The 64,613-nt window shown below is 44.9% G+C and overlaps 1 protein-coding gene and 1 long non-coding RNA gene across 2 annotated transcripts; one reads left to right on the top strand and one right to left on the bottom strand.

Annotated features, from left to right (window-relative positions):
* Positions 1 to 5,332: 5,332 nt before the first annotated feature.
* Positions 5,333 to 20,792, bottom strand: LOC122459052. Its single transcript, XR_006279486.1, has 4 exons — positions 20,475 to 20,792; positions 17,651 to 17,849; positions 15,846 to 16,023; positions 5,333 to 5,717 (listed from the first exon to the last, which is right to left on the bottom strand). It is a non-coding gene; the product is annotated as an uncharacterized LOC122459052 (long non-coding RNA).
* A 1-nt stretch (position 20,793) lies between these two features.
* Positions 20,794 to 23,907, top strand: HTR5A (5-hydroxytryptamine receptor 5A). The gene is made up of 2 exons (XM_038388293.2): positions 20,794 to 21,730; positions 22,695 to 23,907. The coding sequence occupies exons 1-2, from the start codon at positions 21,005 to 21,007 to the stop codon at positions 23,025 to 23,027; spliced, it is 1,059 nt and encodes a 352-aa protein (XP_038244221.1). The 5' UTR covers positions 20,794 to 21,004; the 3' UTR covers positions 23,028 to 23,907.
* The last annotated feature ends 40,706 nt before the right edge of the window (positions 23,908 to 64,613 follow it).

The raw sequence follows: 64,613 nt of genomic DNA, 5'->3' as shown, positions 1-64,613 counted from the left end.
CCAGAGTATGTATTAATACGGGGAGGGGGGGGGGAACAACTGTGCATATCTCTCTATTAGTGTTATAGAGGGCAAACAATTTATGAGTTTATCTTGTATAAGCTTTATACAGGGTAAAACAGATCTTTTGGGGTTTGGACCCCATTGGGAGCTGGACATCTGAGTGTTAGAGACAGGAACACTTCTTAAGCTGTTTTCAGTTAAGCCTGCAGCTTTTGGAGAATGTTGTTCAGGCCTGGGGCTGTGTTTGTAGCAGGCTAGCATGTCTGGCTCAAATCAAGCAGCACACTGAAATCCCAAGCTGCCAGGGAAAACGGGCTTAGAGGTAGTCTCGGCACATCAGTTGGCAGTCCCAAGGGGGTTTCTGTGATCCAACCTGTCACAGGGTTATTCTTTGGTCACTTACTTACATCAAGCATTTCTTAAGCCTATGGCCTAGTATGGCTAAGCTAAAATCTTTCAATCCTCAGCCTGCAGGCCTTGTGTTTCAGCCCTACTTACTTAGATACACAGTATATAATTATCCCTTCTAACTACTGACCAATCTTATACGACTATAATCCTACAATTAATTCTATTTAGCATACAATGATTATATATGACATAACATGTTAGTTAATCATAACATCACACAATAAATGAACAGTAAACTAAAGTCATTGGCTATAGTTCACAAATGCAAAGTAAAGGACATTGGAAAACAATCTCAACTATACATACAAAATGATGGTATAGTACCTGTTAAAACACACAAAAAAAGATTTTGGAGTCATTGTGGATAGTTCTCTGAAAACATCTGCTCAGTGTGCAGTGTCAGTCAAAAAAGCTAACAATGTTAGGAACCATTAGGAAAGGGATAGATAATAAGACAAAATATAATGCTACTTCATAAATCCATAGTATGTCCACAGTTTTGAGGTCACCCCATCACCAAAAAGATACAATAGAATTGGAAAAGATACAGAGAAGGGAAACAAAGATGATTATGGTTACGGAACAGCTTCCATACAAGGAGAGATTAAAAAGACTGACTGTTCATCTTAGAAAAAATGACTGAGAGGATATGATAGAGGTCTCTAAAATCATGAATGTTGTGGAGAAAGTGAATAGGGAAGTGTTATTTATCCCTTCACATAACAAGAACCAGGGGTCACCTGATTAAATTAATAGACAGCAGGTTTAAAACCAAGGAAGTAGTAGTACACACAAATGCATAGCCAACCTGTGGAACTCATTGCCAGGTGATATTGTGAAGGCCAAACATATAATTGGGTTAAAAAAAGAATTAGATAAGTTCATGGAGGAGAGGTCCAACAGTAGCTATTAGCCAAGATGGTCAGGGATGCAACCCCACGCTCTGGGTATCCTTAAGCCTCTGACTGCCAGAAGCGGGGACTGGACAAGAGTGGATGGATCACTCAAAATTGCCCTTGGTCTGTTCATTTCCTCTGAAGCATCTGGCACCAGCTACTGTTGGAAGACAGGATACTGGGCTAGATTGACATTGGTCTGAGCCAATATGGTCATTCTTATGTTCTTATGACAGGTTTGTTTGTTTTTTAAAGTACAATACAAAATTACTTGTGAATGTCAAAGAACAAGGAGTACTCTTAACAGAACAGTGTATAGTTGGGGAGGAAATGTTTTTATAAACACATCTAATATTACAAATATAAGCAGAATCACCCTTAGCAATTTTGGGTGGACCTATAAAATAATCTTGCTCCCACTCCCCCCCTTCCCAAGTGTAACAAAAAGCATCATGCTACTGTAACCCACACACCTTCTGGGTAGGGTGTTCTGTCCAATCTAGTAGCACCAAGACCACTTAAAGAGAGAGATAAAATGAGTCTCCTCTACAGCCTTAGCTAACAGCCAGTTGGCTTTTAGCTCATGCAGTAGAGGCTCATGCACTAAGCTCCAGAGATCCTGGTTTGATCCTGCCCGCTGATGACCAGGGTCTGTCAGCTTTACGCTACTGTGCACAAGGTTGGTTTGTGAACTTTAGGGAGGACTAGTGAGTTGATTTTTAGGTTATGACTTAAGTACCCTATATAAGATGCAGAGGCCTTGAAAGTCATAATACATTTAAAATGAATTCTGTCCCTGTTTTGAGTACAGGGGAAGAAAGGAATGCAATTAAGGTTTTAGGAATTCTCCCAATGCTGTGGTTGAGAACTGAGGTGCAGTTCATCTAAATTAACTTGTCACAATATTTGAGGCCATCATTTATAAGTTCCCACCAGCCAAGACTGATTTTGCTCCCTTTTTCTAACAATGCTAGTACTACAATTATGAATTTCTATATATTCTTTAAGTTTCTCAGTGATAATACTCAGTGGAGGGAGATGTCTAATTTTTCATACACAATCCTCTTTTTTCAGGTATGTGAAGACCTCATACATTCAGAGATTTTGCAGATGGACAAACTAATATCCACAAAATAATACAGAGTAGAGGATTGCTTTTAAGTTTGACTGCCATTTATATAGGCCTCAAAAATAAAATGAAACTTAGAAACAACAAAACTGATTTATCGAGAAAAGAACTAACTCTGTTCCATTTGTGCATGTAACTTACTATGTGATCCAGATGATACCAACATCTCTGCTTATTGTTAAATTCTATTTATGTAAATCCAGAGAAACTCAATTAAAGATGGTAGAGTTACAGAATACATCGTAGCGTGGGGTGGATTTGATTTGAGTTGACCTGCATAGCTCATTCACAGCTTTGCCTCTTGTGAGACATGTGAACATGCTGAACTCATGCTGATAAAACCTTTATATCACATTTGGTCTCTTGCATCGTTTTTCCTCCTGTCAGAGATTTCCTATCATCCAGTCTATTTTCTTCGTTCTTCTCACAGTAAGGGAATGGGCAACAACCACCCCATTCACAGTGGTGGTGCTACAACTAGAGTCAAAGAGTTCTGACAAGCTGTTTGTGATGGCCAGATTCTGCTCTCATTTACACAGGTGTAAATATGCAGTAACTGAATTATCATTAGAATAATCATTATTATTAGATTCTAAGGCCAGAAGGGACCATGATGATCATGGGATCTGACCTCCTACTAGCGTAACTGAGAGTAAAATTGTTCCTCTAAAATAGCCACAACAGGTTCACTACCCCTCTTTCCTCACCTCCCTCCCAACTATTGATGGTGCAGTGACATGTACTGGATGCTTAAAAGACTACTTCTTGCCTTTCATTTTTCTTACTGCGGGGGAAGTATGTCAGGAAATTAAAATGTGACACACTAGCAGTGATGCCTATGCAGATGTAAGCAAAATCAGGATGAGCTCTACCCTGACATCTGGTGGTGAATTGTGGCGAGTTGTGGAAAAGAACTTCAGGGGCTGATCTTGTTTGCATAGGCACACCCACCCCACCAAGCATGAGCTTACAGCAGCCCAAATGGTCACTTTTGCTGCTGTGGGATCCCCAGTTTCTGTGTTATTGGGGCAGGAAGAATAAAGTGTTGTTACCCTTATTATGTGAATCAAGGACAGTGGAACTGTTTTATGACACAGGGACTCACCATCAGCTAAGTAGCACTCACTAGACAAGGGACATGGGTTCCAAAACCCAGTGAAATGAGAGAAGGTGGAGACAGGCATTTGTACCTGGGGTGTGGGCCTCTTTTGAAGGTGTGAAACACCATTGTGCTTCCTCCTCTCTCCACTATAGAATATCAGAGCTAATTTTGATTCCCTTAGGAGTCTAGTTACAGGCTGCTGAGCTGAATTCACTTTGGGGCCAATGGTGCACTAGCACTGAGCCTCCTCTACTATAAGCTGAAATCACTAATGAGCTAAAATTATTAAGAACTGAAATCACTGAGTGCTGTGCTAAGTAGGGGGGGTGCTCAAGATATATTGCTGAGCGGCTGACGGAGAGGCGTGGCTGACAGGTATAGAGGATAGCAGGGCGGCTGGTGGAGAGGAGCAGCGGGCAGTTAAGACTACAGCAGAGTCACATGGAGAGGCGTAGCAATCGGCTGTCAACCCGAGCAATGGAGCACGTGAGATGCCCCCCTCCCGTATCTCCCCCCACTTCCACCCAGGCTGGGAAGTAAACTCTGCGGAGGAACTTCTGAACTCTGGGGGCTGCACTGACCATGGTCAGAAAACTGTAGGTGGGGTGACTGGTGGCTTGCTGGACTTAAGACCCTGAGGGGAAAAGAACACTGTCAAACTTACTTTGGGGGTGAGTCTTTTGCTCAAGGTTTGTGTTATGAATCCTGTTTGTGGTGTTTCCCCAACATAATGCCGCATTGTTTCCCTCCTTTATTAAATACTTTTGCTATACTCTGATTCCGTGCTTGCGAGAGGGGAAGTATTGCCTCTCAGAGGCACCCAGGGGGGTAGTATGTAATTGTCCCAGGTCACTGGGTGTGGGCTCGAGCCGGTTTTGCCTTGTGTTATTAAAACGGAACCCTTAGATACTGAACCTGGCCCTTGTTGCTGCCAACTCTGTTACACATACATAGATGAATATACATGCACAGCTGTTTGTCCTCCTTCAGAATATTATGTGCACAGCTGTCCTCTACTGGACAGAATGTCAGAGCTGCTCATATCTGTCACCCCCTAGTGGCTGAAGCCTTCAGAGGATATCTGAACTTACACTACTATACTACACAAACAAGAACGTTTCACGTTACCACAAATTATTTATAGTGGGGCAGAACAGAATTTCCTTTGTTGTGGGGGATTCTCCTCTACCTTAAAGATTTTAAACCAAGAACATCTCAATTATTCAGCAGCATTATTACAAAATATTTACAGTACATAAGAACGGTCCTACTGGGTCAGACCAAAGGTCTATCTAACCCAGTATCCTGTCTTACGACAGCAGCCAGGTGCCCCAGAAGGAATGAACAAAACAGGTAATCATCAAGTGATCCATCTTCTGTTGCTCATCTGCAGCTTCTGGCAAACAGAGGCTAGGGACACCATTCCTGCCCATCCTGGCTAATAGCCATTGATGGACCTGTCCTCCATGAATTTATCTACTTCTTCTTTGAACCCTGTTATGGTCTTGGCCTTCACAACATCCTCTGGTAAGGAGTTCCACAGGTTCACTGTGTGCTTTGTGAAAAAATACTTCCTTGTAGTTGTTTTAAACCTGCTGCCTATTAATTTCATTTAGTGACCCCTAGTTCTGGTGTTATGAGAAGGAGTAAATAACACTTCCTTATCGACTTTCTCCACACCCGTCATGATTTTATAGACCTCAGTCATATCCCCCCTTCGTCGTCTCTTTTCCAAGCTGAAAAGTCCTAGTCTTATTAGTCTCTCCTCATAAGGAGGAGTAGTAAATGGTATTGTATCTGGTTAAAATATACCACAAGCAAAATCAATAAATGTAACTTGACTTAGGAGCTGTATTTTAGCTTAATTAATTAGACTGAGGTCTAAAACTAACTGCCTTTTTATTATGTTGTAAGCAGAACACATTATGCACTAGCATATTGGGCACTTAGCCACTAATTATCTGCTATCTCTCAATGCAAAAATTTGAATTATTGATTTTGTATCTAAAGTAAGTCTCATTTAATGATCTCAAGTTCTTAGTATTAACCAAGTAAGACAGTCCCAGAAAGCAATTCTCACTTCCACGATTTCAATTATTTTACACTTTTTCAAGACATATGTGGGCAACAGATGTAATGAAAAAACATAAGGGCCTGATTCTCAGTTCCTCCAGCCCTGCAATCAAGAAAGAAACAGAGGGATGTAGGGGAAAATTGGCTTTAAATCCCCTTTTTCTACCTAATGTCTTCAGGATGGAATTTAAGGTATTGAATTTAACCTATAAAACCCTCAGTGGTTTAGAATCAGGTTAGCTGAGAGATCAGCCCTCTCCTTGCAATATACTGCCACTGTTGAAATCAGCAGACACACCTGGGCAGGAGCTCACCCATATCAGCAAGAAGGAGCTAATGGCAGCAACTCATCTGTGAGAGTGCCTCAGTTTTGGAATTCTCTCCCTCCTCCTGTCTGGCAGAGCCTGGATGGATTTCTTTTCCTTAGGAGCATGTTGCAACGTCCACCTTTTTTCCCATTCTTTGTTAAGGTTGTTGAAGAGGGTGTGGGTCAAGGTGGACATATTTATGGGCAATCTTTGGTTTATATGGCTATTTTTAAAGTAGGGGCAGAGCTATAGATGTATTTGAAAAATGTAAAAAAACAAATAAATAATTATTCTGGGACTGTTTGAAATCCTAACCTGAATAAGTAAGAGTAGCCTCAGGGCCCCAGGACTTGTTTAATTTGCTACTGGATTCTCAAGAGTTCTGAATGGAAGAAATTGTAACATTTGGCAGAATGTGTCACTGCTGTAATAATCTTCCTTCTGGGTGTCAAATGTATTTGCAATTTGCCTCATGGCCCAGGTAGGTGATTACAGTGTGAAGGTAGGATACATCTGCTTTAATGTATTCTTGAACTCTTACATTTTCACTCATCTTGCTATAGCCTTATCTTCAATTACACTCCTTTTCATAGGCCACAAGCTGCTATGTGCTATAAGACCAGTCTGACCTAGTGTATCCAAAATGTTAGTGAATTAAATCAAATTTTTATACTTTTCAACCTCAACAGTTCTCATGATGCACATAAATAGATAATGAGATTTGCAATTTATTAGGCACTCTGGTGCTTATCAATGTTTAACGATTAGGCTAAACCACTTTGCTTCTCACAGTTGTAATTATATATTTTTTCTCTGCAGCTGCAGGGCTGTCAATAGATTTAACTCATTCTAAATTTGTGTACTTAGAGAATTGGATTCATTTCTACTCTCTCCTCCAAAAGGGAAGGGAAATTTCCATGTCCACATTTTCCCTACAATATAAGATTTTTGCCTCCCACATAGCATGGTCATTTTTTCACCCTTTGTCCCTGATTCAGGAAAGCACTAAAGCATGTTTTTAAACATCTACTTAAATCCTATTGACTTCATTGGTACTTAAGCACATGCTTAAAGTTAAACACAGTGCTGTCCTGAATAAAGATGCTTTGCCGAATCAGGGCCTTAGAAAAACTGATATATTTTGATTTATTTCTATTTGCAACATATGCATCTGTCCCAAGAGTTCTACCCATCATTTATACTGTGCCATACAAACAAAGCTCACAAAATTAAATTATAACCATCCCAACTTGGATCAATATCTGTGTAAATAAATCAGATCAATCACGTAATACAAAAATATCCATCTTTCCTAGAAAAAGACCAGCCTCCACATACCTCTTGAATACTCTGAAAAGTGTGCCTGGCACCTGATGGTCAAACATATTGTAGCTATCCAGCCTAGTCCCTGCAAGTCTGATTGGATAAAGGATATAAGCAATGTAGCCTTTCCACCACAAGCCTACAATTCTACTAAAGGAAACAAAAAATAATTCACAGAAATATAGCAGGTTGAGATCTTCAAAGCAGTCTAGGGGATTTAGACATCTAGTTCAGCTGATGAAAAGTGACATACAAAAACTAGGTATTAAATATTATATAAATATGAGTCCCTATATTAATTTTTTATTTCTATTATTGATTTAGTGGAAGATATGTCTCCAAATCCCCTAGTCTGTTTTTGCAAATCTCAGCCTCATTATTTTATTGAAGATCACAGAGAACACCTACCTTGTATTTCTATAAAACAAAACAAGACAAGACAAACAAAACATTGCTGGTTAAAGTTGGTTCACATACATAACCAAACCCTTAATACTAAACCTGACCTGAATAAAATAGTCCAGCTTTGTATGCATCAGTAACTGTCCGTGAGATGCACCTTAACAATCTTTTTGTTAAAAGAAAAGGAGTACTTGTGGCACCTTAGAGACTAACAAATTTATTAGAGCATAAGCTTTCGTGAGCTACAGCTCACTTCATCGGATGCATCCGATGAAGTGAGCTGTAGCTCACGAAAGCTTATGCTCTAATAAATTTGTTAGTTCTAAGGTGCCACAAGTACTCCTTTTCTTTTTGCGAATACAGACTAACACGGCTGCTACTCTGAAATCTTTTTGTTGTTCTCCACAACCTATTATGCTCTTTTGTAATACTGTTGCCATTAATCCATTATTATAATGCAGTGTTTGTGGGGCGTGCCACCAGAGGGTGCTCAGGACTATCTGGGAGCACAGATGAAATGTATTTATTATTCTCCAGTATCAGCTTTCATTTAAAAAAATAAATATTTAGCTGTTACGATTGCAAAGAAAACCTTCAAAACGGTGAAGTGAGCATAACTGATACAGAGGTATCTGCTTGAGTTTGCAAAGATCCTGAAACAATACTGCCCCATTCACTTCAGCAGGTGCTAACTGAGATACCCACAAAGTCAACAGTGTTAGCTATTTCACTGCTTATCAAAACATGGAAGAAAGGAAAAGAATATCCCAGCAATGCCAGTGTAATGGTTCACTTCATAGGTCACAAAGAGGTGCCAGGGGATCACAACCACCCTGCCCTTCTCAGATTGCTAAATGCAATATGTTGCTGGCTAGACCACAGCTAGATGGGGGCTGGAGGTGGGGAGGTACTGGTATGAAAAAGGTTGAGAAAAACTGGTTTACTTGAAGACATTTCCTGTTAAACTCACACCTGTCTGTGAGCAGAGAACAGAATTTTTCATGACCTCGGGGGAGGCAGATGACTGTTTACAAACCCTTATGCAACCTCCTCAACAGCAGTCAGACTAAGAATTTAGGACTTTTTGTAAACACTGCATTGGGAGTTCCACTTCACAGCCAGTGGCAGGATACATTCCCAAATTATTCAAAACTGTTCCATAGAATCATAGGATCGGAAGGGACTTAGAGGTCATCTACTCCAGTCTCCTGCACTCATGGCAGGACTAATTATTATCTAGACCAGGGATCAGCAACCTATGGCACACATGACAAAGACGGCACGCAAGCTGATTTTTTAATGGCACACTGCTGCCTGCCTGGTCCCAGCCGCCGGCCCTGCTCAGCCCGCTGCCCTCCCGACCCACTCTTCTCCGTGCCCCCTCCCCCGCGGGGGCAGCGTGAAGAAGCTTGGTCCTGGCAGCTGCTGCTGCAAGACAGACAAGTTCCCCCCTCCCCCGCCTCTTCCCCCAGTGTGCTGGGTTCCTGCCCCTCCCCCTCTCCCTCTCCGCCGCCCATCAGCTGATGGCCCTTGCATGGGATGGGGAGAAGCGGAGCCACAGCGCGCTCGCTACTCCAGGGAGCGGGAGGAGGCGGAGATGAGGTGGGGACGGGGCCTTGGGGAAGGGGGTGGAATCAGGGCATATCCCCTCCAGCCCCCTGCCATGAGCCGCTCTGGGCAGGGAGCACCCCTACAACCCTAGCCCACACCCCCAGCCCTCTCCCCTGACCCCTGCACCCCCACACACACACTCCGAGCCCTCTGTCCTGACCCCTGCACCCCCCACACCCAGCCTCCCATCCTGACCCCTGCACCCTCCCACGACCCCAGCCCTGACTCCTGCACCCCCAAACATATGCAGCCCCCACATACCCTATGCCCTGACTCTTGCACCCCCACATTCCCACCCCCACCCTGAGCACCAAACGGGAGCTCCTGCACCCCCCCCACATTCCCATCTGCACCCCTCACACAAAATGGGAGCTGCCCAGGTAAGCACTCCACACCCAAACCTCCTGCCCCAACCCTGAGCCCCCTCCCTCATTCTAGCTCCTGGCCAGACTCTGTGCTCAGTGCACTCCCACCCTCAGCCTGCTCCTTCACCCCCAGCCCTGTGCTCAGTGCACTCCCACCCTCAGCCTGCTCCTTCACCCCCAGCCCTGTGCTCAGTGCACTCCCACCCTCAGCTCAGTACATAGAGAGAGGAAGAGAATGGGCTAGAACCAGGGAGAAGGTAGATACCCACTCTATGTGGGCAGGGCCGGGATCCCAGACCGGCAGCGGGCTGAGTTGCAGCGGGCTGAGCCTCTCATCCCACAGCCGGTCTGGGGTTCTGGCTGCTGGCCCCTTGCCAGCCGGGGTCCTAGCCGCAGGCCCCGCTCAGCCTGCTGCCGGCCTAGGTGAACGGAACCTCAGGCTGGCAGTGGGCTGAGCGGGGCAGTGACGTAAGATCAGCATTTTAATTTAATTTTAAATGAAGCTTTTTAAACATTTTGAAAACCTTGTTTACTTTACATACAATAGTTTAGTTATATAATATATAGATTTATAGAGAGAGACCTTCTAAAAAACATTAAAATGTATTATTGGCATGCAAAACCTTAAATTAGAATGAATAAATGAAGACTCGGCACACCACTTCTGAAAGGTTGCCGACCCCTGATCTAGACCATCCCTGATAAGTGTTTGGAGATTTTTAAGAGCAGGTGAGACAATGATGGAGATTCAACAACCTCCCTAGGCAATTTATTCCAGTGCTTAACCATCCTGACAGTTACGAAGTTTTTCCTAACGTCAACTTAAACTGCCCTTGCTGCAGTTTAAGCCCATTGTTTCTTATCCTATCCTTAGAGGTAAAAGAGAACAATTTTTCTCCCTCCTCCAGGTAACAACCTTTTATGTACTTGAAAAGTATTATCGTGTCCCCTCTCAGTCTTCTCTTTTCCAGATGAAAAAACAAAACAATTTTTTTCAAATTTCCCTTATAGGTCATATTTTCTAGACATTTAATAATTTCTGTTGCTCTTCTCTGGACTTTCTCCAATTTGACCACATCTTTATTGAATAGTGGCACCTAGTACTGGACACATACTCAAGTTGAGGCCTAATCAGCACACAGTGCCGCGGAAGAATTACATCTCATGTCTTGCTTACAAAACTCCTGATAAGACATTCCAGGATGACGTTTGCTTTTTTTGCAACAGTGTTACACTGTTGACTCATATTTAGCTTGTGATCCACTACGACTCCCAGATCTCTTTCTGCAGTACCCCTTCCAAGGCAGTCATTTCCCATTTTGTATGTGTGCAGCTGATTGTGCCTTCCTTAGTGGAGTACTTTGCATTTGTTTTCATTGAATTTCATCCTATTTATTTCAGACCATTTCTCCAATTTGTCCAGATCATTTTGAATTTTAATCCTATCCTCCAAAGCACTTGCAACTCCTCCCAGCTTGGTATCATCCACAAACTTTATAAATGTACTTTTCTATGCCATTATCTAAATCATTGATGAAGATATTGAACAGAATCGGACGCAAAACTGATTCCTGCAGGACCTCACTTGATATATCCTTCCAGCTTGATTGTGAACCACTGATAACTACTCTCTGGGAACAGTTTTCCAACCAGTTATGCACCCACTTTACAGTAGCTCCATCTAGACTGTATTTCTCTAGTTTGTTTATGAGGTCATTCAAGACAGTATCAAAAGCCTTACTAAAGTCAAAATACACCACATCTGCTGCTTCCCTCATATGTACAAGTCTTGTTACACCCTGTCAAGGAAAGTTATTAGGTTGATTTGATACAATTTATTCTTGACAAATCCATGCTGTTACTTATTACCTTATCTTTTAGATGTTTGCACACTGATTGCTTATTTGCACCATTATCTTTTCGGGTACCAAAGCTAAGCTGACTGGTCTGTAATTCCATGGGTTGTCCTTATTTCTGTTTTAATAGATGGGAACTATATTTGCCCTTTTCCAGTCCTCTGGAATCTCTCCCATCTTCCATGAGTTTTCAGAGATAATCACTAATGGCTTATATCTCCTCAGTCAGCTCCTTCAGTATTCTAGGCTGTATTTCCTCTGGCTCTGGTGGCTTGAAGACAACTAACTTGTCTAAGTAATTTTTAACTTGTTCTTTCCCTATTTTAGCCTCTGATCCTACCTCTTTTTCAGTGTCATTCACTATATTAGGTTTCAGAGTAGCAGCCGTGTTAGTCTGTATTCGCAAAAAGAAAAGGAGTACTTCTGGGTGGACTCCTCCTGAAGGTCGAAACAGCAGCCTGGACTTCTACATAGAGTGCTTCCGCCGACGTGCACGAGCTGAAATTGTGGAAAAGCAGCATCGCTTGCCCCATAACCTCAGCCATGCAGAACACAATGCCATCCACAGCCTCAGAAACAACTCTGACAACACTTCAATCTCTCTGGTCACTCGATTACAGACCTAAGAGTGGCTATCCTTCAACAAAAAGGCTTCAAAAACAGACTCCAACGAGAGACTGCTGAATTGGAATTAATTTGCAAACTGGATACAATTAACTTAGGCTTGAATAGAGACTGGGAATGGATGAGTCATTACACAAAGTAGAACTATTTCCCCATGTTATTTCTCCCCCCCACCCTTCCCCACCCCCCACTGTTCCTCAGATATTCTTGTTTCAGAGTAGCAGCCGTGTTAGTCTGTATTCGCAAAAAGAAAAGCAGTACTTGTGGCACCTTAGAGACTAACAAATTTATTAGAGCATAAGCTTTCGTGAGCTACAGCTCACTTCATCGTATGATAAACCCATTGTTTCATGTTCTCTGTGTGTGTATATAAATCTCCCCTCTGTTTTTTCCACCAAATGCATCCGATGAAGTAAGCTGTAGCTCACGAAAGCTTATGCTCTAATAAATTTGTTAGTCTCTAAGGTGCCACAAGTACTCCTTTTCTATTCACTATGTTAGTTATCCAGTCACTGATTGTTTGTTTTCACCAAAAAGGTTATCAGTGACTGGATAACTAACATAGTGAATAGAAAAGGAGTACTTGTGGCACCTTAGAGACTAACAAATTTATTAGAGCATAAGCTTTCGTGAGCTACAGCTCACTTCATCGGATGCATTTGGTGGAAAAAGCAGAGGAGAGATTTATATACACACACACAGAGAACATGAAACAATGGGTTTATCATACACACTGTAAGGAGAGTGATCACTTAAGATAAGCCATCACCAGCAGCAGGGGGGGGAAGGAGGAAAACCTTTCATGGTGACAAGCAAGGTAGGCTAATTCCAGCAGTTAACAAGAATATCAGAGGAACAGTGGGGGGGGAGAGAAATACCATGGGGAAATAGTTTTACTTTGTGTAATGACTCATCCATTCCCAGTCTCTATTCAAGCCTAAGTTAATTGTATCCAGTTTGCAAATTAATTCCAATTCAGCAGTCTCTCGTTGGAGTCTGTTTTTGAAGCTTTTTTGTTGAAGTATAGCCACTCTTAGGTCTGTGATCGAGTGACCAGAGAGATTGAAGTGTTCTCCAATTGGTTTTTGAATGTTATAATTCTTGACGTCTGATTTGTGTCCATTCATTCTTTTACGTAGGGACTGTCCAGTTTGGCCAATGTACATGGCAGAGGGGCATTGCTGGCACATGATGGCATATATCACATTGGTAGATGCGCAGGTGAACGAGCCTCTGATAGTGTGGCTGATGTGATTAGGCCCTATGATGGTATCCCCCGAATAGATATGTGGACAGAGTTGGCAACGGGCTTTGTTGCAAGGATAGGTTCCTGGGTTAGTGGTTCTGTTGTGTGGTGTGTGGTTGCTGGTGAGTATTTGCTTCAGATTGGGGGGCTGTCTGTAAGCAAGGACTGGTCTGTCTCCCAAGATCTGAGAGAGCGATGGCTCGTCCTTCAGGATAGGTTGTAGATCCTTGATGATGCGTTGGAGAGGTTTTAGTTGGGGGCTGAAGGTGATGGCTAGTGGCGTTCTGTTATTTTCTTTGTTGGGCCTGTCCTGTAGTAGGTGACTTCTGGGTACTCTTCTGGCTCTGTCAATCTGTTTCTTCACTTCAGCAGGTGGGTATTGTAGTTGTAGGAATGCATGATAGAGATCTTGTAGGTGTTTGTCTCTGTCTGAGGGGTTGGAGCAAATGCGGTTATATCGTAGCGCTTGGCTGTAGACAATGGATCGAGTGGTATGATCTCTCTGGTCACTCGATCACAGACCTAAGAGTGGCTATACTTCAACAAAAAAGCTTCAAAAACAGACTCCAACGAGAGACTGCTGAATTGGAATTAATTTGCAAACTGGATACAATTAACTTAGGCTTGAATAGAGACTGGGAATGGATGAGTCATTACACAAAGTAAAACTATTTCCCCATGGTATTTCTCCCTCCCCCCCCCACTGTTCCTCTGATATTCTTGTTAACTGCTGGAATTAGCCTACCTTGCTTGTCACCATAAAAGGTTTTCCTCCTTCCCCCCCCCTGCTGCTGGTGATGGCTTATCTTAAGTGATCACTCTCCTTACAGTGTGTATGATAAACCCATTGTTTCATGTTCTCTGTGTGTGTGTATATAAATCTCTCCTCTGCTTTTTCCACCAAATGCATCCGATGAAGTGAGCTGTAGCTCACGAAAGCTTATGCTCTAATAAATTTGTTAAACAAAAAAGTCGTTAAGCACTTCTGCCATTTCCACATTTTCAGTTATTGTTCCCCCCTCCCTCCCACTGAGTAACAGGCCTACCCTGTCCTTGGTCTTCCTCTTGCGTCTAATGTATTTGTATAACATTCTCGTTATCCTTTATGTCTATAGCTAATTTAATCTCATTTTGTACCTTGGCTGTTCTAATTTTGTACCTACATGCTTATATTTGTTTCTATTCATCCTTTGAAATCTGACGTAGTTTCCACTTTTGGTAGGACTCTTTTTTTGAGTTTCAGATAATTGAAGATCTCCTGGTTAAGCCATTATGGTCTCTTGCCATTCTACTTATCTTTCCTACACAGAAGGATAGTTTGCTTATGTGCCCTTAATAATGTCTCTTTGAAAAACTGCCAACTCTTTTGAACTTTTTCTCCTTAGACTTGCTTCCCATGGGATCTTACCTGTCAACTCCCTGAGTTTGCTAAAGTTTGCCTTCTTGAAATCCATTATCTTTATTCTGCTGTTTTACCTCCTACCTTTCCTTAAAATCATTAACTCTGCCAATTCATGATTACTTTCACCTAAACTGCATTCCACTTTCAAATTCTCAACCAGCTCCTCCCTATTTGTCAAAATCAAATCTAGAACAGCTTCTCCCCTAGTAGCTTTCTCCACCTTCTGAAATAAAAAATGGTCTTCAATATATTCCAAGAATTTGTGGGATAATCTATGCCCTGCTGTGCTATTTTCCTCAACAGATGTCTAGGTAATTGAAGTCCCCCATCACCACCAAGTCCTGTGCTTTGGTTGATTTTGTTAGTTAAGCCTCATCCACATCTTCTTCTTGGTTAAGCTGTCTGTAGTAGACGCTTACCATGACATCAACCTTAGTTTTTACCCCTTTTTTCCTTATGCAAAGACTTCCAACAAGTCTGTCTTCTGTTTCCAGCTCATCCTCAGTCCAAATATACACATTTTTAATATACAAGACAACACCTCCTCCATTTTTCCCCTGCCTGTCCTTCCTGAGCAAACTGTACCCTTCTATACCAATATTCCAGTCATCCATATTATCCCACCAAGTCTCTGTGATGCCAACTATGTCATAGATGTGTTTATTCACTAGCATTTCAAGTTCTTCCTGCTTATTCCCCATTCTTCTTGCGTTAGTATACAGATATCTAAGATATTGATTTGATTTCCCCCGAATATTCTCTCCGGTCTCTCCCTTATCACTGCTACATGACCAATGCTCTCTCCAGATTCCGACCCTTCTCCCAAGTCTTCACTTTTTTACTTACCTGTGGGCTTTTGTAATCTGCCTCCATCAAACCATACATGTGCTTGTCTAATCTCCCAGAAATCTATGTCTGGAGAAAGACCTCCCCATACACAGCCTCCCACCTTCCATGCAGAAGTAGGACAAAACCACTTCTGCAGCACTGTCCCCACAACTGGCCCTACTTATTTGCCCCTTTTTGGGGGATCTGTGTAGAGGGGTGCTGGGGACAAGAGGAGCAGCAGCACATGAGTGTACCATGGCACTAACCTCTGCTCTGCACCCAAAATTTCTGCAAAGGAATCCCGGTGGGTGCTGACACTTTGTATTATCTCCATTTAGGTCTCCTCCATAGCAGAACAGCTCCAGCAGGAATTGTGCTTCCAGGGGCCCACAAGGATGGCTCCAGACTCCATGCAAAAGTGGGGATATCCTTCCTTGTTGATTCCTAAAATATGCAAGTCTGGGAGATTGGGGCTGGTCTCCAAAATCCATGCGCTGTCCCCTTCCCACCAGATGGGATACTGTGAGGAGAACCCTGTGATGGGAACCTCATGGAGTTTTCTTTCCCCCTACAGCTTTCCTGTTTTTTTATTTTTTCTGTGAGAGGGAAATCTGTCTCACAGAACTTACATGCAGAATACATGAAAAAACACATCTTTGCATGGACCTATTGATGGAATTAGCTGTAATGTACTGTCTATGAATGTGAGACACAGTCTTGCAAACCCTTACTTGTATAAGCAGTCCCTACTCACCAGTAGACTCAATTATTACTCAGTGTGAGAGAGAGAGAGAGAGAGTTTGCATGATCAGACCCCACAGTTTAATATGTTATTAGCTTATGAATGACTGGTTTTAGTTGTAGAAGGCTCCCAGTTGCTTTTGTGGTGGGCACTGATCTAAACGTCTAAATAGCGAGCTTCACAAAATATATCCTGGTATCACTTCACCCACTCATTAAATGCATCCATGAAGATACTTCACCATGTCTCAGTACTATGATTTCAGAACATGGAGTGTTTAACTTACTCAAATTAACAGCAATTTGCACAATATCAAAAGGCTGAAACACAGAAATCTACATGTTTCAGAGTAGCAGCCGTGTTAGTCTGTATCCGCAAAAAGAAAAGGAGGACTTGTGGCACCTTAGAGATTAACAAATTTATTTGAGCATAAGCTTTCGTGAGCTACAGCTCACTTCATCGGATGCATTCAGTGGAAAATACAGTGGGGAGATTTATATATACAGAGAACATGAAACAATGGGTGTTACCATACAGACTGTAACGAGAGTGATCAGGTAAGGTGAGCTATTACAAGCAGGAGAGCAGGGGCTGGGGGGAACCTTTTGTAGTGATAATCAAAGTGGGCCATTTCCAGCAGTTGACAAGAACGTCTGAGGACGTTCCCTTCTCCCCCAGTCCCCCCCCCGCCCCGCTCTCCTGCTGATAATAGCTCATCTTACCTGATCACTCGTTGTGATCAGGAAACAAAGCAGTAGTGGAGTGGCTGTTCAGGAAATGGTATTGCCAAGTAACAAGAAAGCTTTCAACTGCATATCAAGAAACCAGGATTAAGGGGCTACAGATGGGGAAAAATACCCCTTAAACATCTGCATTTTATTTCTGATGTCAATGGTTCTTTCATTACTATGCAGGTTGACTCTGCGTTATAACAACAAAACCAACTTGAGAGCACTGGGGAACCCCAGAGGCTAACACAGAAAACTATTGAGAATGATTTCTGTCTTCGTCCTTCATAAAAGGGTAAAGAAATCAGACCTTCAGGATGACATCTTGACTGGCTAGAAAAGGGTCTTAAAATTTATATAAATTTCTTCTCTGGTATTCTGCAGAACATTGCAACCATCCAAAAGGATTTATATAAATATAGGTCATCAGCTGCCTGGGATGAAGCAGAATGACATTCAGGAGAACACACACCAAGAAGTCCATTTGCAGTCTAGTGACACCACAAACTTTCCCACAGTTTCACCAATTTACTAGCACCAATGCCAGTTTGCCACCAAAATGCCTAAAGCTTGTGAGAAACAAATCTCTTCTACAATTTACCATTAGGAAAAAGGGTCAGAATAACAACTGCATTTTACAGATCCATCCATTTCCTGTCATCAGTGCCATCTGTCTTCCTGGCAGATTCTTGATAGTTTGTACTGGAAGCTTTGATAGTCAAAGCTCATGTATTAAGCGAAAGAAACCTCATCTTCCTACATACAATTTCTTCTTAATATTTCTCTCTGTGTCTGTTATTCTAAAAGAGAGACACATGGTGGAATATACTTATGTTGATGGACCTCCATCATGCTAGTTACTCTCAAAAGCATAATTCATTTTAATGAAGTTATTTAAAAAATAAACTTTAACATGAATGGGAACAACAACTTTCAGGTGTGATGTGTGCATTTGTGTATGCAGCAGTGGTCAGCCTTTAGTTGGCTTATCCTGCAGGAAATTTACAATCTCATAATTGCCTCTTATGGGCTCATCACAAACTGGTTGAGCATCACTGTGCTACCAGTTGTGAAGTCAATGAGAGCTGCAGGTACTTAACACCTCTCAAGAGTTAATTTCAGCAGGAAGGCAGAAAAACACTTCTTATAGCCCCCCACTTACCAATACTTAGGAGACGATGCAGAGAATTAACTGCTTCCAAGTCTATCCTGCATGAACCCATTTGATCAGGTTTATGAGACAGACTTCTGAAGGATAAAAAAGCAACCCCTGGAAGAACAGGGCAAAGGAGACACAGGTTCTGCAGAGAAGCATACTGAATCCCAACCCCAGAAGTGGGATCAATGGGATTACCTATGTGAGTAAAGCAGGGAGGATTTTGTCCTGTAAAGTAATAGTTTTCTGTCAGGATGGATTCAGCAGGTGACTTCCACATGAAAGAGCTATTTCCAATTAACTCTTTCCTGAGCCATTCAGTTCTCAGGAATCTGTTAATACCTTTAGTGAGAGGTCCAGTCAATACAATAGTGAAAATCCTAGTGCATAGTGAGAGGACACACTGAACACACCTCATCTAGTTTTATGCTTCAGCTTTCATGGTTACGTTTCCAATTTTTCTCATGGTTACTCTTGTTTACTTCTTCCTAAAGCAATAGCACCTATATTTTGGTCTTCGGAGCACATACCAACATAATGTTTAGCTTTGTGTTTGTGCAGTTTGTTGGGAAAGGATCATTAATTAATATAGGCCTGATCCTGATAGGTGTTAAATGATTTCTTCAAGTCCTTGAGGTCAGTGGTTATTGAGGAGGCTCAGCATCTTGCAGGATCAGGAACTTTCTGGGATTGGGTTCAGCCCCAAAAGGGATGCTTTATAAATCTGTGCAAAATCCATTCAGCTATATTTGAGTTGTGAGTGGAAAAGAGAGACTTTTCCCATCAAAAACATTGTGGTTATGCCTGTGCACAAGAGGAAAAGCAATGGTATGCCTCTAAAAGTGTGGTATAGTGCCAATCTCCCCCTCTGCCCCCTCCAAACCACATCCCGACAACCCTACATTCTCCAACTTTTTCTTGATGCGTTTCTTTCACCTGGCAGCACTGAGAAGCAAAACCCCGCCTGCTTCCTTTATGAGTACTATACAAATAGGCTGAACTTTGAAACATCACATGTCTCTAGCCCTTACTGAGTAGCTTGAATATAAAAAGTTCTATGGAGGTTAAAAATGTGCAGTACCAAATACCCATTTGATTTTTAGTTATGCTATTACCTACTGTGCAGTTGTGCATCTCTACAGAACTGTTACATCTTTATTTCTTCCCCTAAATCCAATGGAACTGCATTAAGTGTATCCATCACTCTTCTTTAATATTTATTTACTTATTTCCTTTCTCCCACCTCCTGTTTGTCTTGTCCAGTTAGTTTGTTAAGCTGATTAAGGTACTGACTGTCTCTCTGTGTCTGTACAGTGCCTAGCACAATGGGGCCCTGATTTCATTTGGAGCCTCTAATCACTACTGTTACCGAAATAATAAAATAAAATAATAATAAAGTAAAAATTTCTTAAATACAAAAATGTGTTGTAGTATTCAAAGTAGTATTCTGTTTAGCTTTAATAAAAAGTTAATTATAGTTAAAAAAGTCAGGATATGCAAAAGGTGAGATTCCAAAAGAAACAATCACTTGACCCCTTACACATACTAGTTGGCTTGTTACATACATGCAGTACTGTGAGACACAGTCAGTGTGAGTATATTAACATTGACAGTAACTTCTGAGTTTTTAAAACATCTAGGTGTAACTCTTTTCAATTTTAAAATTATATTTCACAATAGGGGAAATTAAAGTCCATGAAAAAGCAGCACCAATGAAGTGGGATGTTTGCATGATGGATGCCCCACTTAGCAAAAAAGCAGTACTGGAAAAGCTGAGTTGACTTAACTATAGCTAATCTCTAGATAAACGTCTAGAAACTGAAATGACTAAGCATGATTTTGAAAAGCTCTTATTCTCCAGCTCCTTTTACCAACACGCTTGAGACCAAAGACAACTTTAATCCGCCTCTGCTCTGCTGAAGCCCACGGGAAATACTCTATTTTCATATCTACACAGGTAACCCACCTGAGCAGTTGGTTACATGCATATACACCTTGCCAGGTACAACAGAGCTTTGGTTAAAATGCCTATAAACCTAAGCCATGAATACCTGCCCCCTTGTAATAGAAGAGGGATCCCTCACTGTAAATCAACCTCCTTTCTTCCAGCAAACCAAATCACTAGGCACGTAGTAGTTTATTCATACGAGCAGGTGCAGAGCAGCATCCTATCTGAGCAGGGTAATAGGTGCAGGAGACGAATAGGTGTGTGACGGTGAGCGAAGCACTAAGCCGAGCACAGAGGAGGGAATTGGGGGAACCCATTTACCATCTGCCGGTGCAGTCCGCTGGCTGGGCTGGTCTTGGAGACTTTCAGGGTGAGGAGCAGCAGGGCACTGAGCTAAGCAGCGGGTGCCGAACCCAAGCGGGCTCCTCCTCCTCCACCTGGCAGCGAGCGAGCGACCGAGGCCGGGGCCGCCGCCCGGCCGGCCGGGGGAGGCAGGCAGGCGGGCTCTCCCGGAGCGCGGGGTGCGTTCGCCTGGGGAGGTGCCGTCAGCTGATGGGCCACGTTTTGACGTCGGAGTCATTCTCCTCTTTGATCAAGCCCCGCCGCCGGCTCGGACTGGCGCTCGTCGCCGCTCCCAGCCCTGCGCCAGGGAGCGCGGCTCGGGCGCCCGGCCTCGCTCGCGGAGGGGCCGGGGCTGTTCTCCCGGCGCCGAGCCCGCGGGCACCCTCCCGCCCGCGCCATGGCCGCGCCTCCCCGCAAACTTTGCCTCCGGCCGGGCGCGGAGGCGCAGCCGGCGCCCAGCCCGCCGCCGCCCGCGCCCTGAGTCCCGCGGCCGCTCTCCGCCGCCCGGCATGGACGGGCCCCTGAACCTCTCCGCCGCCCCGTGGGCAGCAGCGGCCAACCGGAGCGGCGGCGGCCCCCCGGCGGCCCTGCCCGGCCGCGCCCCGCCGTCGGCGTTCGGCCTGCTGCTGCTCACCCTGCTGGCGCTGCTGGCCGCCGCCACCTTCCTGTGGAACCTGCTGGTGCTGGCCACCATCCTGCGGGTGCGCGCCTTCCACCGCGTGCCCCACAACCTGGTGGCCTCCCTGGCCGTCTCCGACGTGCTGGTGGCCGCCCTGGTCATGCCCCTCAGCCTGGTGCACGAGCTGGCCGGGCGGCGCTGGCGGCTGGGCCGGCGGCTGTGCCAGGCGTGGATCGCCTTCGACGTGCTGTGCTGCACGGCCAGCATCTGGAACGTGGCGGCCATCGCCCTGGACCGCTACTGCTCCCTCCGCCGCCCCCTGGAGTACACCCTGCGCGCCCGCCGCCGCCTCTCCATCGCCATGATCGCCCTCGCCTGGGCCCTCTCCGCCCTCATCGCCCTGGCCCCGCTGCTCTTCGGCTGGGGCGAGACCTACTCCGAGGGCAACCAGGAGTGCCAGGTCAGCAAGGAGCCTTCCTACACCGTCTTCTCCACCTTCGGCGCCTTCTACCTGCCGCTCTGCGTCGTGCTCTTCGTCTACTGGAAGATCTACAAGGCCGCCCGGTTTCGCATCGGATGCCGGAAGAGCAACTCCATCGCCCCCGAAGGGCTAGAGGTGGGTCGAGCCTGGGGTTTGCCAGCTGGCCTAGCCCCGGTGGCAGCTGGGGTGATGTCCCTGGCCTAGCCCCGGTGGCAGCTGGGGTGATGTCCCTGGCCTAGCCCTGCGGGGGGGGGGCTTGCCCAAGGACTGTGGAGCACGGTCGGGTCGAGAAGGGAGACTTGCAGGCCAAGTGTGCAGTCACTGAGTGCTAGTGGAAACCTTGTGCGGGAACTTTTGAGCCTGACTGTGAACCTCTGATTCAGGCTGGTGAGCAGAAATCCCTTGAAATCCTGTGGGTCAGTGCTCGCTTGTATGACTAAGGGTTTCAGGGGTGACTCTCTTCCCCTTAGGAGTTGGGGGTGGAGGGTCTGTAGGTAGCCACCCAGAATATGGAAAATAACCTGACAAAGTCTAAGGGAAAACGTGTGTCTGTGCAGGCACCTGCACCACCTTGCAAATTGTTTCCTAATGGTGGCTGGATGCTTTGAACTCATGGCTAGCTGACGTATTAATGAGCTATATGGCTGCTTTTGGCGATAATGTATGTTGTATGCTCTCCTAGTGCATTTTTATCCTTCCCCCATCATATGCCCCTCAGAGAGAGTAGCATAGTCAGAAGAAGCAGGCCGGGCTGTGTGTGTGTGAGAGAGATTTACTGCTCTGATTGTACTAAATGTGTGAAATATACATGGTTGGATTGTGATAGTGGGAGTAATTGTGCATATGCAGTTTCCACTATCACTGCTATTTTTCTAACCTCAGTTATTTAAAACTCCCTATTATCCAAAACAGGGACATATACCTCACATCTCTTAAATTTGATAAAGTTGCACGGCTGACCCAAACTACTTCAGTGTGCCCAATCACATTCATATAACTGCAACTGTACTGTAGGTTTGCTGACACATGCAATATGCCTGGTGTGATGCCTGGTGCAGCAGGCAGGGCATATGTTGATGCTTGTACTCACATCTGGCAGGTGAAGGAGGCCTCCCAACAATCCCAAATGGTCTTCACGGTCCGCCACGCCACTGTTACCTTCCAGACCGATGGAGACACGTGGAGAGAGCAAAAGGAGAAGAAAGCTGTCCTCATGGTGGGCATCCTTATTGGGGTGTTCGTACTATGCTGGATCCCCTTCTTCATCACTGAACTCATCAATCCTCTCTGCTCCTGTGACATCCCACCCATTTGGAAAAGTATTTTTCTATGGCTCGGCTATTCTAATTCCTTTTTTAATCCATTGATCTATACGGCTTTCAACAAAAACTACAACAATGCCTTCAGGAACCTGTTTTCCAGACAGCACTGAGCAGCAAGCAGGAAATAGGAGGAAACCCCCTCTTCTCTAGCAACCCCTCTAAAGATCCATCACCTTTCCTACTTAGCACATCCTATACCAGGGGTTCTCAAACTGGAGGTCGGGACCCCTCAGTGTCGCAAAGTTACTACATGAGGGTTGGGAGCTGTCAGCCTCCACCCCAAACCCTGCTTTGCATCCAGCATTTATAATGTTAAATATATAAAAGTGTTTTTTAATTTATAAGGTGGGGGTAGCACTCAGAGGTTAGCTATATGAAAGGGGTCACCAGTACAAAAGATTAAGAAGCACTGTCTTATACAGACTGGGGAACACTGAAAGAAACTCTCCACTGCAGAGATCACTGTAATGATTCATTGAGCTCATAAAAGATTGCTTCTGAAATTCAGCAGCCCTCAGAGTCTCTGCCCACACTTCCTTTCCCACTCTTAGAATCATAGAATATCAGGGTTAAAAGGGACCTTGGGAGGTCATCTAGTCCAACTCCCTGCTCAAAGCAGGACCAATCCCCAACTAAATCATCCCAGCCAGTGCTTTGTCAAGCCTGACCTTAAAAACTTAAAAAACCCTCAAGCCAGTTGTTTTGTAAACACCACACAAGGGCTTGCTGAGTCTCCAGCCGGGTCCTTTTCCAGCATATGTTTGACTTTACCCTCTCTTCAGTGATGTCACTGGGGTGCAATTTGGCTGCAAGAGCAGGGCAGAGGATTCCATGTGACACAAAAGGGTTTTTGAAGCCCAATGCCTGCTTAGCTACTCTTTGCATTTCAGAACCCTTAATTTGTGTATATTCCCATAGGCAAAGCCAGACCTCTTTAGCAGTAGGGTTTCTCATGATTGTGTGAAACATGCATCTGAAGAAGTGGGGTTTTTTACCCACATATGTTTATGCCCAAATAAATCTGTTAGTCTTTAAGGTGCCACCAGACTCCTCATTGTTTTTCTGTGAAAGCAGCTATTTTACTGAAAAAGCTATTTTTCAGAGGTGAAGAATGGAATCTGTGTTGCAAACAGAGATTCATTTTAACTCTAAAAATGAATCTTATTCCCCAAATATAACCACGAGGTAAAGATATGAGAAAAGGCTTCTGCATTATGGATCTATCAATAGTGGGATATTTACTATTGGATTCAGTATAGCAAGTTTTTCTGTATTTACTTGTTGTGGAAGCTTAATTTGTTATGTGCAATGAATAGAGTGAGAGGAAAAGGGTGCATCATTGAAAACATCTGTTTCATATGCCTGCTTTAGTTATGAAATACACAGGTGTTCCTTGACTGTGAATGTTTAAAGTTTAATATCTGTGTTACATAAAAGAAGTTACTCTAATTCATGAATGTATTTTAAATAACTTTAGGGCAAATTTCTTGTAACCATTTGAGGATACTTGAAATGTATATCAAAATGCACATCAGTTCAAAGCTGTGTTTTACTTTCTAGAATGTGATACCATTCCCATTGAAGTCAAAGGAAAGGCTCCAGCTGATTTCAGTGGGAGTTAGTGACCAATTAAGTATATTTAGTGGCTAATAAAGTTTGACCCTAGGAGTCTAAGGTTTCCAGCAAAGGGGGGGGGGCCCTGTGTCAAGGGCCAGCATGCTATGCTTCAAGCATAAACCATCAACAGACATGCCTTCTGTCTAGATTAGGATCAAATCTACCCTTCTTGCCCCCCTTTTTACCATAAGTGCAGGTTCTGGCTGCTGCTTACTGTTTTTGCTTTCTTCTTGTGCCTCCACTTCACCAGCATGATTTTAGCAACTGCCATGTCACTTGCACCTAAAAATACAGATACATGCTTTCTGCCCTAGGACTGCTACAATGACAAGTTTTCAGATGGAGAACACCACTACCTCCAACTATCAGTTCTTGAGGTGCAACTATTAAAATCAGACTGTAATTTAAAAGTTGGAGGAGAAGACAAGGTGGGAATCAGAATTACATGACTTCAGGGTCTGATATCTTGAAGCAAAGAAAGAGGGGAAAAAATGCTATAAATCACTGGAAAGCTTTCCAGTGATGTGCAGGATTAGTTTCTAGCCACCATAGCACATGAGACATTAGACCTTAAAACTGTCACTGATCCTTCAAGTCAAGCAAAAATCCTGGCCTGGGTGGTAAGAGGCCTTTAAGATTTCAGCATCCTGGCTAATCTGGCTCCAGGCACTGCCTGGTGCAGGTGAAGATCATAGGAGCAGACTCCAGCTTGCAGGAGGCAGTTTAATGTTTCGAAACAAAGGATGAAGTCCTGGCCCTATTTAAGTCAATGGCAAAACTTTCTCATTTACTTCAAGGGGCTTGGATTTCATTCAAGATGTCTTACCTGGGGAATTTTAAAAATATTCATTATATAACAGAAAAAATGAGTGAGAGAGGCATAATCCCTCTAAATCTACTTGAGCAGGTTCACTGAATAAAATTGTGCTCTAATCATGGATAAACTACAGACATTAAATGAGCCTTTTGGTACTTTTGTTGTATGGTTTTAAACTATTTTCAGTGGAAGGTCTGACATCTTAGATAATCTAATAAACCCATGAGCCATATTTTTATTGATGATGATCAGCTCTGTGCTGTGTATGGATGTGAGTGTTTCATTATTGAAGATGCTACATTTATTTATTTATTTATTTATTTATGGAAAGCACTGAAGCCAAGAATGACTAGGAGGAAACCACTTCAATATTTGTTGTCCAGGCAGAGCTTCTGTTCTACTCACCAATGCTTGAAAATAGAAGGAAGAATATTTAACTAGTCTGAGCAGCTGTGCTCGGCAATATTCACAATACATGTTTCAAGGATTTATGACTTATTACAACATTATATACCCACTAACAACCCCACCACACAGCTACATTCCCCCCCCCCCATGACTGGAGGGGTGTTAATGGGCTACTTCACCTTGAATGGTCCCTTGAAATATGTGTTAACTACTTATGTTAAATCTGTTCCACCTTATATTTAGCTGTGGCATTGAGAGTCTGGCTTTGTCTACAATAGGATTTTGTCAATCAGGTGTGAAAAAAACCACACCCCTTATCAACATAAGTTTTTACCAACAAAAATGCTGGTGTGGACAGTGCTATGGTGGCAGGAGAGGCTCTTCCACTGACATAGTGACTACCAACTTGTTGGGGGTGGTTTAATTATGTCCACAGGAGAGCTCTCTCTCCCTCCATCAAAAAGTAGCTACACGGGATACCTCACAATGTTGACCTGGCCAAAAGTTAGGTCTACACTAGTACTTTTGTCCCTCAGGGGTATGAAAAAACACACCCCTGCATGACAAAAGTTTTAGCAATGAAAAGCGCCAGTGTGGACAGCACTTTGTTGGCGAGAGCCATGCGCCTGTCAACGAAGCTAGCCGCGCCGTTGTAAGGTGCGCTATGTAGACATAGCCTTAGTTTCACAGACCTGAAGAAGAGCCCTGTGTTGCTCGAAAGCTTGTCTCTCTCACCAACGGAAATTGGTCCCGTAAAAGATATTTTATGTTTTCTCGTTAATTTTTCCTTTGTTGTGTCATTTCTACACAAGCAAAAGGACATGAGAAGATTATAAAATAGTATTAGAAAATTCTGATTTGTCTATAGTTTTGCTTTAACAAACTACATCGTATTAAAATCCACAGTACCCTTCTGCAAGTAATGGCTACTGACTAGCTCCAGTTATCTACACTATGGATCAAATCCTGCAGCTTACTCAGGACTTAGGACTGCAAGATTTGATATCAAATATCATTCTAGCCATGTAACATGGGTGTAAGAAAGATTTCTATCCCAAAAATCATTCCAGAGATTCACACCTAAAATGAGACAGAGGTGTGATCTGAGCACAAAGTGGAGGAGCCAGGAACTCCTGAATTCTGATCCCAGCTCTGAGGCCTTGCACAAGTCATTTATTTTGGGGCAGAGCCTAGTGGCACAAATCAGGACCTTGATGTGCTAGGTGCTGTACAGAGAGAGAAAGTTCTTACCCCAAAAGAGCTTGCTTTTCTGCTTCAATTTTCCATTCTGTACAATGAAAATACTAATATGTACTTATCTACCTTATGAGGGTGTTGTGAGGATTAATTAGTTCACGTTTCTAAAGCGTTTAGAATGTGGAACGCTGTATAAATGCCAAGTGCTGGTACAAAACAACTTCAATTTAATTTCCCTGAAGGCCATTATTATCCATTATTGCTCCTCCTGTGCTATTTAATGACAGTGTAGTACCCCCAGAAAAGATTTAACTAACCTTTTCCAAATTTACAATTAATACATTTTCCTCTCAGTGCTGTGACAGTTCAATGAACAGCCTGGAACACCTGTATTGAGACTCAATAACTAGATCAAATAAGCTGTGTGCTAAATGCTGCCTGGTGATGAGCCTTGCAGCACACTGAATGCAATTATCAAGGCTCAGGGAGCAGCAGCTTTTAAGACAATCTGTTACTTAGATTAGTTGCTTTATTCTGAGGAAGGAGAGAATGTCACAGCTGACTGCCCTTCATTCAAACAGAAAACAGGTTGGCTTATTTTTTTTTTCCTGGAATGCTGTTGGACTTCCTTTTCAATCTGATCAGACAAAGCAGGCAGGAAATGTGCTAATCTAACACAGACAGAGATGTGCCAGGTATGTCTACATGTTCTGATAATTTGACTGTACTTTTCATTAAAATTGCTGCTGAGACACCTTGCAGCGGTAGTTAAAGGAGCGATTTGAGTAGGCAAAGTAATATCTGGTTAAAGAAGTTCTAGCTAGCGTAGATCATTAATAGGGTGACTAGATGTCCCGATTTTATAGGGACAGTCCTGATCTTTGGGTCTTTTTCTTAAATAGGCTCCTATTACCCCCTACCCTCTGTCCTGATTTTTCATACTTGCTGACTGTTCACCCTAATAATTAATGATTATTTGCCCTTGTCTATCGTGATCAGTCTGACTAGGCAGTGAGGTACAACAGGCCATGCAGTAGGGCTTGTCTATGCTTAAAATGCAGCAGCTGCACTGTTTCTGAAGCGCTTCAGTGAAGACACTACCTACGCCGATGGGAGAGGTTCTCCTATTGACATCGGTCATTGATCCAACTCCCCAAGAGGCAGTAGCTAGGTCAATGGGAGAATGTTCCCGTTGACCTAGAGTTGTCTACAGTGGGGGTTAGGTCAGTTTAACTGCATTGCACAGGGATGTGGATTTTTCACACCCATGAGTGGCGTATTTATACCAGCCTAATCTCCTACTGCAGACCAGGCCTTAGAGTGGTTATTACATACATCTGAGAGTCGTGGGAGCTCCATTTGCAGAGTCAAAAAGTCATTTTAGAATTAGGCACAATATTATACACTGACTAGAATTGATAATAGAGAACCTAATTACTGGAAGTTGTAACAGTTATACTGCTATGTCAGAAATATAGAACACTCACACCAAATCCCCATCGACTTCAGCAGGGTCAAGATTTTACCCTGGAAGTTCTAGCCATCTCAAAGAGTTTATGATCCAATGTCATCGCCTGCATGATGGTTACCAAGCCAGATGCACCATTGTCCCTTCTTGGGTCTCACCAAGAGTACCCCACAGGCCTTTACCTCTCCTAGGGTGGAAGTCTGTAATCTGACCTCACAGACCGGGATCGGGGTTACATCCCCCTGGGTACTAACCATGACTACTTCACCAGGTTCAACTGGTATTGGACCCTGCAAGGGTTTCCCTTCAGGTACCTGCGTCAGCAACTGATTAAAGTGATACAAAAACAACTGCTTCAAAACAAAGCATTATTTCTACTTTCTCCCAAAGGTACAAAGCATGCAGGACCAAGGTATACAACAAAACAGAGGGTCCTACATGCATTTTCCCTTCCCTAAGCTTAACCTCTCTAGCCATAGCTCAGGCAGGTCTGGCTTATTCCCCATCTCTGAGTTAGGAGAAGCAGCTTGCTCTGCTTGCAGCATGCTCCTTCATCTCTAACTTCTGTGGCTCTCCTCAGCCTAGTAGTTTTTTCATTGACTGAGCCTCTCCTTGCTCATCCAAGCCCTGCCTCCTTCTAGAGTCTGAGGTTTTACAGTCTCCTGTGATCCCAGCCTTAGCCCTGGCAGCCTGGATGGAGCCAGCCACCTAGTTTCTTCCCACTGATGACCCAGCCATTGTCTCCTCAAGGAGCCTTGTATTTGGTATTGTTTTAGCTTTCCTGCTTAATTCTTAACAATCCCTTTATAGCCTCCTTTGATTTAACTATGTACATTCAGGCAGGCAGCAATACAAAATTGGCCAGGGAAACTGAGTCACACACAGTACTAATAAAAATACAGATATGTTCCCGGTTTATTACAGCCTCCATTCAGCCTTGAGTATTTTAACTGAGGGGTGGCAAGGCTGGAACAGCTGACCTTAGCTTCTATGTGATGCATGGGCAGGGAGGAGTTTGCACAGGGAGTTAAAGCCACCAGAACCAAACCCACAGAGGGCTTTAAAGATTAACACCATCTTCAATAACTATGGCAGAGTCCATATGTCAAAGGAATAACCACTGGGTTGTGCCGACTGCAGAGGAAAATAAATGGTACTCTGGCCACTGACAGCACGTGGGATTCTTGGGTCCCTTACTGCCCCAGAGGTATCCCTACACTGTTAATATCGCTGAAAAAAGATGGTACACCCCCTCAATGATGAGGTGCACCATCACCACTCTCTGCACTGAGTCGCAGGCTGCTCTTTGTCATCCAGATCCCTACATTGGCCAGGCCAAAGGCACCGCATCATCTGCTTCCAGTGAATACTTAATACTTAGTCCTGCCATGACTGCAGTGGACTGGATTAGATGAGGTCGAGGTCCCTTCTAGTCCTATGATTCTATGAAACAACAGTGTATGTTATCAGTGTCCGGAAGGCAACACCACCATACCACTTCACTCTTTCCCACGAATGTCTCACATACAGACTGAACAAGAGGGGTGGCAGGACAGAACTCTGCAGGGGAGAGCATAAATTTCACCCTCTGGGATCTCTCTCAGTAACCAGGCTTGAAACTCTCTCAGCTCATGTAATACTGAACTGAGAGAGTGGAGCTACAAAGCCAGTGTGGCATAAATCACTCAGGTTTGGCTTTCATTCGCAACTCTGGGATCTCATACATGATCAGATCATGGATGGTATTAACTTTATTAGCTGCTCACCTTGCATAGAGCAGCATGCCGTGAAGAACAGAGTCCTTAACTGATGTCTCAAAAGCACAAGACAACAGCAGTAGGACTGAAACGTCTATATCTAACATTCTCCTCTTGCTTTATGGTATTCTTGACATGGCAGAGACTGGAAAATCCAAGCTCCGCAAAAGAGTCTTCTCCCACCCAATGGTCCTCCATAGCCCTAGCTTAGACCAGCCCTGAGTCAGTAAATCTACATTTCCTCTCTCTGATCCCTCAGATCCCAGCATGCTGGGCTCAGCCTCAGTCACACCAGAAAGTGTGTATTTAAATAACCTGTATTTACTTTAAAATCGGACTTTGGTGCATATGCCACAAGCTTAAGAGTGAATATGGTCACCAAGCTAATCAATATAGCTTCTTCCTATGTAGGGTTAACATAGCTTGCGAGGCATTAATTCTGTTTAAATGCAAACTCACCTTTCTCTGCAGACTAAGCCTTAATACATAAGCATGTATTTCATGATTTTTAACCATGTTCTATTCACACCCCCATTTCATCCTTCTAGCATCTGCCACCATTGTGTTTGTGCATTTGGTTGCTTTTCCTATTTAGCAACATTAAATATTTAGAACAAAGGTTTTAATGGGTCTAAAGGCAAATGAGAAAAATAACCGGATTTTACTACAAGATCAATTCAACTGAGGTTAGATACAGAAAATCCCAGTACTGCTAGGTTCCAAACAAACCACAACTTCGAGCCAAGCTCTTCCAAAGAAGTTCAAGGTACAAGCATTAAGCCATCAGAACATCTATCTAGATAACATCTATCCATCCATCGCTGTGCTGTAGTATCCAAGCAGCTTGTTAGCTGATGATACTCTGTTGCTAGCTGCTTGTGAAAGCTGTAGCTTTCCAAAATTAACCTGCTCCAGAGTGTTCCATTCACCACATATAGCGCAAGCAGACCAAATTGTCCTATATCTTCTAAAACAAGTATTGTGAAAAGTGGATAAAGTAACTTCATGTCAATAGCCAGCGGATGTTTGCTAACAGCAGAGAGACTTTTTCAAAGTAGCATGGAAGAGGTATGGAAGTGAACACATATCTGGAGATCATAGTGTTAACTGCCTTGAAATTGCCCTAAATAGGCCCCAGATCTCCAAGCACTAAGGAGTACAGTACAGAATTAAGTCAACTTAAGTCAACGTACAGCCACTGCAGTAATTAAAGCAGTGGTTCACGTCCATGCTATGCTCCTATCGGCTTCTCTTGACTCTGAGCCATGTATCTAATCTACTGGAATGTTAAACCTTCTGTGTAAACTGCATACACCCCACATCAAACAGTTAATGGTACTGGTTTGGAGTTGGACACTTTTCACACTCTATGGCAGTGGTCCACAAACTTTTCACATCACGCCCCCCCTTACACGTCTGAGCCCCCCTCCTTGGAGCTGGGGTTGGGAGCGGGGCCAGGGCTCGCGGGACGCAGACAGGAGTAAGGGGACCAAGGCTGGGGCCAAAGCTGGAGGCGGGTCTGGGGCCAGGAGAGGAGCCGCAACTGTGGGGCCGAGGCTGGGGCTGGGACCAGGAGCAGAGCTGCAGCCAGGGTCCAAGGCTGGATGTGGGGCTGTGGCCCAGGGCAGAGCTGTGGCCTGGGCTGAGGCTGGGAGCAGAGTGGGGCTGGGTGGGGCTCCCTTCCCACCCACCCTGTGAGGGCTGGCCCCGGCCCAGCCCCACCTTCCTGAACATTCCTACATGTCCCCCCCCACAGTTTGGGGACCCCTGCTCAAGGGACATTTCTCTGTGGGTCAAGCATTGAGTAGGAAACATATTAGCATGAAGAAATTACTGGAAAGTTACAGAACAGCATTTACAGTAATATCCCCACAACCATAGGACCTTCAGTATCTCAGTACTAAAGACAATGGGCCAAGTTCTCGCTGGCATTTGTACTCAGGCACATGCAGAAAAGATGCTGATCAAGAGCATTTTATTAACCAAGTCTGGCTCCCTTTCCAGCTCTCAGAGGTTACTCCAGAGACATGGCTTGCGGGACCAGAAGCACCGAGAGGCATTCAAGGGCATGGTCAAAAAGCCAGGGAACTTTGTTTTAGCACATCTGCCTCCTTGACCTGGCAGTGGCCCTACACACTGCCCCACAGATCAATTACACTCCTAGCAGGAAGATCTGTACAGAGGTGTTCTGCACAGAGGTGGTACACTCTTAACACTGCTTTCCAGTGACAACATGGACCCATTTTAGCATCTGAGGAAAGCTATTTGGTCCAGTGCCACACGTCGACCTTTCAATCCTACGAACGAGCAACAGAGCCTATGGAGTCGCTCTCTCAGTTGTTTGTGATTTGCGGGGCCATGACGTTTCTCTCTCCTCAGCTGCTTGACTGGGTGCCAGACTTTCCAAGTACACCTGCTGTACTTCTGAACACCCCCGATGCACTACCACATTGTGTAGAACATTAAACAGACAGTGACAGCACAGCAGCCACAGCCTGGAGGCTGACCTGACCACCAGGGGTTGCTAAAAGGTGGGAGATGAATGGCAAAAGAACTGTAAGGCACATTATACCAATGTAAAATAACAGAACGTTATTGTGCCCTTATCAATCTCCTTTTAATGGATGCCAGTGGAGGATTGGAACATGTGAAAGTGTACACACTCAGTTCCTTATAGGGGGCTGAGAGGGCACTCTCCTAGGGAAATGTAAATTCCCCCGGGCTCAGCTCAGATTTATCCAGGTCCCCTGCTGGGAAGAATATATTGACCAAACTGCCAGCAGATCCCCTTCATACACTGGAGCTTTCTCAAGGCCTAGGACATGTTTTCTGCTCATTACCAAGTCACCCCTATCAATGTGTCACTTCCTTTGTGGGGATACATGTGGTTTGTTTCTTTTAGAGTGTAAGATCTCCAAGTCGGGTGATTATCTGTTATGTGTTTGTTCAATGCCTGGCACAATGGGCCCCCAGCTTAGTGGAAGTCTCCCAGCACCATTGCAAGATATTTGATAAATAATATTCTGCTTTTAATCTAAATTCACCTTAATAATGTGAGGTAAATTTATATGTCGTGGGAGAGCACACAGCCTAGAATCTAACCGCCAGCAGCTTGAAGACTATACAAGTAGCTCGGAACTGTGGAGTGCTGGAGGCAGGGCAGAAAAGGTAAGAGAAAAGAGCCAGAGGCTAGGGCCTTTGCTAGAAGCAGACATATCTGCCCCGCTACTGTCTCACGTTGGACTGCAGACTCGGTGGTTTAGCTCAGAACACCACAATGAAAGCACACAGTTTTGTTAGCCCTGGTCTACACTAGGTGTTGAGGTTGAATTTAGCAGCGTTAAATCGATGTAACCCTGCACCCGTCCACATGACAAAGCCCTTTTTTTCGACTTAAAGGGTTCTTAAAATCGATTTCCTTACTCCACCCCCGACAAGGGGATTAGCGCTGAAATCGGTTTTGCTGGGTTGAATTTGGGGTACTGTGGATGCAATTAGATGGTATTGGCCTCCGGGAGCTATCCCAGAGTGCTCCATTGTGACCATTCTGGACAGCACTCTCAACTCAGATGCACTGACCAGGTAGACAGAAAAAGGCCCGCAAACTTTTGAATTTCAATTTCCTGTTTGGCCAGTGTGGCAAGCTGCAGGTGACCATGCAGAGCTCATCAGCAGAGGTGACCATGCAGAGCTCATCAGCAGAGGTGACCATGATGGAGTCCCAGAATCGCAAAAGAGCTCCAGCATGGACCGAATGGGAGGTACGGGATCTGATTGCTGTATGGGGATAGGAATCCATGCTATCAGAACTACGTTCCAGTTTTCAAAATGCCAAAACATTTGTGAAAATCTCCCAGGGCATGAAGGACAGAGGCCATAACAGGGACCCGAAGCAGTGCCGCATGAAACTTAAGGAGCTGAGGCAAGCCTACCAGAAAACCAGAGAGGCGAACGGCCGCTCCAGGTCAGAGCCCCAAACATGCCGCTTCTATGATGAGCTGCATGCCATTTTAGGAGGTTCAGCCATTGCTACCCCAGCTGTGTTGTTTGACTCCTTCAATGGAGATGGAGGCAACACGGAAGCAGGTTTTGGGGACGAGGAAGACGATGATGAGGAGGTTGTAGATAGCTCACAGCAAACAAGTGGAGAAACCGGTTTTCCCGACAGCCAGGAACTGTTTCTCACTCTGGACCTGGAGCCAGTACCCCCCAAACCCACCCAAGGCTGCCTCCCGCACCCACTAGGCAGAGAAGGGACCTCTGGTGAGTGTACCTTTTAAAATACTATACAAGGTTTAAAAGCCAGCATGTTTAATGATTAATTTGTCCTGGCATTCGTGGCTCTCCTGGATATACTCCCAAAGCCTTTGCAAAAGGTTTCCATCCACCATGGTAGGACACTTTACCACTCCAGGCCAGTAGCACATACTTGGGAATCATTGTAGAACAAAGCATTGCAGCATATGTTTGCTGGCATTCAAACAACATCCGTTCTTTATCTCTCTGTATTATCCTCAGGAGAGTGATATCATTCACGGTCACCTGGTTGAAATAGGGTGCTTTTCTTAAGGGGACATTCAGAGGTGCCTGTTCCTGCTGGGCTGTTTGCCTATGGCTGAACAGAAATGTTCCCCGCTGTTAGCCACGCGCTGGGGGGAGGCAAAATGCGATCTTGTAACGAAAGCACATGTGCTATGTATGTAATGTTAACAGCAAGGTTTACCGTGAAAGAGTGTACCCATTGTTCTATAAAATGTGTCTTTTCAAATAGCACTGTCCCTTTTTTTTTCTCCACCAGCTGCACGTGTTTCAAGGATCACAGGATCTTCTCCTTCCCAGAGGCTAGCGAAGATTAGAAGGTGAAAAAAACGCACTCGCGATGAAATGTTCTCTGAGCTCATGCCGTCCTCCCACACTGACAGAGCACAGACGAATGCATGGAGGCAGACAATGTCAGAGTGCAGGAAAGCACAAAATGACCGGGAGGAGAGGTGGCAGGCTGAAGAGAGGGCTCAAGCTGAAAGGTGGCGGCAGCATGATGAGAGGAAGCAGGATTCAATGCTGAGGCTGCTGGAGGATCAAACTAATATGATCCAGCGTATGGTTGAGCTGCAGGAAAGGCAGCAGGAGCACAGACCGCCGCTACAGCCCCTGTGTAACCAACCGCCCTCCTCCCCAAGTTCCATAGCCTCCTCCCCCAGACGCCCAAGAATGCGGTGGTGGGGCCTCCGGCCACCCAGCCACTCCACCCCAGAGGATTGCCCAAGTAACAGAAGGCTGGCATTCAATAAGTCTTAAATTTTAAAGTGCTGTGTGGCCTTGTCCTTCCCTCCTCCACCACCCCTCCTGGGCTACCTTGGTAATTATCCCCTATTTGTGTGATGAATTAATAAAGAATGCATGAATGTGAAGCAACAATGACTTTATTGCCTCTGCAATAGGAGATCGAAGGGAGGTGGGGAGGGTGGTTAGCTTACAGGGAAGTAGAGTAAGCCAAGGGGCGGGGGGTTTCATCAAGGAGAAACAAACAGAACTTTCATACCGTAGCCTGGCCAGTCATGAAACTGGTTTTCAAAGCTTCTCTGATGCGCACTGCACCCTCCTGTGCTCTTCTAACCGCCCTGGTGTCTGGCTGTGTGTAACCAGCAGCCAGGCGATTTTCCTCAACCTCCCACCCTGCCATAAACGTCTCCCCCTTACTCTCACAGATATTGTGTAGTGCACAGCAAGCAGTAATAACAGTGGGAATATTGGTTTCACTGAGGTCTGACCGAGTCAGTAAACTGTGCCAGCGTGCTTTTAAACGTCCAAATGCACATTCTACCACCATTCTGCACTTGCTCAACCTGTAGTTGAACAGCTCCTGACTACTCTCCAGGCTGCCTAGGTATGGCTTCATGAGCCATGGCATTAAGGGGTAGGCTGGGTCCCGAAGCATAACTATAGGTATTTCAACATCCCCAACGGTTATTTTCTGGTCTGGGAAGAAAGTCCCTTCCTGCAGCTTTTGAAACAGACCAGAGTTCCTGAAGATGCAAGCATCATGTACCTTTCCCGGCCATCCCACGCTGATGTTGGTGAAACATCCCTTGTGATCCACCAGTGCTTGCAGCACTATTGAAAAGTACCCCTTGCGGTTTATGTACTCGCTGGCTTGGTGCTCCAGTGCCAAGATACGGATATGGGTTCCATCTATGGCCCCACCACAGTTAGAGAATCCCATTGCAGCAAAGCCATCCCACTATGACCTGCACATTTCCCAGGGTCACTACCCTTGATATCAGCAGATCTTTGATTGCGTTGGCTACTTGCATCACAGCAGCCCCCACAATAGATTTTCCCACTCCAAATTGATTCCCGACTGACCGGTAGCTGTCTGGCGTTGCAAGCTTCCACAGGCTTTTGCCACTCGCTTCTCAACTGTGAGGGCTGCTCTCATCTTGGTATTCTTGCGCCTCAGGGCAGGGGAAAGCAAATCACAAAGTTCCAGGAAAGTGCCCTTACGCATGCAAAAGTTTCGCGGCCACTTGGAATTGTCCCAGACCTGCAACACTATGCGGTCCCACCAGTCTGTGCTTGTTTCCCGAGCCCAGAATCGGCGTTCCAACGCATGAACCTGCCCCATTAGCATCATGATGCCTACATTGGCAGGGCCCGTGCTTTGAGAGAGGTCTGTGTCCATTTACTCATCACTCTCGTCACCACGCTGATGTCGCCTACTCGCCCAGTTTCGCTTTGCCAGGTTCTGGTTCTGCATATACTGCTGGATAATGCATGTGGTGTTTAATGTGCTCCTAATTGCCAAAGTGATCTGAGCGGGCTCCAAGCTTGCCATGGTATGGCGTCTGCACAGAAAAAAGGCACGGAACGATTGTCTGCTGTTGCCCTGATGGAGGGAGGGGCGACTGACGACATGGCTTACAGGGTTGGCTTACAGGGAATTAAAATCAACAAAGGGGGTGGCTTTGCAAGAAACTGAATGGCCGCCTCAAGAATAGAACTCAAAACTGGGTTTAGCAGGCCATTGATTTCACAGAGGGAGGGAGGGAGGAGAAAATGAATACAAAACAAATCTGGTCTATTTCTTGTTTTGAGCCACTTCATCTATCTTTATACATCACGCTGGCAGCAGACTGTGCAGTACGATCGCTAGCCATAGTCACCTCCTGGGTGCTCGGCAGAAGACGGTGCAGTATGACTACTGGCCATCGTCTTCTGCTAGCTGCAGATTAAAAGACAGTGCACTGCCGATAGGACTCAATCGCCATGAGACGAAACAAGGGAAATGACCTGGCTGAATCACTCCCATGTTTGCCCAAGCGCCCAGTTAAAAGAGCACTCAGCACTACGTCGATGACGGCTACCAGTCATACTGCACTGTCTGCTGCCAAAAGGCAATAAACTGCTGCTATGTAGCAATGCAGTACCATGTCCGCCAGTACCCAGGAGACATATGGTGACGGTTAGCTGAGCGGGCTCCATGCTTGCCGTGGTATGGCGTCTGCACAGGTAACTCAAGAAAAAAGGTACAAAACAATCGTCTGCCCTTGCTTTTATGGAGGGAGGGAGGGAACGAGGGCCTGACGATATGTACCCAGAACCACCCGCGACAATGTTTTAGCCCCATCAGGCACTGGGATTTCTACCCAGAATTCAAATGGGTGGTGGAGACTGCGAGAACTGTGGAATAGCTACCCACAGTGCAAAGCTCCGGAAGTCGACTGTTGCCTTGGTACTGTGGACACAGTCCACCGACTACATGCACTTAGAGCATTTGTGTGGGGACACACACACTCGACTGTATAAAAACGCTTTCTACAAAACCGACTTCTATAAATTCGACCTAATTTCATAGTGTAGTCATACCCTTAAGGGGACCACTCAATGGAGCAAAAATAAGTCTATTCACAGGACTGCAGGTTGGTTTAACTTCATTATAACAGAGTGTGTGTGTGTGTGTGTGTGTGTGTGTGTGTGTGTGTGTGTGTGTGTGTGTGTGTGTGTGTGTGTGTGTGTGTGTGTGTGTGTGAACCCCAGTAACTAAACAGAGAGTAAGGGGTGTGTGGAACCCATAATACTCTGAGTAACCCAGTTAACCCCTTGATGGCCACTTTACTACTCAAAGAAACAGAGGAAGCAATAGCTGCAGGTAACAGACAACACATCTGTCCTGTTAAGCAATAGCATATTTTGGGAGCAGATGTACAGCAAAGCCTCGCCCATCTGGCCTGCTCATTTTTCAGCTTGTCTGTGCAGTATGAGAGTCTCTTGTACCAGAAGTGAGGTCAAAAGCTGAGTGCTCCCTGTTATTCTGACTGGCAGCACCATTGCTCCTCCAAGCACAGGGCAGTGTGAGAGCAGTAACAATTCAATTCCCTGTATTAGCCCACATTGTGTGTAGTGTGACCAGGTGTCCAGTTTTTGATCGTAACACCCCATCAAAAAGGGATTCTGGCTGCTCCAGTCAGCACCGTTGACCAGGCCATTGACTGTCCGGTTGGCGATGCCATGCAGCAGGGCTGGCAGGCTCCCTGCTAACCTCCACACTGCACGGCTCCTGGGAAGCAACCAGCATGTCCCCACTCCAGCTCCTACGTGTAGGGGCAGCCAGGGAGCTCTGCACACTGCCCCGCCCCAAGCACTGCCCCTGCAGCTCCCATTGGCTGGGAACTGAGGCCAATGGGAGCTGCAGGGGAGGTACCTGCAGACAGGACAGCATGCAGAGCCACCTGGCTGTGCCTCCATGTAGGATCTGGAGGAGAGACATGCTACTTCTGAGAGCTGCTTGAGGTAAGCACCTCACCTCCCAACCCTCTACGCCAGCCCCAGCCCTGGCCCCCTCCCACCCTCAATCCCAGCCCAGAGCACCCTCCTACACCTCAAACCCTTCATCCCTAGCCCCACCCCAGAGTCTGCACCCCCATCCAGACCTCACCCCCCCTGCACCCCAACCACTCAGCCCCAGCCCAGAGCCCCATTCTGCACCCCAAATCCCTCATCCCCAGCCCCACATCAGAGCCTGCACCCCCAGCTTGAGCCCTCACCGCCCACACCCCACCCACTGCCCCAGCCCAGAGCCCCCTTCCACACCCTGAACCCCTCATTTCTGGCCCCACCCCAGAACCTGCACCCCCAGTCAGAGCCCTCACCCCCTCCTGCACCCCAACCCCCTGAGCCAACCTAGTGAAAATGAGCGAGTGCGGGGGGGAGAACGAGCAACAGATGGAGGGGAAGATGGAGTGAGCGGGGAGCAGGTCTGCAGAGAAGGGGCAGAGCATGAGTGGGGCCTTGGAGGAGGGGCAGGACAGGGATGGGGCAAAGTTGTTCGGTTTTGTGTGAGTAGAAAGTTGGCAACCCTAAGTGTGAGCTAGAAAGAGGGGACGATATCCATTTCTTGTTCCTAGCTGTGGCCTTGAAAGGCAACCAGGCACTTATCACTCATTATGTAAGCAGAGGAAGAAAAACACTCATAGAATCATAGAATATCAGGGTTGGAAGGGCCCTCAGGAGGTCATTTAGTCCAACCCCCTGCTCAAAGCAGGACTAATCCCCAACTAAATCATCCCAGCCAGGGCTTTGTCAAGTCTGAACTTAAAAACCTCTAAGGAAGGAGATTCCACCACCTCCCTAGGTAACGCATTCCAGTGCTTCACCACTCTCCTAGAGAAAAAGTTTTTCCTAATATCGAACCTGAAGCTCCCCCACTGCAACTTGAGACCATTACTCCTTGTTCTGTCATCTGCTACCACTGAGAACAGTCTAGATCCATCCTCTTTGGAACCCCCTTTCAGGTAGTTGAAAGCAGCTATTAAATCCCCCCTCATTCTCCTCTTCTGCAGACTAAACAATCCCAGTTCCCTCAGCCTCTCCTCATAAGTCATGTGTTCCAATCCCCTAATCATTTTTGTTGCCCTCCGCTGGATGCTTTCCAATTTTTCCACATCCTTCTTGTAGTGTGGGGCCCAAAACTGGACACAGTACTCCAGATGAGGCCTCACCAATGTCAAATAGAGGGGAACAATCACATCCCTTGATCTGTTGGCAATGCCCCTACTTATACAGCCAAAAATGTCATTAGTCTTCTTGGCAACAAGGGCACACTGTTGACTCATATCCAGCTTCTTGTCCACTGTAACCCCTAGGTCACTGTAACCCCTAGGTCCTTTTCTGCAGAACTGCTGCCTAGCCATTCGGTCCCTAGTCTGTAACAGTGCATGGGATTCTTCTGTCCTAAGTGCAGGACTCTGCACTTGTCCTTGTTGAACCTCATCAGATTTCTTTTGGCCCAATCCTCTAATTTGTCTAGGTCCCTCTGTATCCTATCCCTACCTTCCAGCATATCTACTACTCCTCCCAGTTTAATGTCCTCTGCAAATTTGCGGAGGGTGCAGTCCACGCCATCCTCCAGATCATTAATGAACATATTGACCAAAACTGGTCCCAGGACCAACCCTTGGTATTCACTTGATACCGGCTGCCAACTAGACATGGAGCCATTGATCACCCATTGAGCCCGATAATCTAGCCAGCTTTCTATCCACCTTAGAGTCCATTCATTCAGCCCATACTTCCTTAACTTGCTGAAAAGAATACTGTGGGAAACCGTATCAAAAGCTTTGCTAAAGTCAAGGAATAACACATCCACTGCTTTCCCCTCATCCACAGAGCCAGTTATCTCGTCATAGAAAGCAATTAGATTAGTCAGGTATGACTTGCATTTGGTGAATCCATGCTGACTGTTCCTGATCACTTTCCTCTCCTCTAAGTGCTTCAGAATTGATTCCTTCAGGACCTGCTCCATGATTTTTCCAGGGACTGAGGTAAAGCTGACCAGCCTGTAGTTCCCCAGATCCTCCTTCTTCCCTTTTTTAAAGATGGGCACTATATTAGCCTTTTTCCAGTCGTCTTCCCTCAATTACCATGAGTTTTCAAAGATAATGGCCAATGACTCTGCAATCACATCCGTCAACTCCTTTAGCACTCTCGGATGCAGCACATCTGGCCCCATGGACTTGTGCTCATCCAGCTTTTCTAAATAGTCCCAAATCACTTCTTTCTCCACAGAGGGCTGGTCACCTCTTCCCCATGCTGTGCTGTCCAGTGCAGTAGTCTGGGAGTTGACCTTGTTCGTGAAGACAGAGGCAAAAAAAGCATTGAGTACATTAGCTTTTTCCACATCCTCTGTCACTAGGTTGCCTCCCTCATTCAGTAAGGGGCCCACACTTTCCTTGACTTTCTTCTTGTTGCTAACATACCTGAAGAAACCCTTCTTGTTACACTTAACATCTCTTGCTAGCTGCAACTCCAAGTGTGATTTGGCCGTCCTGATTTCACTCCTGCATGCCTGAGCAATATTTTTATACTCTTCCATGGTCATTTGTCCAATCTTCCACTTCTTGTAAGCTTCTTTTTTGTGTTTAAGATCAGCAAGGATTTCACTGTTAAGCCAAGCTGGTCGCCTGCCATATTTACTATTCTTTCTACACATCGGAATGGTTTGTCCCTGTAACCTCAATAAAGATTCTTTAAAATACAGCCAGCTCTCCTGGACTCCTTTCCCCCTCTTGTTATTCTCCCAGGGGATCCTGCCCATCAGTTCCCTGAGGGAGTCAAAGTCTGCTTTTCTGAAGTCCAGGGTCCGTATTCTGCTGCTCTCCTTTCTTCCCTGTGTCAGGATCCTAACTCGATCATCTCATGGTCACTGCATCCCAGGTTCCCATCCACTTTTGCTTCCCCTACTAATTCTTCCCAATTTGTGAGCAGCAGTTCAAGAAGAGCTCTGCTCCGAGTTGGTTCCTCCAGCACTTGCACCAGGAAATTGTCCCCTACACTTTCCAAAAACTTCTTGGATTGTCTGTGCACTGCTGTATTGCTCTCCCAGCAGATATTAGGGTGATTGAAGTCTCCCATGAGAACCAGGGCCTGTGATCTAGTAACTTCCGTTAGTTGCCGAAAGAAAGCCTTGTCCACCTCATCCCTCAGATCCGGTGGTCTATAGCAGACTCCCACCATGACATCATTCTTGTTGCTCACACTTCTAAACTTAGAGACTCTCAGGTTTTTCTGCAGTTTCATACCAGAGCTCTGAGCAGTCATACTGCTCTTTTACATACAGTGCAACCCCCCCAACTTTTCTGCCTTGCCTGTCCTTCCAGAACAGTTTATATCCATCTATGACAATACTCCAGTGATGTGAGTTATCCCACCAAGTCTCTATTATTCCAATCACATCATAATTCCTTGACTGTGCCAGGACTTCCAGTTCTCCCTGCTTGTTTCCCAGGCTTCTTGCATTTTTGTATAGGCACTTAAGATAACTCGCTGATTCTCCCGCTTTCTCAGTATGAGGCAGGAGCCCTCCCCTCTTGCGCTCTCCTGCTTGTGCTTCCTCCCAGTATTCCACTTCCACACTTACCTCAGGGCTTTGGTCTCCTTCCCCCGGTGAACCTAGTTTAAAGCCCTCCTCACTAGGTTAGCCAGCCTGCTTGCGAAGATGGGTTTAATAATTACATTTCAGTAGGCGAGATCTCAAGGTATAGAGAAAAATAATGATCACTTTCACTTTGTATTCATGTGTTCAGAAGTGCTCATGTTTGCACAGCACTCTAAAGATTTAAAGCACCTATGGCCCTGTACAGCTACAGTAACACCTACGCGGTGGACAAGCAAACAGCATTATTCCTTACTTCACAGATGATGGGGGAACTTGAAACAGAAGGTCAGATTCTGGGTTCTCCTCCTGCTCTCCCTGAGGGTGCTCTACATTTTGGGAAGGGCAAAGCTTGGATTAGAACTCAAGAGTTCCTGGCTCCCATTTCCATGCTTAACCCAGGACTAGTTCGGGCAAAGATGAGGTCCCCTACAGAGCCGTTCAAATGGGCTCAGCTGTCTACAACATTTAACAGGTATGAAAAGTAGGGTCCTATAGAAATTACTTTAAACCCCTACAGAATTTAATAGAGGGCAATATCCTTTCAAAAGAATTTTTGAACCATCTTATAAAAGCTCTATAGCAGGAATATAATTCTCTGTGGAATTTTGTAGAAAAGCTACCATTTTCTATTATATTTTGCAAAGGACTGGTCAGTGCACATGAACACGTACCAGCTGGAGTTTTGTCCTATATGCACAATGGAATAGACAAATGAGTGAATGCAGACAGAGATCGTCTTCAAAAATTTCTTGCTTACCTGCTACAGCCACTCCAAATAATTAAGCAAACTCTACAATGGGCCTAAATGTACTCAGATAAATATGTTTTTTGTGGGCACAATGATCAGCCAACACATTTGGAAAAATATCAGCACTCTAGATGGGTAATTTTCCTACAATATATATAATTATGGTTGCCAGGTCTCCTTTTCAACCAGAACGCCTGGTCAAAAAGGGACCCTTGCGGCTCCGGTCAGCACTGCTGATCGATCAGTTAAAAATCTCGTTGGTGCCATGCGGGGCTAAGGCAGGCTCCCTGCCTGCCCTGGCTCTGTGTGGCTCCCAGGAAGCGGCAACATGTCCTTGTGGCCCCTAGACACAGAGGCAGCCAGAGAGGCTCCACACATTGACCCTGCCCTGAGTGCCAACTCCACCACTCCCATTGGCTGGGAATCGCAGCCAGTGGGAGCTGCGGGGGCAGTGCCTGCAGGCGAGAGCAGCATGCAAAGCTCCTGGGCCACCCCTGTGCCTAGGGGCTGGAGGATATGTAGCTGCTTCTAGGAGTTGCCTCAGGTAAGCGCCGCCCGGAGCCCACCCCGCACCCTGAAGCCCCTCCCCCAGTCCAGAGCCCCCTCCACACCCTAACTCCCTCTCAGAGCCTGCACCCCACACCTCTTCCCATACCCCAACCCCCTGCCTCAGCCCTGACCCCCCTCCTGCACTCCAAACCCGTCGGCCCCACCCCAGAGCCCGCACCACCAGCCACAGCCCTCACACACACCCTTGCACCCCAACCCGTGGCCCCAGCCCTGAGCCCCCTCCCATACCCCAAATCCCTCATCCCTGGCCCAACCCCAGAGCCTACACCCCCAGCCAGAACCCTCACCCCCTCTCACACCCCAACCCCCTGCCCCAGCCCAGTGAAAATGAGCAAGTGAGCAAGGGTGGGGGAGAGAAAGCGACGGAGGAAGGGGGGATGGAGTGAGCGGGGGGGGGCCTTGGGGATGGGGCAGGGCAAAGGTGTTCAGTTTTCTGCAATCAGAAAGTTGGCAACCCTATATATATATATATATAAAATACACACCCACACCCACCTTCCTTTTCACACTGTCAACCATTTTAGCTGCTTCTGTCTGCAGACTACCAATATTTTGTGTGTGTGCATGTGAAGAATGAAAACATATTTCAATAAAAACGTAATTACAAAAGACTGTTTATAAAAAGAAAAAACAAAACAAAACAAAAAAACAAAGGTAAGGGGTTGCAAGTTCTTTGGAGCACAGAGTGAGCATTCAAAATGATCTTGACAAACTGGAGATAAATCATCTGAAATAAAGAGGATGAAATTCAATAAGGTCAAATGCAAAGTACTATACTTAGGATGGAACAATCAATTGTACAAATACAAAATGGGAAATGGCTGTGTAAGAAGGAGTCCTGCAGAGGGGTTATAGTGGATCACAAGCTAAATATGAGTCAACAATGTAATACTGTGGCAAAAAAAAAAAAAAAAAAAAAAAGAAAGAAAGCAAACATCATTCTGGGATGTTGTGACAGGGTATACCAGGCCTTTTGTGTCCCCCTGCTGGAGGCCCATATGGTCCTACTGTACGCTGCCCCAGCGAATGTGGGCCCTCCAGGCCTGCCAAGAGAGGCTGCACAGAAGCAAAAAGAAAAGGAGTACTTGTGGCACCTTAGAGACTAACAAATTTATTAGAGCATAAGCTTTCGTGAGCTACAGCTCACTTCATCTACTCTGAAACCTGTCATTATGCACAGAAGCAGTCAATCAGAGCCCAAGGGGCTCTGATAAAAAAAGCTGCAGGGCCTCATCAGGTCAATTCCTGACAGGGATCAGAGGGGTAAGGAAGGATGCCCCGTCTCTGGCTACAGAAGCCTGAGGGACAACCAGAGTTTGATTCTGGCTACATTTGCATAAGCTGGGAGAGAAAGACGCTAAGAACTTTAACCCTAAGGTAAGGGGTGAAACTAAAGGGGCCAGGTGGGAAGAGGCCCAGGGAAATAGTAGCAACGAATTGAAGTGAGTGGTACTTGGCTGCTGTTTATAGGAGCCCTTAGCTGGAACCTGGCATAGTGGGTGGCCCTGGGTTCCCCCACTGGCCACTCTTGATGTGGCCTAAGCCCCAAGAAGGGGACAAGGCTCATTTAGAAGCCCGAGCAAAGGACTGAATTTAAAGGGTCCAGAGCTGGGGCTGAAGACCCTGGTGAACTCTTTGCTAGCCTGGATTCATTTTTGAATGTGAGACCTGGCAGGAGGGCTGAGCCACTGAAGACCTGCCAAATTAAGTTGACAACCTACTGGAGGTGCCAGGAGCAGGAAAAAGGACAGCAGTACCACATGCAACAGCAGGAGGTGTTCAAGAGGTGAGTGCCTCCTTGTTACAGAGGTATTAGCAGGAGTGTTGTAAGCAAGACACAAGAAGTCATTCTTCCACTGCACTCAGCATTGAGAAGGCCTCACCTGGAATACTGTGTCCAGTTCTGGGCACAACACTTCAGAAAAAATGTGGAAAAAGTCCAGAGAAGAGTAACAAAATGAGTAAAGTCTGTATCCACAAAAACAACGAGGAGTCTGGTGGCACCTTAAAGACTAACAAATTTATTTGGGCATAAGCTTTCATAGGTAAAAAATCCACTTCTTCTTTTACCCATGAAAGCGTATGCCCAAATAAATTTGTTAGTCTTTAAGGTGCCACCGGATTTCTCGTTGTTTTTAAGAACAAGTTAGATAAACACCTGTTGGGGATGGTCTAGATAATACTTTGTCCTGCCTCAGTGTAGGAGGGGACTGGACTAGATGACCTATCAAGGTTGCTTCCAGTCCTAGATTTCTATGATGCTATGATTCTGGCCAGGAAGCTTCTTTGGTTCATTTTCAACAGTAGTTTAATATGATGTGAGGAAATTTAACGTTTCTCTGAACTGTATTGATTATTTATATAGTGCCAAAATGTGCCAGATGCTTTAGAGATGAAAAAAGACATGGGGCCAGATATGAGAGTTAAGCACCTAGCTACTTTTGAAAATCCCATTAATCACCTATTTGAATCTTAGGTGCTGAAATAACTTTAAAAATTTGATCCATAATCCCTTTCTCACAGGAATTACCTGACTGGATCAGACCTGAGGCCCATATAGTCTTGAATCCTGACTCCAACAATAGCCGGCAATTGATGCTTCAGAGGAAGGTGTTAGCAGTGGGAGATGTGGGACAACCTGTCCCCGGCATTAGGCCTCATCCTCATCTCTAAGGGCATGTTTATGCTGTAATTAAATACCTGTGGCTGGCCCATGTCAGTGACTTGGCTCATGGGGCTCAGTCTCCATGGCTGTAAAACTGCCATGTAGATACTCGGGCCTGGGCTGGAGTCTGGGCTCTCAAACTCTTGGGGTCCTAGTGCTCAGGCTCCAGCCCAAGCCTGAACACCTACACTGCAATTTTACAGCCCTGCAAGCCCAAACCAGATGACACAGGGCAGCCGAGGGTGTTTAACTGCAGTGTTGACATTGGCTTAAACCTTTGAGCATGAAGGTTAATCTCTCTTCCAACATTTTTTACAATTATAAATCTGGATAAGCTGGACAAACATCCAATTCTTTTTTAAATCTTACTAAGTTTTTGACCTCAATGACTTCCTGTGGCAGCAAGTTCCATGGTCTCATTACATGTCATGTGGTAAAGTATTTTCTTTTGTCAGATTTGAGTTTCCCACCTTTTAATTTAATTGACTGTCTCCTTGTTTTTGTGTAAGACAAAGAGAACAGAAGTTTACAATCTACCTTGTCTGACCAATCATTATTTGATATCCTTTTGTCATGTCCTCTCTTACTCATTTCCTTTCTAAACAAAACAATCCCAGACTTTTCAATCTCTCTTCACATGAGAATTTTTCCAGGCTCTTGATCATTCTTGTTATCCTTCTCTGAACTGCCTTTAGTTCTGCAATATCCTTTTTGAGAGGGCATGACCAGTACTGCACACCATATTCCAGGTGAGGCTCCACCATTTGTTTATATCATGGCATTAAAATAATCTCTGTACCATTCACCAGCCCACTTCTTGTATATCCTAACATCATCTTGGTTTGTTTGTTTAACTGCAGCTGTACATTGAGCAGAGGTCATCACAGATCTGTCTGCAATGGTGCCCAGGTCCCCCTTTTTTGGGTTGATACAGCTAATTTAGAACCCTGATTTAAGTTTTTCCCTCCAGTGTGTATTACCATGCATTGATCCACATTAAATTTCACTGTCATTATGTTGGCCATTCACATAGCTTGTATAGGTCTCTCTGAAGTTCCTCACAGACCTCTCTGGTCCTGACCAGCCTAAATAACTCTCATCTGCAATATTTGCTATCTAACTACTCCCCTCCCTTTCTAGACCATTCATATAAATTATGATTATATTGTATAACTATTCCATAACAAAACCACAGGAACTAGTAGAGATCCTTGAGGCACCCTGCTGTTAGCCTTTTGCGATGATGAAAATTGACCATTTAATGTAACTTCTTGCTTTCTGTCTCCTAACCAGTTTTTGATCCAGGACAATATTTTTCATCTCTTACCTATGATTACTTAGCTTTTGCAGTAGCCTCTTGTACAGGACCTTGTCAAAAGCTTTTTGGAATTCTAAATAATTTGTCTCCTATTTGCCTTTATCTACCACTCTAACACATTCAAATAATTCTAAGAAATTAGCAAGACAAAACTTTCCTTTGCAGAAACCATGCTACCAAAGCCTCTAAAAATGTAGATACAACATTTGCTGCCCTTCAATCCCCTGGAACTGTGGCTGTTTTTAATGAGAGATGGCATATTTTTGTTACCTCAGCCATCTCATACATAGATCTTACAGGGCCAGATTTTGTTCTGCATGGAGATCTTCTCAGTCAGAGTGGGTGGACTGTTAGTGAGCTGGTTAAGATGTCCTGATTCTGTCAGTCAGTTTGGGCATTCTATGGGCTGCTCTAACTGATGCCAGCTGGGCATGGTCCCTAAGGAACAATGCACATGCTAAGAATTGACCCCTCCCTGCTCCTGTCACCAGGATGGAGGGGAGCAGCTGGCACTGGAGCCATAAATGCCTACTCCTTGGGTGCTCCAGCCCTGGAGCACCCACGGAGAAAAAATAGCGGGTGCTCAGCATCCACCAGCAGCCAGCTCCCTTCTCTTCTCCGCAGTGCCTCCTGCCCGCTGGCAGCCCCCACTGATCAACTCCTCTCCCTCCCTCCCAGTGCCTCCCGCACACTGAGGAACGGCTCTTCAGTGGCGTGCAGGAGGCACTGGGTGGGAGGAGGAGCAGGAGGAGGAGGGAGGAAAGGGTGTGGAAAGAGGGGGAGGGAGCAGAAAGAGGCGGGGAAGAGGTGGGGTGGGGGTGGAGCAGGGGCAAGAAGAGTGGGGCCTTGGGAGAAGGAGTTGAGTAGGGGCAGGGCCTGGGATTGAGCAGGGGTTGAGTACTCCCGGGGAAAATTAGAAGCCGGCGCCTGTGATTGGAGCCAGTTCTGCCAGTCTCAGAGCTGGCCAGCAACAGCCAAATTCTGGCTCCATTTTACTGCCTGAGCACTTCCTTGCTGGGACCTGTCTAAATCAGTGACTCTCAACCTTTCCTGACTACTGTATCCTTTTCAGGAGTTTGATTTGTCTTGCATACCCCAAGTTTCACCTCACTTAAAAACTACTTGCTTATAAAAATCAGACAAAAATACAAGTGTCACATCACACTATTACTGAAAAATTGCTTACTTTCTCATTTTTCTCATATAATTATAAAATAAATCAAATGGAATATAAATATTGTACTTACATTTCAGATTATAGTATATAGGGTAGTATAAACAAGTCATTGTCTGTGTGAAATTTTAGTTTGTACTGACTTCATTAGTGCTTTTTATGTAACTTATTGTAAAGCTAGGCAAATATCTAGATGAGTTGGCATACCCGCTGAAAGATCTCTGTGTACCCCCAGGGGTACATGTAAACTAGTTGAGAACCACTGGTCTAGGTGTTTCAGCCACTTCCTTTTAAATCTTCCTCTTTGCTGCTTATTCTCTGCTCACAGAATTTTAGCCACAGTCCCCTTATAATATCTGCCTTATTATCCAGGGATTCTCAAGCCTCCACTTGCTAAACCCAGCCTCACCATAGCAATTTCAAGGAAAGAACCACACAGCCCTACAGACACACAACCTCACAGTACGAAATGGAAAACTGGACAGTGCTTGGGTTTTTGCAAACCCCTAGAACAGTTTTTTTCATTATATTTTGGTTTTCACTGTGGAAACTTGTGATTTGCAAACAATAAATACTTCTACTGGAAAGTTATTCTTACCTTACTTTCAGGGGAATTATTTATTATTTGTATTGCAATAGCACCTAGGAGTCCCATTCATAGACCAGGACCTCACTGCTAGGTATTGTACAAATCCAGAACAAAAAGATGTTCTCTCTGCTCCAAAGAGCTGACGACCTAACTAAAAGCTATGCAGCAGCCCACAACCTCTCATGCTAGAGCCAAATAGAACTTGAACTTCAAACTGTTCCATTTTTGCTTTGAATCTGGAAATCAATATTTTCATGTGGAATCTAAATTTGGCAAAATGAGTGCTCCCATCCCTGCTCCACAGACACCAACCTCAAAAGTAGATCTCATTTGCAGTGATTTATTACTAAATCCAGAATGTGTTGCTTTTATAATCCCACTGAAATCACTGGAATTAGCCCTTTCCCCTCTGGAACTGGGTCTTCAGTACAAGAATTACATTCATGCAGATAGACATTACACTTTGCACCAAAGACAGCAGTAGCTTGTGGTGGCCATAGGGTTGCCTTACAATACAGCAACAATCTGCTGTTCTCTTGTCATATACTTCTGATAACCTCAGTCATCTGAATGAACTTCTGATTCATTTCTGAGTGAGATTCCATCTGTTTTTGTTGGCAGCCACAAGTGGCCAGGAACTTCATGTCTCCCTTTCCCATAGTTGTGCAGATCACTCTTTTAGCATTTAATTGCCAACATGTGACATCATTGTTAATTCTTGTCACACACAAGACATCTGCTGATTGCCCTTCAAAATTCACTGTTGCTGCTTGGCACCTGCAGTATAAGCTAGTTAAAAACAACTTTGGGAAGAGCCAAAATACTAATGAAACTCAAGTGCATAAGTGTAGGTTGTTTAGAAGCACACTATACACCCAGGACTTTATAGCTGTAAGAACATACTCCATAGATCTATTTGTGAAAATCTGAGAAATACAAGCATCTTCTGTGTCCAAGAATGGGATATGTAGTTGTTGCTTTGAAAACTGCTAAAACATTACTGTTGACTCTTTAATTGGGTAGAGAGTGGGAGGAATTACTCTCTTAGCCCAAGGCTCTGGAAGACACTCTCACCCTAGTTGTGACTGTGCAGAACCCATGAAGAACGGGAGACTTAACTACAACAATATTACAAAGCATCTGTCAAACAGACATTTTTCAGTGGGCAAGGGATCTGTTCTTTTATCACTGGCCACTCTTTATAAATAAGGACATGAATGTCCTATGGCAAAAATATTATGGGCTTTCAAATGACAGCTCCTGTGGTCTCAATAGAAAATTGCTTAGTAGGGTATCCGCAGTAAACAAAAGGAAGTGGCATCGCCACTGGCAACTAAAAGTGATACAAATATTTATGTTCCTTGAGACAAACAACAAGTTTATGGAGCTTTCAACAAGAACATGCACCATTGAGAATTCATATTCTAAAGGATCAGGAGAAGTTGCTGTTTTTTCCCCACTCCGATACCTGGGGGAAATATGAGTTGGACTTTCTACCTAAATTCTTGGTTAGCTGCTCAAAAATGGCCAATTCAAATATTCTGCTCACAGCTAGAAGCTGTCAGGGTTTCAGAGCAGAGACACCCTTTGCTGTTAAAAAATAGATCAGTTTTAATCTCTTAGTACATCTAGAAAACAAATAGCAACATTTTTCACAAACTATTGCCTATGAGAGGAGTTCTACCAGTAACACTTTACATTTCCTATGCATTGTGAAGTTACCTCAGGTCATACTTGGCAATTCCATATTACAGAATGGTACTTACCTTGTCTTGGAGGTTACCTGGCATCAGATGGTGCCTACTGCTAATGATTGCCATATAACCCGCTTTATGGTTTGAAAACATAGAAATAACCATTTAGTTACTGTGGGCTAGGTATCTCCTCAGCAAAAAAGAGTTCTCTCTGGATTGTCTCTATTGAATGGTACATCCCTTTCTAGGCCAACGATGCTATTCTAGGAGGGCTCCATGAAGCAAGGCTTTTTCCCAGGGGCATAGATGTAAGGCCAGAGTCAGGAGACAGGCAGTAAAGCACTAACTGCTCTTTGCAGCATTGTCCCTGCAGCCCACCATGGATACCCTTATGGAAAAGCCCTATAGAACCTCCGAGGGATGAAACCAATAGCAGTTAGTCTAAAAACCAGAACATTAATAGAGAATGAGTTTCTTTCTACAGGGTTTTTTTAAAACTACCCTGTAGACTTCCAAAGCAGGGATATAATTCTCTATTAAATTCTATACACTAGTTTTTTTAAAAAAACCCTTAGATTATTTTTTATGGGACTATTCCATTAGGGTATTCAAGCAGAAGCCTAAGGGGAGACAGTGCTGCCTGAAGCAACATTAAAGCCAGCTGGGTCCCCTATACACAGAGTTATTCTATAAGTGTCTAGTGCAGGGTTCTTGCACATTCTCTAAAGCACCTTGTGCTGACCACTGTCAGAGCCGGAGACTGGACTTCATGTACCACTGGCCTGATCCAGAGTGGCAATTCTTATGTTCCTGTGCTACACGGCAGGGTGGTAGGGGCCCAGCCAATGGCAGTGTGTTACTGCCAAGAATTAAAGGGGCCAATGGACGCAGGAGCAATTTTTGTGGGGGCTCTTGCCTCCGTGGCTCTATCTGGGAGTGTCCTTTACCTGCAGATCCCAGGATCCATAAGGTTGGAAGGATTCCCTCTTCCCCACTATGAGCACTTCTAGGGCTCAAACCCTCTTTCTGCTGAGGAGATTTCAAGGAACTTTATATGGGAGTTTTCCTGCCTCTCCGAGTTTGTCCCTAGCTCAGGGTGATCTGACCCTGTGTACTTACTCTGTCACCATCTGGCTCTTACATATTTTAAGTCTGCTTACAGGCTAGGAGCTGACCATTCAGTTCCATTGTATTACCTATCTAAAGTAGGGTGACCAGATGTCCAGTTCTCAACTGACATGCCTGGTTGAAGAGGGACCCTGGTGGCTCTGGTCAGCACTGCCAACTGGGCCATTAAAAGTCTGATTAGCGATGCTTCAGGGCTAAGGCAGGCTAGTCCCTACCTGTCCTGGCACTGCGCTGTGCCCCGCAAGTGGCCATCAGGTCTGGCTCCTAGGCGGGGGGGACATCCCAACCCCCTGCCCCAGCCCAGAACCCCCTCCCACACCCTGAACCCCTCAGTGAGGGGCCCTAATCCCCGGCCCTACCCAAGAGCCCACAGCCCCAGCCCAGAACCCATACCCCCTCTCACACCCCAAGCCACTGCCTCAACCCACAGCCCCCTCCTGCGCTCCAAATCCCTCGGCCCCACCCCCCAGCATAGAGCCCTTTTCTCCAACCCAAACCCCTCATCCTCAGCCCCACCCCAGATCCTGCACCCCCAGCGCAAAGCCCATACTCCTCCTGCACCCCAACTCCCTGCCCCAGCCCAGAGCCTCCTCCCGCACCCTGAACCCCTCATTTCTGACCCCACCCCAGAGCCCACACCCCCATTTAGAACCCTCACCCCCTCCTGCATCCCAACTCCCTGCCCCAGCCCGGTGAGAGTGAGTGAGGGTGGGGGAGAGTGAGCCAAAGAGGGAGGGGGAATGTAGGGAGCAGGGGCGGGGCCTCAGGGAAGAGGGGGTAGTAGGGGGGCAGCACCTCGGGAAAGGGGCAGGGCAAGGGTGTTCAGTTTTGTGCGATTGGAAAGTTGGCAACCCTAACCTAAGGGACTACCATTTAAGTATCATGATTTGTATTACAGGACTTTGAGTTGCCTTGCTAATTATTTGATCATTTTGTGCCCTCTTCTGTAAGAAGAGCTCACTCATTCTGCAGTGCAGAATAATAGGGGGCCATTTCAGCCTTCCCAGGGAGCAGATTTAATTGACTGAGATTTTTATTTGATGAGTCAAAGAGCAAACAAATAATCCTGTCAAAACACAGAACTGCCTTAATTGTTCCCCACATTTTTGGGGAAAAACCAGTACAAATAAGGACAGGGAAAGAACCGTTCAGAGGCCCACTGTCAAATTATAGTGGGCCCAACAGCTAGATTCTGAAGAAGCAACAAATGATAAATGACCAAATATAAACGTTTATATGACCTTAGCCGTTTAGGCTGGGATTTTCAAAATAACCTATGGGAATGAAGCACCCAACTCCCAGGGAATTTCTCTGGGATTTGTGTGCCTAATTCTTAGATCCTTTTAAACATCCCAGGTTTAGCAGTAAACAAACTTTTCCTACCATTTTGTGAGCCGAGACATGGGCACTGTGCGTGTGTAAGAGCACCAGAAGTGAAACTGCCAATACAAAGGTTGTTTACTCATTGCATTTTACTCTGTCAAAAACGAATTAGACTATGAATAGTTCTAATACGCCAAAGGCCTAGCTCAGCATTCTTTAGGCTTAGTTTAACCTGACTATGGAGCATTGTAAGGAACCCTTAGATATGGTTAGAAAGATCTAAAAGGGAATACACAGAGTACAGAGGCATGCAGGAAACAGTGAATGGCATACGATATCACTCATCTCTAGAGCACAAAGCTAACCAAAGTGCAATGTGCTTGAACTTTGACAGTTGGTAAAAGTTTAGTTTCATCTAATAAACTGATTTTAGAAATCCACTTTTGAAACACTTGGTTGATGATCAGAAGCCAAAAAAACAACAAACAAAAAACCTTATTTAGTTTTACTCCATTTAGAATCAATTAATTACTGAACTGCTGCTGCACTTTTGCAAATCATCCAAAAGGAGGCTTGTCTGTTTCTGGGTAGCCAAAGCTCTGTTTTACAGTTGGTTGTTGTCTGCTCACAGATGAATACTGGCATTATACACACTGCTGCTAGATTATTTACAGGAACAGAAAATGAATGTGGACCATTGGGTTCTCCCCCATCACTTCCTGATGTTTGGACTTAAATCCATATATGGAAACAAAAATCTCAGAACCCTGTCCCTTCCTGCCTCCCAATCCTGGGCTCTCCTTCAGTCACCCCACTTCCTCCCACCTTCCCAACACCCATAGTATCCCTCCCTTCGCCTCCAGTTTCAGCCACCTAAGCCCAGCCCCAATGTTCCCCTCATTCCCTGCTCTCCCTCTAATCTTCCTGGAGATTACACACAAAGACAATAAAGGTTTCAGAGTAGCAGCCGTGTTAGTCTGTATTCGCAAAAAGAAAAGGAGTACTTGTGGCACCTTAGAGACTAACAGATTTATTAGAGCATAAGCTTTCGTGAGCTACAGCTCACTTCATCGGATGCATCCGATGAAGTGAGCTGTAGCTCACGAAAGCTTATGCTCTAATAAATCTGTTAGTCTCTAAGGTGCCACAAGTACTCCTTTTTTTTTTTTTTTAAAGACAATAAAGCTATCCCCTCCTGTGCCTGCTAATGGCTCTTCTTTTTATTGTCAGTGCCATTTCCCTTCTTCCTGCTGTTAACAAGCCTAATAAGGGCCCTGCTCCTCACAGAGGTTTTCCCCTTTTACAAGCACCTGCAGGTGCAGCTGGCTCACAGGGCAAGGCCTCCATTCCAGGAAGTAGGTTCCAGTCATCACCTTCTCACAACAGGAGTGCTTCAAAGGAGCTGAACTTCACAGACCAGTCACACCTGGACAAAACAAATATATTTTAGACTTAATCTCCAAGAACTCTCTGCATAAACCCTACTGTAAAGAAAGGAAACACTCTTTCCCCCAGCCCAGTGGGCAGTTTTTCTGACAAGTGCTCAAGATTCAAGATTGTTTCCTTTCCATGCTCAGATGGAGCATAGCATGAGTTAGTGGTCCAAGCAGAGGCCTGGGAGCCATGAACTTCTTCAAGGTCTATACCAGAATTGCATCAGGTCCAACTGTGACTGGGAGTGAGTTTCTTAGCCTGCCTGGCTTCCATTCTCTGGACCTGATTCTCCACTGTGTTACACCAGTTTTATCCCATCCTACCTGTTGATATCAAGGAAGTTGCATTGGCAAAAACTGGTGGAATGGGTGAAGAATCAGGCCCTACATATGTCAAATGGATTTAATACCTACCTCAGAAGAGAGCCGTGAGGATTAGGTAGTTTGGGCCAGATTTTCAAGGGCTTAGCACCCGGTCGCTTCCACTGTGACTTTACTGGCCAGATTATCAAACCAGCTCTGCACCCAACGGGCACCAACTGAGCCCTTCTGAAAATTCTGACCTTGGGGCTCAATCCTCGGGTGTGTCCACTGTGCTTGGTGCACCCTTCTTATTGCAACTAATTTGTATTGTGGTAGCACCTTGGAGCCCCAGTTGTGGACCAATGCCCCATGGTGCTAGGCGCTGTACAAACATAGAACAAAGAGACAGTCCCTTTCCCAAGGAGTTTACAATCTAAGTATAAGATCTGGGTAGTGGATGGGGTTACACCACCCTTCTCCCCTATACTCAGATTTGGCCCCCAGCATAAACTAGAGCAGCCTTTCTGCCACAGTGGGATCTGACAGCCTCCCAAGTATTTAAACATAGAAACAACCACCTCTCTCTTTTTCCTTCTCAGCCTGCAGCTTGATAAGTATACAGAGTTTTGTTTGTCTGTCTGCGCACCCAGGCCAGTTCCATGGGCCTATGTGTGCAGAGGGTGATGCAGATCCATGGCTCCACATCCTCCCCATCCCAGGGCTTTCACAGAAGTAGTAGTCCCTTCACTGATCCTATGCAGACACTGCAATTTTCCTGGGACTTTGCTCCACCCCCTTGCTTGCCTGTGCAGCAGCCAGAAGGAATCTTACCCAAGGATCACTAGATTGAATTGATAGAGTCAGATGCCCCCATAGCCATACCTCGAATTCCAGACATGGACGGGGAAATGGGAGAGAACATTAGATTTACCATGGACTGGGGGATATAAATAGGAGTTACAAGATGAAATTAATCAAAGAAATTCAGGCTGAATATGAGGAAGAATTTCTCTAAGTAATAATAACTGTACTAGCCTGAGGAATTGTGTCCATCTGGAATGGTGGAAGCCCTGGGCTTGTGTCATTCAAATGGGACAAAACACACTGACAATACTGAAGGGAACAATCCTACATGGCATGGGGCTCATACTAGATGACATATTGAGTCTATAATGCCTATAGGCCTGATGCTACAAGGTGCTCAGAATCCTCAGCTTCCTCCGAAGTCAGCCTCACAGGAGGCACTCAGCCCAGAGCAGGATGGGCCCTTATAATACCTTAAAATACTCCAGTGCCTAAATTATCTATTTGGACACTTATTGGTATACCTTTAATTGTGCCATTGTTTTGCATTTGTTGCAGTCCAATTAAATTATGCACGGACAGATTGCTGGTGATAATTTATTTTAAGGGAAAAGATTTCTCTGCCAGCTGTTACCTCCTCTAACAATAAGTATGCTATCACCAAGTGATGCTGTTTCACATACATCCCAGGACCACATTAGCCCTGTCACTTACACGTTTGCACTGGGAGCTCGGTGTTCAGCTGATTATCCACTGTGCCACCCAAGTCTTTTTCAACGTCGCTGCTTCCCAGGACAATTTCCCACTCCCCCGACTCCCAATCCTGTAATATGCCCTACATTCTTTATTCCTAAATGTAGGACTTTTCATTTGGCCATATTAAAATGCATATTGTTCTCTCATGCCCAGCTTACCAAACAAGCCAGATTGCTTTGTATCAGTGACCTGTCTTCTTTGTTATTGACTACTCTCCAAACCTTTGTTATCTCCAAACTTTATCGGTGATGATCTTAGGTTTTCACATAAGTCATTGATAAATATGTTAAATAGCATAGCACCAAGAACCAGACTGTGTAGCAGGACCCCACTGGAAACACATTCACTTGATGAGGATTCCTTGTTTACAATTACATTTTGAGATCAGTTAGCCAGTTTTGCGCTCTACATGCTGGTTAGCTATTTCTGTTGCAGGACTGGTGTACATGTGTAAATAAAACAAGTTACACTTTGAATACAGCCAGATTCTGTACCACTGATTTCTCTGCACTGGGAAGGCAAACTGCAAGGATCAAGACATCTGCTGCGCTGCCACTTGGTAGAGGGGAAACACTATTGTCAGAAAGGCATATTGGAGTCGGAAGAAGACGCATCATTCCTTATTCAATAGAACATTATACCTACATATATCAGAGGGATAAATACAGGAGAGGCTGCTTTGGAGCTTAATTTCCTAATATTTGTAAAACCTTTTGAGAACCTCAGCTGGAAAGCACTAAAGAAATGCAAAACATTGTTATAATGGTAATTATAATGTCACATTATGATAACTCTAATGGTTAAAATCATGGCTAATTTTACTAGTCTGTATTTGCACAGCAGAGATTCTTGTAGGACATTGTTCACATGAGACCTGTGCAACGGTCAATCTTGACACAGAGACGACCAAGCAGTAAGAACAAGAGCTCAGTGTTTTTCAGTGCTAGCTTCAGCTGGGGTATTCAGTTCAATTCCAGTAACTGTAAAAGTAGGAAAGGGCCTTTAGAGAGCTGTTTTCCTTTCAAGATGTTTGATGTCTCTCAGCAGGGCTCTGTTCTCACAAAACACAGACTTTAACAATCAAATTTGTCATCTGAGGAGCCAGAGAAGCAATTCCCACCTGCCCTCTTCCTAAACACTCGTTTTTTAAAAAATCAAACAAATAGGTTTATTAGGTCTCCCTTCTGAGATAAGAAATGCAAAGGGTAAGAACACCACCAAGAAATTTATAGCAAGTTGTCTGGGCCCTTCTCTCAGATCAAAGCAGCAATATGTGCTTCTCTGCCTCTTTGCAGAAGCTGGGAATGGACAACAGGGAATAGATCAATTGATGATTACCTGTTCTGTTCATTCCCCCTGGGGCACCTGGCATTGGCCTCTGTTGGAAGACAGGATACATGGCTAGATGAACCTTTGGTCTGACCCACTATGGCCGTTCTTATGTTCTCTCTCGCAGCATAGAATTTGACTTCCATGCTGGCAGCCTGACAGAGCTGATTTCACAAGATGCTGTTTGATGTGCACTCATATATGTTAAAAGCAGGATCAAGGCCAGTGGGGTTTATTTCTGCACACATAGAAAATCACTGGCAAAACTAAGCAAATGTGGCTTACTTTATGAACGTGAATCCTTTAAAGGAAAACACCAGAGCACAACTACTCTTCACTGTCACACCCCACAGAAAGTAGTGCAGGATTCACAGTCTGGGGGCACTCGTCCTTCAGCCTTACAAGTGGATCTGTGGGTTGGGGTGGCAGCACTCCACACTTGCCAATTGGCCTTAATGTCAATATTCCTGCACCCCTGACAATTTCAGATGTCCTCCTATCTTCCGATGAGATACGGTCCCAGCTTGCTTCCATGGTTTTATATTACATATACTCCTGCACATAGACCTTGATCCAGTCTCTTCTGTGGGACAAATGACCAGTGTAAGAGTTTCTAGTATTAAGGCCATATTTATGTGGAAGGGTCAGATACAGTCTATTAAAGGGTACATACCTTATACGCTCTTCTCAATGACCTGATTGAACAGAAAGCTTCAAAGCCCTTGTGGAAGAGACTGGTTTATCCTATCTAAAGCAACTCTGCATGAGACATCCATTCTGGAGTCCTAATTGTCTCCCCCAGATAGCTTTCATCCAGGTGGCATTGGGGCACACAGAGAACACACATACTGACGGGGTAGAAAGTGCAACACATTAATTAGTCCTCATGCAAATATTTTGGCAAGTATGAGTAGCATCACTAAATGAGTTTGTTGTCAACACAACTTGCTGTCATAACGTGCTGCTTGACTGGGGCCATGATCACGGCTCTAGTTCTTGTCCATCACCATTTGGAGTAGAACTTATCTTTTGACAGAAAAAAACTTGACAGCCTTAGCAGCGAGGAAGTGTGTGGGTTTTCACATGCTATAGCTGCTTTGTGAACATCCCACAGGCAATTTCAGGTACTGTGGCAGGTTATACCTGGTGTGAAAAAATCTTTTGCAAACAGAAATATTGGATCAAGATTTTCCAGAGGTAGTTTTCTTACATTGTGGAGGAAATATAATATCCATAATTTGAACCAAGTACATTAAAAAACCCCAAACCACTCTAGGAACTGATGTAGCATCCTCCATGACACAGGCCTGCTTGAAAACCTTATTCATCATTTAACTGTTCTCCTCTAAGGATATATCTACACTGCCATAAAAGACCCACATCTGGCCCAGGACAAAAATCTAGGAGACATTCACTAAAACCCATCACTTTGTTTAAATTATGTCAGATTGAATTGTCAATTCTTCAGGGCAGGAATCTCATCTAGTCTGTCAGCGTGCATCTACACTGATCTGAGAGTGAGCTTCCCAGGCTGGGGCCACAGATTTGTGCTAGAGGAGCTCATGCTAGTGCGCTAAGTATAGCAATGTAGATGTTGCTTTGACGTTGTGACGCAGGCTCTAGTCACCACGTCAAAGCAACATCTACCCAGCTATTTTTAGAATGCTAGTGTAAGCCCAATTTTTTTGTGCACGTGTATTAATATTCTATGAGTATCTCCATAAAGAGGTTTAAGATCCAAATGCTTCTAACTACATTTCCATTGGAAAGGATCATGCATGTCCATTTGCAAGTAAAGTCCCAACACAATTCTTCAATGGCACTTCAGAATATGTTCTTTTGTGCTGGGAATAAAAAATCTGTTTCTCATACAGTACTATTTTTACTTAGCTCTGCAGTACATTTTCCTTTGATTTCACTTCCGCCCACACCTATAATATACCTTGCATGGATCATTTGTGCATCAAGTTTTTGTTGATATAATGTACCTGTCTTTAGCCAGACTGGATACACTTTTTGACATATAAGGGGGGGGCACACAGTGAATTTGGGAGCTAACCAATACAAAATGACTTTCTGTCAGTGCAACCTGAATTAATCTACTTTTACTAGTAAAAAAGTGGTAGTGAGCTAGCAACCTATTGGTCAAGTGATAAAAGTTTCGCCCCCCCCCATAGTTCCCACATTTAAAAAGGTGGGTGGTTGAAAGTCCTAATCAGATAGAACTGGGTTCCCTCTGCTTTCTTTTTTCCCAGACTGATCTTCCTCTTGGGCTCAACTCTTGATGAAATGTGAAGCAGATAATTGGGTTCCCACACAACTTTAATAAAGAGTGATATCTCCCTCCCAGCAGTGGAGTGACAGTCTTCAGTGAAGTCACAGTTCACGCTGACTAACTTCCCCAAGACATGCTTGGTACGCAGGAGGCATTTGCACCTTAGAAAACAGAATCCACTTTAGAGTTCTAAAAAGAACCTCTACCAATTGATGCAGAAAGTAAGGCCGAGGGCTTGGGCCATAGAAAAAAATTATTTCTGGAGAGGGGGGATTTGAGCAGCAGTTTTACGTTGTATTAAAAAGAATCAGTTTTTGGCATTGTCCATAAACATTTTTCTCACATGGCTGTTTGCATATTTTTACAGGCCTCCTACATGAGGAAGAATGCGATAGTTTCATGCTATTCACCAGAAAAGAATATTATATTAAGTTATACCAGGCATCTGGGCAAATCTGCTTTGCCCATTCACTAATGCTGTGAATTTCAAATATAAATAGGCAAGGGGACATGTAAGAGTCCCACCGCATTCAGGTTCACAAATTGTATTGTTGCCCCTATTAGATTTGTCTATGTGGCTTGAAGCTGCTCCCACTGCCTGCTGACTGTGGCTGAGGCTGCACGGGCAATGGCAGTACAGATCAAAGCTTTGACTGGACTGCCAACTAAAACTGCTGTTTCATGGACCCACCTTACCCTGGATGTCAGTACTTGAGTGTAGAATAAAAATACTGTGACCCTCAGAGTATGTCTGCATAAGGCAGGCCACTTGTCTGGTATGAAACCAGACAGTCCTGCTGTCCTAAGGCTTGTCCCCCATCCAGTGCTTCGGCAAAATGGGACATGGTTTTTTCCAGTATTGGATGAGGGGACGCCATTTTGAAGAGAACACTGCTTCACCCTTGCCAGTGTGACCTCACACACAAGGTCACATCAGTGGCAGCAGAGTGGCATGCTCTTAAAAATGGCAGCCCCCATGTGTCATGACCTCACACGGATCATGCGTCCGAGGTCACACTGGTGGGGCAGGCCCATACCATTCCCAGAAGTACTTTAATGTTTGGTATTCTGAGAATGCCTGAGTGGCCACCCTAGTCTGGTGATATGCGGGGTACAGTGTTGACAGCCCCAGGCATTCAAAAATCATGGGATTAGTTTAAAAATCATGACATTTAAAATAAAATATGTAAGTTTCTTTGGGGCAAGAACCATGTTTTTGTTCTGTGTCTATATGTAACTGGGGCTTCTAGGGGCTATATCACAATACAAATAATAAGTAATACTTTGGGATTCTTTGGGGATATTTTTTAAACCTTGACGTTATACTTGGGTCACATTTCTACAATAATAAGGGCTAGAATGCTTTTTTTTTAAAAAAAAAAGTTGTGATTGTCACACTATCACATGACTCCAGGAGCTGGGGCTATAAGAAAAACACCAAACATCACAAGATTTGCAATAATCCCATGAGAGCTGGCAACATTATGGGTGTCACCACAGCCTACCAGCAACTGCCTTTGCATCTTTTCTTAGTGAAGCTAGCAGTGTGAGGACGCAGGGAACAGAAAGGGGCTAGTGCGTGGAGATCTGTGGTAATCCAAGAAAGTTAATTTAAGTCCCCATGGGATGGATGTGCCTGTGTAGAAAAAGCAGCTTACCTAACCCAACTGCAGCCCATTATACTGGACTGTAAAGAGATGCCTAACTGGATATTTTTTCCTTTAATTACGTTATGGCAATGGGTGCAAAGCAAGTGACTAGGCCAGCCTATGAAAAGTGAAGGGGCGACACAACTAGTTGGTCTCAAAGCATTGTTTTGCACAGATCTAGGGAGCCTGTAGTGCCACTTGTGTAAGCCTGTCAAAGCCAGGGAAGTTCTGAAGGACAGAAGGGCACCATGGGCTGCGGTGCTTTTGCTCGCTAAGGGCAAGACCGTAGCTTTCATCCCCTGCCGGAGCTGGGGGCTAGGGGCCTGGAGGGGATGTGTGCCAGCAGCCACTCCCAGCACAGCCACCATGGCTTTGTCTGGACTAGAACAAATGTTAGCATGCATTAGCTAACCCAGGCCTCAACTCAACCCTGAGTATTGGCCAACTATTCAGGCCAAAGGAGGCTGTAACAGCACTGAACTCTGAGACCAGAGGAAAGGTTAGTCATCTAAAGAGTCCTGAAGAAGACAGAGGTGGTGAGGGGAGGGAAGTTGGGGGGATGTGGGAGCAGAAAGGATAAGAGAGAGAATTGGGGGAAGCAGGGCGAGAGAGGGGTCTAGCTGCTGAGACACAGGCACATTCTCGGTATCAAGACAGTATCTAAGCCTGGCACATGCACGATGGGCGTGGGCAGGGTTCCTTAAGCAGGGAAGACGAGGAGTGAAAGGGACTGACTGATGAGAAGGGGGTAGCCTGGCTGTTCAGAGACCATACACACAGAAAACAAATTGAAGATTTTTATAAATAACAAGCAGGAGAGACTAGGGACAAAATATCAGTCTGCATTGCTTCGCCACAGTTTAAGTGCCCTGGTGTTCAGTGCTGCTGTTAGCATTCAATTTCTTACTATGCATGCTAGGTCCTAGTTTTCTTTTCATTTATTTGTCTGCCGGCAGTGGAGGGGGGGTGGGGGGGAAGGCATCTTGATCCATGCCCATTCGTTACTGGATACAGTTTTGAGCAGAGAACACATCGCACCAAGAAGTCTACTCCCCTGCTGTGTACATGTATTTATTGCCAACGTCAATGGGTCCATCAGGTAGGCATGACTGAAAGAACAGACCCTAATTCAGTTGCAGGTATAGAGATTCACATTACAACTCTGAATAGTTGTTCCAAAGGGTGGTTCATTCATTAGCTGATGTTTTTGCCTGATAATCATTGCTTAAGGATTACCCATGAAACACTGACCCTTTTTAGCAGCTAACTCTATGCAAGATCCTCACTGCATAAAGAAATTGGAAAAGGTGTCATGTTTATTAATGTTCTGTGGCTGCTACAGACAATACCCACACTTGCTGCACAAGAATGAATAACTAATGCCTTCCTAGAAATGATCTCATGAAGCAGAAACTGTGAAGCAAAGAACAGATGGGACCCAATTTTTCACTCACCGCTGCTGCATTTTAAAATTGGGAGTAATTTCTAGGTAAGAGCTCACAAATTAGCAAGGAGATTGGAAAAGCAGAAACACATTAGATAGCATTCTTCCCCTCATTACTTGGGGATTTTCAGATCTATGCAGAAATGCAGATATTTCTAAAAAAAGCAATCTTTTCCTTGTGTAAACTATAAGAAAATAATTAAAGAAGAATTAACGGGATGGACTTGGTTTATGCTTCTGTATATCTTTAAATATCTGTAAGAAAATCTTGAGTTTGTAAGTTACACGTGTTTTTCACAGGGACATTATCCCACTATAAATAGCAGGAAGAAAAAGGAGAAAGAGAATGTATCAGTGGGAAGTAATAGGGGGTTTGGCTGAAGGACATATTCATTAATTTCAGTCTAAAATTTGAAAGATGGAAACAAATTAATCATACATAGCCAGGGAAAGATGGCTTGGAGGAGAGAGAAAGGAGACACAGGCAAATGGAGAAGTGATCCTGGAAAAACTAGTGAACAAGGAGTAATGTAAGAAGGGCTGTGCCCAAGTGTGGGAACATGGTGTGTTTGTGAGCTAGTTAAGAATGTTTATGAGCTAGTTAAGGTCGCGGTGAACCTTTGATGACCCTTTAATGAACCTTGAGAAAGAGTTAAAGGGTGGAACGTGACCCAGACAAACTGGCAACACCAGACCTTGTTGACAACAGATAGCGGACAGCTGTGCTCCAATCAAGAGGAAGAATGCACGTGTACAGTCCGTGCTAAGGCTGCGCGACCAACAAAATGTCTCCGTGA

The sequence above is a fragment of the Dermochelys coriacea genome, chromosome 2, assembly GCF_009764565.3.
Source record: "Dermochelys coriacea isolate rDerCor1 chromosome 2, rDerCor1.pri.v4, whole genome shotgun sequence".
In the NCBI taxonomy this organism is placed as follows: Eukaryota; Metazoa; Chordata; order Testudines; family Dermochelyidae; genus Dermochelys; species Dermochelys coriacea.
Note: the sequence above shows the minus strand (reverse complement) of the source record. Positions and strands in the feature narration are given on the sequence as shown.

Coding starts and splice junctions, on each gene's coding strand:
- HTR5A (XM_038388293.2), top strand. CDS start 21,005: ATGGACGGGCCCCTGAACCTCTCCGCCGCCCCGTGGGCAGCAGCGGCC. Junction 21,731..22,694: donor TCGCCCCCGAAGGGCTAGAG/GTGGGTCGAGCC, acceptor CACATCTGGCAG/GTGAAGGAGGCCTCCCAACA.